The sequence below is a fragment of the Prosopis cineraria genome, unplaced genomic scaffold (genome assembly GCF_029017545.1).
Source record: "Prosopis cineraria cultivar Desert tree isolate PC_DT_omini unplaced genomic scaffold, ASM2901754v1 PC6, whole genome shotgun sequence".
NCBI classification, from domain to species: domain Eukaryota; kingdom Viridiplantae; phylum Streptophyta; class Magnoliopsida; order Fabales; family Fabaceae; genus Prosopis; species Prosopis cineraria.
In genome coordinates this window covers 6,144,958-6,214,190 of record NW_026555337.1, presented here as the reverse complement: position 1 = coordinate 6,214,190, position 69,233 = coordinate 6,144,958, and the positions used below count along the sequence as shown (strand labels likewise).

At 33.5% G+C, this 69,233-nt stretch overlaps 8 protein-coding genes, 1 non-coding gene and 1 pseudogene across 15 annotated transcripts; 7 read left to right on the top strand and 3 right to left on the bottom strand.

The window, feature by feature from the left end:
• The first annotated feature begins 41 nt into the window (after positions 1 to 41).
• Positions 42 to 5,506, top strand: LOC129313717 (protein TPX2). 2 transcript variants are annotated; one of them, XM_054957044.1, is made up of 19 exons: positions 42 to 336; positions 824 to 906; positions 980 to 1,123; positions 1,211 to 1,336; positions 1,461 to 1,844; positions 2,251 to 2,361; positions 2,447 to 2,572; positions 2,689 to 2,841; positions 3,151 to 3,213; positions 3,294 to 3,374; positions 3,496 to 3,648; positions 3,726 to 3,857; positions 3,955 to 4,035; positions 4,127 to 4,246; positions 4,335 to 4,501; positions 4,615 to 4,723; positions 4,828 to 4,887; positions 4,978 to 5,072; positions 5,164 to 5,506. In XM_054957044.1, the coding sequence occupies exons 1-19, from the start codon at positions 177 to 179 to the stop codon at positions 5,282 to 5,284; spliced, it is 2,469 nt and encodes an 822-aa protein (XP_054813019.1). In that variant the 5' UTR covers positions 42 to 176; the 3' UTR covers positions 5,285 to 5,506. The 2 variants fall into 2 exon arrangements, with proteins under 2 accessions (XP_054813019.1, XP_054813018.1); XM_054957043.1 differs by having other exon boundaries at positions 43 to 336; positions 2,665 to 2,841.
• Positions 5,507 to 5,892: 386 nt separating this feature from the next.
• On the bottom strand, positions 5,893 to 12,856 carry LOC129314249 (putative E3 ubiquitin-protein ligase RING1a). The gene is made up of 10 exons (XM_054957623.1): positions 12,353 to 12,856; positions 12,163 to 12,205; positions 10,186 to 10,244; positions 8,873 to 8,954; positions 8,605 to 8,725; positions 8,468 to 8,509; positions 7,579 to 8,106; positions 7,340 to 7,447; positions 6,658 to 6,885; positions 5,893 to 6,348 (listed from the first exon to the last, which is right to left on the bottom strand). The coding sequence occupies exons 1-10, from the start codon at positions 12,564 to 12,566 to the stop codon at positions 6,316 to 6,318; spliced, it is 1,458 nt and encodes a 485-aa protein (XP_054813598.1). The 5' UTR covers positions 12,567 to 12,856; the 3' UTR covers positions 5,893 to 6,315.
• A 6,376-nt stretch (positions 12,857 to 19,232) lies between these two features.
• LOC129313249 (uncharacterized) lies at positions 19,233 to 20,263 on the top strand (annotated as a pseudogene).
• A 424-nt stretch (positions 20,264 to 20,687) lies between these two features.
• Positions 20,688 to 23,473, bottom strand: LOC129314335 (ADP,ATP carrier protein 3, mitochondrial-like). Of its 3 annotated transcripts, none has more exons than XM_054957756.1 (4): positions 23,347 to 23,473; positions 22,113 to 22,615; positions 21,599 to 21,970; positions 20,688 to 21,222 (listed from the first exon to the last, which is right to left on the bottom strand). In XM_054957756.1, exons 2-4 carry the CDS (start codon positions 22,584 to 22,586, stop codon positions 20,923 to 20,925), a joined length of 1,146 nt encoding a protein of 381 aa, XP_054813731.1. In that variant the 5' UTR covers positions 22,587 to 22,615; positions 23,347 to 23,473; the 3' UTR covers positions 20,688 to 20,922. The 3 variants fall into 3 exon arrangements, with proteins under 3 accessions (XP_054813731.1, XP_054813730.1, XP_054813732.1); XM_054957755.1 differs by lacking the exon at positions 23,347 to 23,473 and adding an exon at positions 23,000 to 23,226; XM_054957757.1 differs by lacking the exon at positions 23,347 to 23,473 and adding an exon at positions 23,000 to 23,262 and having other exon boundaries at positions 21,005 to 21,205.
• Positions 23,474 to 30,910: 7,437 nt separating this feature from the next.
• LOC129314563 (ADP,ATP carrier protein 3, mitochondrial-like) lies at positions 30,911 to 33,978 on the top strand. The gene is made up of 4 exons (XM_054958040.1): positions 30,911 to 31,043; positions 31,891 to 32,382; positions 32,752 to 33,123; positions 33,463 to 33,978. Exons 2-4 carry the CDS (start codon positions 31,912 to 31,914, stop codon positions 33,757 to 33,759), a joined length of 1,140 nt encoding a protein of 379 aa, XP_054814015.1. The 5' UTR covers positions 30,911 to 31,043; positions 31,891 to 31,911; the 3' UTR covers positions 33,760 to 33,978.
• A 1,639-nt stretch (positions 33,979 to 35,617) lies between these two features.
• Positions 35,618 to 46,423, bottom strand: LOC129313259 (transmembrane E3 ubiquitin-protein ligase FLY1-like). Its single transcript, XM_054956218.1, has 14 exons — positions 45,682 to 46,423; positions 44,494 to 44,566; positions 44,132 to 44,259; positions 42,719 to 42,834; positions 41,291 to 41,351; positions 40,130 to 40,196; positions 39,955 to 40,032; positions 39,017 to 39,174; positions 38,867 to 38,926; positions 38,618 to 38,711; positions 37,759 to 37,926; positions 36,520 to 36,848; positions 36,005 to 36,121; positions 35,618 to 35,923 (listed from the first exon to the last, which is right to left on the bottom strand). Exons 1-14 carry the CDS (start codon positions 45,859 to 45,861, stop codon positions 35,822 to 35,824), a joined length of 1,731 nt encoding a protein of 576 aa, XP_054812193.1. The 5' UTR covers positions 45,862 to 46,423; the 3' UTR covers positions 35,618 to 35,821.
• Positions 46,424 to 50,485: 4,062 nt separating this feature from the next.
• On the top strand, positions 50,486 to 51,382 carry LOC129312723 (early nodulin-like protein 2). Its single transcript, XM_054955404.1, has 2 exons — positions 50,486 to 50,711; positions 50,819 to 51,382. The coding sequence occupies exons 1-2, from the start codon at positions 50,501 to 50,503 to the stop codon at positions 51,265 to 51,267; spliced, it is 660 nt and encodes a 219-aa protein (XP_054811379.1). The 5' UTR covers positions 50,486 to 50,500; the 3' UTR covers positions 51,268 to 51,382.
• Positions 51,383 to 52,301: 919 nt separating this feature from the next.
• On the top strand, positions 52,302 to 52,385 carry LOC129314705 (small nucleolar RNA R32/R81/Z41). Its single transcript, XR_008594216.1, has one exon. It is a non-coding gene; the product is annotated as a small nucleolar RNA R32/R81/Z41 (small nucleolar RNA).
• A 2,049-nt stretch (positions 52,386 to 54,434) lies between these two features.
• Positions 54,435 to 57,722, top strand: LOC129313010 (wax ester synthase/diacylglycerol acyltransferase 4-like). 2 transcript variants are annotated; one of them, XM_054955826.1, is made up of 5 exons: positions 54,435 to 54,702; positions 54,815 to 55,396; positions 55,731 to 56,081; positions 57,109 to 57,246; positions 57,323 to 57,722. In XM_054955826.1, exons 1-5 carry the CDS (start codon positions 54,517 to 54,519, stop codon positions 57,485 to 57,487), a joined length of 1,422 nt encoding a protein of 473 aa, XP_054811801.1. In that variant the 5' UTR covers positions 54,435 to 54,516; the 3' UTR covers positions 57,488 to 57,722. The 2 variants fall into 2 exon arrangements, with proteins under 2 accessions (XP_054811801.1, XP_054811802.1); XM_054955827.1 differs by having other exon boundaries at positions 54,436 to 54,702; positions 54,815 to 55,399.
• A 5,991-nt stretch (positions 57,723 to 63,713) lies between these two features.
• On the top strand, positions 63,714 to 68,209 carry LOC129312524 (dihydroorotase, mitochondrial-like). 3 transcript variants are annotated; one of them, XM_054955170.1, is made up of 9 exons: positions 63,714 to 63,893; positions 64,595 to 64,673; positions 65,106 to 65,251; positions 65,416 to 65,597; positions 65,817 to 65,953; positions 66,374 to 66,539; positions 66,626 to 66,742; positions 67,002 to 67,162; positions 67,605 to 68,209. In XM_054955170.1, the coding sequence occupies exons 2-9, from the start codon at positions 64,644 to 64,646 to the stop codon at positions 67,797 to 67,799; spliced, it is 1,134 nt and encodes a 377-aa protein (XP_054811145.1). In that variant the 5' UTR covers positions 63,714 to 63,893; positions 64,595 to 64,643; the 3' UTR covers positions 67,800 to 68,209. The 3 variants fall into 3 exon arrangements, with proteins under 3 accessions (XP_054811145.1, XP_054811144.1, XP_054811143.1); XM_054955169.1 differs by having other exon boundaries at positions 63,714 to 63,950; XM_054955168.1 differs by having other exon boundaries at positions 63,714 to 64,399.
• The last annotated feature ends 1,024 nt before the right edge of the window (positions 68,210 to 69,233 follow it).

The window sequence follows — 69,233 nt, the reverse complement described above, 5'->3', positions numbered from 1 at the left end:
CCGTTAAGAGAGCTGGCCCCATTTTCAATTTTTTCGACCGTTGGAGATCTAAACGTTACAATCTCTCCGTCGACTCATATCTCTCATACCTTCTCCTGCAGTCTCCATAAGCCGCGAAGATCCTCTGATTCTTCTTTTAAAGCAGTGAAGTCTTAGACGGATAACTGAATCTGAAAATGGCGGTCGCGGAGGAAATCACCGGCGCCATCACGATGATCGACGAGACATATGAATTCTCGGCACCACGCTTCTTCGATTTTACCAAGTCGGAGTCCGAGGAGGACACGAGCAGAGCAGAACTCTGGTTTGAAACTGCTCTCTCTTACGCGCCTTCTCGTACGGTTCTTCTCTTGCAACCTTTTTCCTGTATTATATTTATTGGTACCCTAAATTTGGTGCTTCTTTCTCTGTTTCCGGTTGAATTGAATTTTCTTGAAAGCTCTAGGGTTTTAGTTCAAAATTGTTGCTCTTTTGTCTCGGATGTTGAATTATTTAGGTTAGCTTCATTCATTTTGAAATGAAGGTTGATTTATGAATTCACCTTATGAATTTTCTTTTCTTCAAGTTCGGTTGGTTCGTTGCTCGAATTGGTAGAGTAAAGTGATGGTGTGATTACTTTCTTTGCTTTCACTGACTGTTTGATTGAGGGCAGATTTTCCAAAACAAACGATGTTTTATACCTTCTATCTATCCCTAGAATGCACACAAAATTCTTGCGCTTTTACGAAGATGCTTGAGCTTTAGAGCAGCATTTCTTTGCTTTCCTGCTTCTCGTATGGGAAAACTATTTGGTTGATCTTTTAGGGATTCTAATTTATTGCAGCATTCATGCCAAAAATCAAGACCGGAAGATCTATTACTGTTGAGAGCTTGTGTGATTTTAGCGAAGCTAACAAAATGCAGAAGGTAATGTCATTTCAATAGCGATACTCACAATATTATTTATTTAGCATCGCTGATTTTCTATTGCTTTCACCAGACATCAGCGTCAACCGATCTAAAAGCTGATAATAATAATAATTTGGATGTCAACATTCAACCTCAGTGCATGAGTGCCGAAGTAGAGGAAGGTGAACTTTCCAGTGAAGTCATAGAGGAAAACAACATGACTGCTTTCGATGTGGTATTCAGTGCTGTGCTTTTTCGGTTTATTTTCATTTTACCAGATTACTGGTTCTCTATTTCATTATAATCAATTGCACTTCTCAAGGTTTCTGCTAAAATGGAAAGAAGTCGCAATGATTATGAAGGGGAAGGCGCATGCTCAAGTGACAATAATCAGCCAAAATGCACGATTAACAAACTGAAGGAAGATGCACATTGTAGGGAAGATGAGGTAATATACATGATTCCTTTTAAATTTCACGCGGCACATTGTGATGCAGTTTTTATCGTCCTAATCTCATATCTTGTTTCCTGGTTCTCACTTTTTCGTATTTCTTTTTTCTTTTTTCCCCAAGGTTTCCGGTGACATGGAAAGAAGTCATCCACATGCTGAAGGGAAGAGTGCATGCTTAAATCCTGTAGGAGCATCCATTGAAGTTGTTAAAGAAGCTTGTACACCCAATCCATCTATAGCATTGCAGAAAAGAGTCACGACTACGATTTCCAAGAAGCAAGAAACAGCTAAAAAGATAGCTGCTTTAGTTAAGAATCCATCAGCGTTGAAGACAAAAGCCCAGTTACAGTCATCAGCACTTAAGACAAAATTACCATCATCGGCAGCGAAGACAAAACCTCAGTTACTGTCATCAACAACGAAGAGTGCCGCTAGGACCTCCCACTTATCACAAGAAAACCAAGCTATTAAGAGGCAGAAATTGGAAGGAGGAAGAGCAAGACAGGTAACTGTCACTACTTTTACCCGTTTCTTTTTCACTGTCACTTGTAATTTTTTTTGGTTTACCATACGTGCAATGGGTGGTGGGTTAAATAAAGCTGTAGTTACAGTAGATTAGGCTAAAGTGAATGGATGGGTCTTTTTAATTCTTCCTCTCTTTCTACTGCCTCAGTAAAGTGTTATTTGAAATAAGATTAGTTATGACAAGAGTTGGTTAATAATAGGCTTCTCTTATATTTGATGCTACGTTTTGCAGAATCTTTTCAATGAGTTAAATAGTTGCAGTAGATTAGGCTAAAACATCCTGCGTTCTTAAATTATCAACATCCTTGGCATAATAGAGTAATGCACTAAAAACTATCCAAAAAATATAATAATACTGACACTTTATTTTCTCTAAAAAATTTCAGATTCTGAACGTCAAACCTCAAAATTTGCCGCACAAGTCAAAACTGAGTTCAGCCGCAAGCAACGCCAGTAGCTCTTCAAATGCTAGTAAAACAAACAAGGAGGATAGAAAGGTTGGTTTGCTTTTATCCAAGAATATTGGTTAATTTTTTTTTTTAATTGAACTTTGGATTAAAAGCCCATGAACTCTGGATGAAGGTTTATGTTCGTGAAACGCCGACACCAGCATCTTTACCATTTGTATCAATGGCAGAAATGATGAGGAAATTCCAGTCAAGTACCAGAGACTTGTCATTGCCAAATGTTAATATCGGTCATTCTCAAGTAATACACGGATCTTATTATGATTACCTCCACCATAATTTGATTTATTTCTCTCTCGTTTTCCTTTTGTTAAATTCTTTTCACTAATTCAGGGAGATGCCGGTTCCATGATCCAGACGAAACCAAAACTCACATTGACCAGGCCTAAAGAACCTGAATTTGAGACAGCTCAACGAGCCCGGTCAATCAAAGTGAAGAGTACTTCTGAGCTTGAGGAAGAAATGATGGCTAAAATGCCAAAATTCAAGGCTCGACCCCTAAATAAGAAGGTACATCCGCGGTCCATGGTTGCTGACCGTTTTGTGAGCATAAATTTTTATTTAGACTTAAGTACAGATTTTGCCAAACTACATAAATAATCTTCTCAAACCCAAATTATGGCTACATGACCCTGAATCAACTTTTCAAATCTTAACTTCAACATCAACTATAACCTCAACTTCCTAAACCTAGTTTGGCCTTCTAAGTAGCGAGAACATGTCATACAGCCCTAACATGTCCTAAAACCGTTTTATAACTCCAGTTTTTACGCTCGAACTTTGCCGAGTCCTGACCTTTGCGTAAATTTGGCATCGCAGATTTTGCAAGCTCCTACAGTGCCTATTGTACCAAGAAGTACACCGCAACCACCAGAGTTCAAGGTGAATTGCACTTTCCAGTTGAGAACCGATACTTTAAACAAATTAGCCATGCTGTTGAATGAAGCAACTTTTGTTTTCAGGAATTTCATCTAGAAACAGCAGCTAGAGCCAATCAGAATGCAGATTCAGCTTCAGTGGCTTCAGGAAAATCGTCACATCAGGTATTTGTTGAAGCCAAGAAATCGTCACATCACTACACTTTTTTAAAAAAAAAACTTTTTTTTTTTTTTTAACTTTGGATTACTACTCAACCAGTCACTGTGTTTCCCTTCTGTGAATCAGGAACCATGGAAGCCTCATCTCACGGAGCCTAAAACGCCGCTGCTCCAAACATCACTAAGGGCCCGCCCACCTAAGGTGAAAAGTTCATTGGAATTAGAGCAGGAGGAACTTGAAAAAGTTCCTAAATTTAAAGCGAGGCCTCTAAATAAGAAGGTATTTTTGTTAATTTATGATGTTATAAACTGAGCTTCATTCCTTTAACTTACCCAAGAACCTATTCTGTTTATTAGATTTTTGAGAGTAAAGGGGATATTGGTATCTTTTGTCATACCAAAAAATTTGTCACTCAACCACGAGAATTTCATTTTGCGACAAATGAAAGGATTCCTCCACCTTCTGCTGTAGTTGATCTGTTTGACAAGGTAATTTGAAATCAATTCTAAACATAACAGCGTACTAATGTGAAATATATTTTGAACTTCCCCCTTAAAAAGTAGTCACCATTTTCTTGTTTTGCAGTTATCATTGAATTCTGAACCTGCACATAAGAACCCAATTCCAAGAAATACAATACCAAATCCATTTCATCTCTATACAGAGGTTGGTTTATTTATTTCCATTTCATATAAATGCAGTAATTGGATGGTTTTCAGAAATTCTTTCCCAACAACATACTTTTCCTATTTGTCAGGAAAGAGGTGCCGAGAAAGAGAAGAGACTTCTGATGGAACTTCAACTGAAACAGTTGGAAGAGGAAAGAACCCGAGTTCCCAAGGCGAATCCATACCCTTATACAACTGACTATCCTGTGGTACTAATTGTGTTAATTGGCTCAATTTGATTCTAATTGTTAAATGAAACTACTGTTATTAATATAAATTTACTGATATTACATGCAGATCCCGCCAAAACCAGAACCCAAGCCGTGTACTAAAGCAGAGCCATTCCAACTAGAGAGTCTGGTGAGACATGAGGAAGAAATGGAGAGAGAAATGGAAGAAAGGCAAAGAAAAGAAAGAGAAGAGGCCGAAATGAGAATTTTCAGAGCGCAGCCAATCTTAAAAGAGTAAGAAATAACTATTTTACATTGAAGACGTTTTTTACTTTTTTTAGTTTGCATGTGTTGCTGAAGAATAACAAGCGAATTATTCTTCCTCTTTGGATGCTAATCTTGTGCAGGGACCCAATCCCAGTTCCTGAGAAGGCTCGCAAACCCCTTACGCAAGTTCAGGAGTTCAACCTACGTGTGAATGATCGAGCAGTGGACAGAGCAGAATTTGATCAAAGGGTAACTGCTTTCTTATGGGGTCCATTGCAAATGGGAAAATTATTCTCCAATGAATGAGCCAAGAAGATTTGGACGATACTAAGAGTTTGTATTTGTTGGTACAGATCAAGGAGAAGGAAATGATGTACAAGCGGTATAGGGAGGAGAGCGAGGCTGCAAGAATGGTATTTCGCTTCTCTTTTTTTCATTGTATGTCAATATAAATGTTGATGTGTACCAGACATGTGACATGTTGACTGCGCAAATGTATACAGATCGAGGAAGAGAAGGCCTTAAAACAGTTGAGGCGGACATTGGTTCCCCATGCTAGACCGGTTCCTAATTTTGACCATCCATTTGTTCCCCAAAAGTATAGTCAATATAAACCATCTCTTACCTTTTTTATGTGTGTGTGTGTGTGTGTGTATTGGACTTGCTCAATAACTCCTAATGATAAACAGGTCGGTTAAAGAGGCAACAAAGGCAAAGTCACCACACTTGCGTGTAATACACAGAAAAGAGAGGCGAAAGTTTGTTTTAAATGGCAGAGTGGCATCTAGTCCTGCTTCCAGTATAAGATGATTTAGATTTGTTAGTGGGTCGCGAGCGTTCAAGAACTCCTGAACCCACCCGACACACTACTTGTGTACTGTAAAATGCCAGTTAAATCAATATCAATTCTTTTTTATTGATGTGAAAACCAAAAAACTCGTTTTGAAAACGTTGTTTTTGGTTTTTTGTATAAAAAAATAAGAACCTTGTGGATGTCCATTAATTATTAAATATTGATTTTATTTGATACAAGACTTCTTGTGTATAACACTAACAACCTATCTTAATAAATTTCTTCCAATTTAACCCTTCAAGTACTCCCTCCAATTTTACTCTCACTATTCAATGAGTAGAAAGATGGGAAATTTATTTGGTTTTGAAAGAGAATCAACAATATAACTATTACCTTTCCTTGATTTTAGTGAAATAGTTAGAAGTAACTTATAAAAAAACTAGCCAAAAATAGACTCAAAATATTTAATACCATGCAGAGGAGAACACGAGTACAAACAATAAAAAAACCTCCTTATGTCAGTGTAAGTTTTACACCTGAAGAACCTAATAATAGTAATGTTATATCTTAACTCAATATTTAATATGCAGAGGAGAAAAGCAAGGGAGAGGAAAAAGAGGGAGAATGAGAGATCAAGGGAGTATTAATCAACATTCGACAATATTTTCGTCTCAATTATAGAACATTTAATGAATAATTAATCCCAAAGAAAAAGGGCTCTGATGATGCCATGCCCAAATCCCTCCTATCAACATTTAACAATAATTATAAAACATTTAATGAAAGAACATTTATATGCTTCAAAATCCTAATTATGAGATGTATCCAGATATAAATAATCCCAAAGAAAAAGAGACAGCGGCTCTGATGATGATGCCATGCACAAATCCCTTCTATAATAATTATTCTTGAAAATGATAACAGGTTTCTATAATTTATACTGTAGATTCACTTTCTTGAGAATGCAACTACAATTGGTGGTGGATCACGTTATATGTACAATATAGTTATGCCATCCCCAATATCAAAATGGTCCGTTCAAGCATGGCTACATTTTCTCCTTCCTTCTGAATGCCAGAATCTGAAACAGCAGAAAGAGGATTAGCTCACCCAGCCATTACACATCACTTGAACCATCACAAGAATAGTGAAAAGATTACATATATCCAATGCCATCAAATTGGAGTCTTTATATTCATATATAAAGAATGCAACTATATATGAAAATCATATTTTATCTTTTGTTTGTTAAGGTTACAGTCAGAGGATATAAAATTCACATCTTATCTAAATGATAAACTTTTTTCTCTCTATTTCTTTTAAATCCACTACATTCTCTCAATTCTTAAAATATAGAGGATTTAGATTGCGCTGAATAGTGAATACTCACCAAATGTTCCATTTTAGATATGCATTTGGACTTGAGCCCTGCCAAAGTTTCATGTACTTGTAAAACTTCCAGTTCATCTTTGCAGGGATCTACAGTCAGTGTAGTTAGCTCGTCACTTAGAAAGGTTGAAGTCTCATCAGCTGGCTTATCACAGATGACGCTGCAGCATCCTTTAACCGCCAATATCTCAACTTCTTCAGCCGGTAACAGGGTCTGACGAGCAACGTACTGTGCAAAAAGGAAGCAATAAATAAGAAAGTATAGGAAAACAAAAAGCTTCTGGTAAAACACCAACACATCTCTTTGGAGTAAACTTATGATTGGATCACTAGATACCTTCATAGAGCCATCCAATTAATGAGTGCACAAGTTATTTTAGAAAACTAACAAATCTGTACCTTAGATCTTCTTACATCCTCGAGTTGATAAAAAGACTAACATGCAACTGGTTTACTATTTTCAGGGAACGGGTGCACTTGCTTTCAGAGGCTAAGTTACATAAGCAATCCAAAAAGCGTTTTCTTTTTCTTTCTTTCTTTCTTTCTTTTTTTTTAAATCAATCCAAAAGGTTGATACCTGTTATTTGATCTAATTAACTAGAGGAAATATTCAGATCAAAGGGGCCAGTCAAGTACTTTTGCCACCACTATGGTAAAACAGTAAAGGCAAAGAGATGTCTCACTTCACATAGGTGCTTGACAGACAAAGTTGGCCGACAGCAAAGGTGTGGCTGCTGCAAACTTGGTATACTTCCTTTGTCCAAAGAAACAAGCATAAGATGGATATCATACTGCAAATAAGACTATTAGAGTTAATTCATTGGATTAGACTAAACAATAAAAGAAGAATTTAGAAGTAAAACCTATCACCCATGTATTAACTAAGGAGACACACACAAAAGTGGATAAAAACATCCTATACCTCATCTGTGCTTTCATCTAAGCTTCTTAAATAATCAACAAACTTAGAGACGCGACTACCGCGGGAATTCTTGCTTGAGCTGCCACTGCCACTGCCACTGCCATGTCGAGTGTGACTCCTAAAACGAGCCCCTCCCCAGGTACGCTTCTGAGGTTTTGACAGCTGCCTTGAAGAAATTCCTTGATTTTCTCTCATTATATCGACATCACTTTCTATAAATCCACCATCAGGGCTTGCCATTGATGAGGAAGGCTGGGAGGGACGAACTCTTGTCCCTCTCTTTGGCTTTCTCTTTTGTTCTGCGCTCCGCTCATCAGTGGAGGATGAGTCTTTTTCTCCATTATTTTCATTTTCCTCTTCATTGTCTTCTGATCCTTGATCAATTCCATGGTTTTGTCTCCTAGCATGAACATTCCTATGATTACGTTGTGACCTTGTGACAAATGCACCTGGTGGTGTATCCTTATTACGTCTCTTGACTAGTGCTTCCGATTGCCGTTGAACCACTTTTGCAATTGAAGCTTGAATCTGTCAAGAAAGCTATTAAATGACACACCAGGAACAAAAGAGACGTTGACTAAGGATTTGATGATTAGAGAATGCTAGCAAAAGATTACACTTCACGACTCATTAAACTGCACAAGTATAACTGGAGCAGAACTTTAATGTTAATTAGAATAAGAAAGGTATTTTGAAGATGACATACCATATAGGTTCTCAACAACTCAATATCAATAAGCTATAAATCCATAAATAAATAAATTTTGCCAACAATGTTCGATAAAAAGAAATTACAATAAAAAGACAATACATAAGACTAGTCTAACCAGTGAACACACATCTAAAAGGTGAATCCATGCTTTAATATTTTCATTCAAAAAATACTCACCTGCTTATTGCGAGTCTTCTCCTCTTCACGAAATTCAAGCTCCTAAAATGAGACAATCAAAGATATTGCTATTGATATTCAAGTAAAGATTCATGTATGCGTAGTAGAGATGAAGAAATAAACAAGTGAACTTTTACCTCTTCCTCATACTTCTCAATATCTGGATATAGAGAAGCAATTAGAGCATCATAGTTTGGATCATCTCTCAAGGAACGACGACTGGCACAATGTGTGCGGCAAGCAGGGCATTCATTGTTCCTGAGACAACACATAAATAATAAATCAGGTCTCAAACAGACATCATAACCAGAGTAAGCTCAATGAGAAGCAAGACAAGAACCTAGATTGTTACTATCAGTCGTATATTAAACAGAGAGTAAATAGGCATGGCTTCTTGTGATTTACCCAAGTCTCATTGACTTGTCAATGCATTCCCTGCAAAATCGGTGCAAGCATTCCATGACAGTCCGTGTTTTCTTAATAATGCCTGCTCAAGCACTAACAGTAATTGGTTATTTCTAACACAAAGAAAACATTTGCCAGAAATCAAGTATGAACTGGGCTGCAGGTTTCAAATTGTCCTACACCATGAAATGCAGAACCTAACAAAGTCAACATTAAAAACAGCAATAGGAGATAATATCACCGTTGGAATTTGACAGCTATATCTAGAGTAGCCAAAAAAAGAGCCTATACCAAACACGCTAGTGTCCCAAATACAGACATGAGTTATCAGGTATTTTCTACTTCTCAGTCAATGTTGAGGTCTTCTGGATTTCCTTTTCTACAAAAAATATTTAACATTATAATATGTAGGTGAAAAATATTTAAGCACAGCACCACTAAACTCAATAATGCACTTGGAAATTTGAGCTAATCAGCTTTTATATTTTGCACAATAAGTTTACATTTTCTAGCTTCAAGACTGTTACCATTGATGTTACTTGATACTTGACAGGACATCAGTGACTCCAGAAAGACAGAAGTAATGCTTAAATCACAGTGGAGACTGATTCACAGAAAGGCAGGTTTGAAAACAAAGGATGAATTCATTAGTAAGAAGTTCCATTACACAATAAGCTCCTTGATTTCAACGTTCACAGGATTCCTCCTTCCATTTCTACCACATAGGTTAATCCAAGAAATCAGGGCCAGCTGATTCCTCCTTCCATTTATATTTTGCTCGTTTTGCTTTAGGAGGGGGAGGGGGTAGGACTTACTAATTTCATTTTAGCTAACATCTGAACAACTAATTAGGAGGTATCATATATTTTGCTAAGTGAGGCATGTATATTAACAATTTATCATTTCTAGCTATGATTCAATAAAATATTTCGACAATTTAGCTTATTACACATGATAAATGTAATGATGGTTTGACACTTTGGATAAGAGAAGAAGAAGCACAATAATTTAACTTTAATATCCAAATGTAAAAAATCAAGAACAATAGAAAACATAACAGCAATATGTGATCACTATAGGATAAGAAACAGTATCAGCATCTTGATAAACATTAATAATTTGCCTTGATATGATTATTGAGAAAGCAAGATTTCTAGGTTCTGAAATGAGTGCAATGACAGATAGAACTGACCAGAGGTGGGAAAGTAATCCTAACTCCTACGCCCCAGCCTATATATAATTTGACCACAACAAAAACAAATCACATAATCTAACTGTCCAATTATGTCATTCAAGAGGGTAAAAAACTTTACCAAGGCAAATTGGACATTGGACATCTTTACGAACTTCCAGAAGTTCAACAAACACAAATCTGCAGAGAAGGAAAAAAACGTAAACTCAATACCAGCACTTCATGAGGTATTTGGATCAGTATATCTACAAGGACCTGAATCTTGATAGGAAAAAAATATTTCACATATACATACATACATACATACATACATATATATATATAGAGAGAGAGAGAGAGTAATAATAGCAACAATAACACAATAACAATATGTCTTATCCTATAATCACTACAGGATATTATATGTACTTTTAATAATGGAGGTGCCATGATAATTTTATTGGTCTTGTATTAGTTGTACAAGACTAATGCCTTTGCTAGCAAGAAGTTAGGAATTATTTATTTATTATTTATTTATTTTGGCAGAAAAAAAGTTAAGAATAATGAAACTAGTTACACAAACAAATCCTGATCCAGCCTCCAAAGAAATTATTGAAAGCACAAGAGTACCATGTTACTCTGGAGCATCATTATAGCATGCAAATCATAGGTACTATTTTCCCAGTATCAAATGTAAGAGGATGTGCACCAACAAATGTGTTCAATAAATCTTTATTACAGTCACACACCAGGTTTCTTCACCAGGTTAATTCTCGACATGCCAAGTATTACCAGTCATTTGGAGAATTTATCAAGAGCACTTCCCCCATATTTTTATATGATCTCTAATTCATACCATGAATCGTGCTTATAAATCATAACAAGAGAGAAATAAGTCATTTGAATTGGAGCTCCCTTTTACTTATGTAACAAAACAATATCCTACAGATAAGCCAAATATCTAATTCTTAATCGAATTAACATATTTTTCATTCTTTTCTTGAGCCCATCTAAACGAGGAAAAAGTGTTAACGTATGAATGTTCTGAAAAGCCTGCAAAACCATGAATAATATGGAATTCACTATACAAGCAATGATGAATCTGTATAAGCTACAACAGGGGCATATATTAGATCACCAGCTGCAAAAGCTTCAACACTTGCATTCTTATTTGGTGGGTATACTGTACACTGGTCATCAATCCTTTAACTCGTGCAAACTGCCTAACACATGCTGATATGCTATTTTGTAATATTTGTATCTTCGTGATCACCATTCAATATTATGAAGTATCCAAGTCTTATAAATTCAAAGTCATTACTGAACTACTAGCATCCATTGAACATGAAAGGCAGATTTCTTTTTCAAGGAAAGCAACAATACCTAATTATCAAAATATCATAAGTTAATATGAATCACAGTTCCTAAAGTCATGATTATTCATAAGTTTGACCATTGCCACCATAGCAAATGACAATCACGGAGTTTCAGTAAAATTTAGCTCCAAATATTTTCCATACAAATCAATACAAATTAGATTTGACAACTCGATACTTGCTAACGCACATAACTAAAAACTCGATCCAAGCTGAAAGGCTAAAGACGGTTCGCGACTGCGCCCTCACACACTTAAGTTATTAGTTCATCCAACGCTCCATCAAGAAGGTCACAGATGCCGAATGTTTTCGAATCGGAAAGAAATGCAATAACACTAAAATGTAGAATTCACACCATAGACTGGGTAATCAGAAAGTACGCAGGAAAAAAAAAATACTTTCCTTCATTGTGGAACGAATGACCGAGTTTCAAGCATAAGCAAGACAAAAACCCAGGCATGCAAACGACATATAAAGAATCAAGTTAGGGAGACTCAGAGCATATAGACATCTCAGCTTAAATGACTCGACCTGTCAGTACTCCCTTCAACAGAGGAAGGAAATCCAGTAATAAGCAAAATGTAAGCGTTCGAATTCAACGAAAGAAGGGTAGAAACTGCAAAATTCACCACCAGCCACTACCCCGAAACAAATATATACAATCAAAACGTGAAATCTAGAAGCACATACAAGTGTGAAAGAATATGAGCAATGCGCAGGGGAGAGAGAGATAGAGAGTATACTCAGGTTTCTCTTCGGGTTCAGAAGAAGGGCTTTCGTCAATATCTGGCGAGACAAACAAAAGCTTCAGAACTCGCAGGATCGAGAAGCCAGGCCAAAACCCAGCTGACAAATACCAATTTGGCACTGTACAAACGTATAATCACAAAGCAAGATGGAAAAACATTAAAAAAAAAAAAGATTATACGTAACCCTCTACTTTCTCCTCCTTGTCCTGCTCTTGCTCGTTCTGCTGTCCTTCTTCTTCCCCTTCACCTAGCTCCCCTTGCTCATCCTCCTCCGCCCTTTTTTCCTCGCCTTGTAGCTCTCGGTCCCGATGAGATTGCTTCGCATGGCGGTGGTTGTAAAGTTCTGAGACCTCCCCATCGTCCGGAGAGTCGGGCAAAGACCGCTTCTGCGCAGGCATTGGTGCTTCAGAAAGAGGGATTGGCAAAATGCTAGCCTACTGCTCTATATACCTGCTTGGGAAACTGATGGGAGAATAGAGAAGGAAAGAAAGAGAGAGAAAGCGAACTACGACGAAGAAGGAGAAGAAGGAGAAGGAGAAGAGGATGGAGAATCAGGATGAGATTTTGGGTTGTTATTTTCTCGCTGGTGTGATTTTTTCACTTTTCGTATTATTATATAACGAAGAGAAGTAAGAGAGGAGCTCGGAATCAGATGTTACGGCAAGAAAAGGATGCACATGGATGGTGGCTCGGTGGAAGGACTGAATTGGACGGCCAATTGTCTGTCGAGGGTATTTCTGTCATCGCGTTCAGCATGGTGTGGGCTTGCTTGCCCTCATTTTCCATTTCCCTCCATAATGTGTATGTATGTGGTTTTCCCTTTTGCATTTACTCGTTTAGAAACTTCTTGTGTTTATAGGACATGAAAGGATCAATGGATCATGCCAACATTACAACAATTTGTGTGAGGGGCAAAGTAATTCTTTGTTCCTTTCATTTGAAGATTTGCACTTCCATCTATTATTATTTGTAGCTGTTTTCAAGAATTATTATTGGGTTGTAATCTTATAATAAACAAATAATGATTAATACTTGGTAAATATTGTCAAGTAAACATCATTATTTACATTGTATATCCGGCTTGAATTTGTTACACTCATGTGAGAGGATGTATTTTAGAAAAAATATTTAATTTGATATAGATATAATTGAGCTGGCATAAAAAAATTACACGTTTCAATTAAAACATTATATTTAATCTGATTTATTATTTATTATGAGTAAAATGAGTCCAGTACACCTAGAGTCATGCCTTTTATGGTGTGTAAATAGTATTAATCTACATATTTTGTATTAAACTAATAATTAATAATTGTTTATGTTTACTTAGTAAGTAATATTGATATTGTAAAAAATACGTATATAATATAAAAATTTTAATAAACTTCATTATTTATGGATTATGATTTATGAACAATATGATTCTTATTTATCTTACTCTAAGCAACTCATGGGATCCACACTAGTATTAATCAAGGAGTTTGTTGCACTAGCATGCATCATATGATTTATAATATTATGTATAAGTAATTTAAATTAATAAAAAAACTATCTTGTTCGCTCTTCTACATTCATTTTCTAGTGTATTTAAGTAACTTGAACGCCTAAATATTGTATGAATAAAAGTAGTTTGGAGTCGAGCAATGTCACCCCATTTACCTCAGTTGAAGTATTTTAAAATTTTGACTTGGTTACTGATCTGTTTTTTTCTTTTTGGGGGAGGGGGGCGATAGTTACTAGTCCTTGCATCAACATGCATTTAACTTTAAATCCTCTTCAATCTCTTCTATCTATTTTTATTTAATTCAAAAAACTATAGAGTATAAATGTTCAAGCTAGCTATGACTCATTGAAATAATTAATTTCATGTGAGTATGTAAAACCTACTTGAGTGATTAACCTAAATATCTATCCGATCTCAAGATTGATGAGAAAAAGAGAGGATACAGCAATTAACGCTCATAATTTGCAACAATATCATTGTTCTCAGCCTCATAAGTTGAAGGAAGTATATTAGGAAGTAAAACTCTATAAAAATTAAAAGTGAGATTGCATTCTCATCTGATCAAGTAAATCTTTTCGACCAAAATTGTAAGCTTGCATTGCTGTCAAAATATTTTTTTAAAAATGATTTGATAAAAAGTAATGTTTTTTATTAGTTGAATTTACTTTTTAGCATGCACCCCCGTGTTGTAAAATATTCGAGTTGCGTGAGGTCATTTTTTGTATTTTGGCTTGGGTGAGATGAATGAGCCTAAATTTTAATTAGGTAAGAAATAATAATAATAAGAATAAGAAGAAGGAGAAGAAGTTGTGCAATTATATTACTATCCTTTTTTCGTCTTCACATATAGAGAGTGTAGTTTATTTATTGCATGAATACTTTAGACTAAAGGATGGGAATTTCCAAGATGTCTTGCATTTATGTCAATATAGGAGTTACATGCCGTTATTATAACCAAACGAGTTATAAGTACGTGATATATTTATTAATACGAGAAAAAGAATTTAGTTTTACGGGTTTTATTTTTCATGATGAATTATACTAATTAATATATTGATGTCTTACACCAAATCAATTTTAATGGTGAAACTTATAATTTTATAAGATGGATATATATATTAGAAACAATTCTCTAATTGTCTGTCTGAGGAATCCCTGTATAAAATATAAAACTTACATCAAACAGAAATATTTACCAATCATAAATAGTATGACGCATTTTTAAAATTTGATGTGATGAATAGAAAGGCATGATAAATTCCCAGACATAGGTATGTCACTAAAAAAAAAAAGAATTAGGATTGATTGCATTTCCTTAAACGAGTATACCATATTCATATACAAAGACAATATGCTTTTCATTCATACAAGACTTGAAAATTGGTGAAAGGGACTTGGTTATAATCAAAATTGGTCCTAAAGATCAAATGTACTTAAAAGACCAAGTTGAATCATTTATTCATTTAACAATGTTATCATTTGACCAAAATGCCTCTGTCTTAAACAAAGAAATTTGAAAAAGAAAACATTCTTCCTTTGCTCACACAATTCAATGAAACATTAGAGTTCATAATGCTGTGCAACAGTTAACAGTGAGGGATGGACTTGACGGAGCAGCAACGGCCATATGAGGTATGAGCGAGTTGTGAGTGACAAGTTTTGAAAAAAAAAACAACCCCATTGAAAAACCAGATAATCAAAGAATCATAAAGACAAAGCGATGGTCGAACGGCCATGACGGATGGCGTTGATAGAGGAGCAATCGACAGTATGAGTTAGGACTTGGTCGGACAAAGTTAAGAACGACTGGAAAGTGGTGCACATCTTCTTGATTATGTTTGAAATCAAATATTTTTCATATTTCTCCTCTCCTTGAGTATTGGGTCTCCTCTCCTTAAATTCACCTAAATTGTCAAGTTTAGAAATATGTTTAAGTTCGTTTAATTATTCTTTATTTGCACATTTTTACTTTGTGTGTGAAAGAATGCCATGAAAGAGTGGATGATAAACACCATTATGAGACTTCCATAAATGCCTCCAAATGAATACTGCAAAAGCAGTGTTAATTCAGTACATATATTCGGCTTTAAAATTTTAAACCTCTAACATTAAGAATCTATAGATTTTTTTTTTATTTCTATTTGGTACTCTTCACATGCCCTCTTTAAAAGGGAAGTATTGCATCTGATATGTAAAAGGATTAGCAGCTCTATTATCTCTAGTTAAAAGTTTGAAGTGTTCAGTAGCATTTTAGTATCTCATATTTCCAACTTTTGAAAATGCTCTTGCTTTCATGTGTGTGGTTATTACAATAAGTTGTGTTAAAACTTGAGATATTGAAGACTAGTCTTAGCTTCATTCTTGCACCCTGTTTCATAAATTAATGTTATTGCAAATTGCAATTTTCTCTTAGTTTTGTATACAAGCATTGGTCATTTAACGGAGAATTTACTACATCTTTTGATCCAGATATGAGGGATTGTTGTTTTTCATAGAAATTGGATTATATTTTTTTATCTATTATCATTAATACTATATTTTTTAGATAATCTATAAAATTACTTATCTAATTTGTGTGGAGCAAGTAAACATAGACATAGTGCTTAAGCCAAATAAGTGGCAAGCTACATTTGATAGTGAAGGAAAGAGTTTTGGTTTAGGCAAGGCAATCAAGTTGATAATTTTAGGGGTATGTTGTTCACACTACTATTTTTCTTCTCTTGTGACTAAATTAAGGTATGAGTATTTTAGCCATGTCAAGTAAAAGGTATATGTAAACTTTGAGCATGTTACACGCTCAAAATAAGCCTATTGAATTTTAAGTTATCATTAATATTCTTAGGTTGTCGCAAATGTTCTCATGTTGTTTATAAGATTTCCATCCATGTTTTCATCTATGTGCCTAAAATGATATTTTTATGTTGTGTTAAGGCTTGAATGGCCCATTTGTTATGGCCATAATTTTTAATTTAGGAATTATTGTTTTAGACGCATCAAAGCATAAGGTTTTGTCTAAAGAGGGAGGAAAACTTCAAGTCAAAAATCTCTTATATGCATCTCATAACTCAAGTAAGCTATAAGAAAATGTTGATCAAGAGGTTCTCCTGAAAGATTGAATGAAAATATAATTATATTTTGAAATGTATTTATGGGAAGGTCATCTTTCGCTGAATAGGAAACCTAGTAGAGTTAGCTTAAATAGCTAGTCGACATGCATGCCCTTGTCTTTATTGTCCTTCCCTTCTACAACATAAAGTAAAAAGTAGCCATCCCCTTTTATTTGTTTTTTTATAGGGTAGAATGTAGTTTTATATGGGCATGATGTTATTCTTACCTGCATGGTATATTTTTTGATATGGGGTGCTTATGATCTTTATTTATCATTTTGATGGTATTTAACAAAAAGACAAACTAAACCTAATGGAAATGCTATTATTTTATTGAAATTTTTATTGTTCATTTTCTATCTTCATAGTTACTTGTTTTTTAGAGACAATTTAGTTGTCCTTAATATTATATTATTGAATATGGATCATTTATGAGTTAATATGACTTACTACATAATATATAAAACTTAAACAAGAAGGAACTTATTGTGAGTATTCTCTCTCTCTCTCTCTCTCTCTCTCTGTGTGCATAGGGTAGGATGTAGTTTAATAGGGGCTTGATGTTGTTCTTACCCTCATGATATGCCTTTTTATTTAGGGTGCCTTATAATCTTTATTTATCATTTCGCTTATACTTGACATAGTGACAGACCTAAATTAGTGGAATTATTTTTTTACATATTTTTGTTGTTCATAATCCCCCTTGACATTTACTTGTTTTTCATTAAAAATTTAGCCATCCTTCATGTAAAATTATTGAATCCTCACTTATCATTGTGACAATTACATGTAAAATCTTGTGGATTACATGTAAATTAAATACAAAGAGAGCCTCTATTGTCAGTGCCCCTATAATTACATGAAAACAACAACTAATTACATGTAAATCAATATGAGAAAAAATTCGCGAGTATGCTCGAGAAATAATTTACATGCAATCTCTACAGGATCACGTGTAAATCAATCACATAGAGAATGCCTCTATTAGTGCTTTAGATTTACATGTAAACCACCATTGATTATGTGTAAATTAATGCGGGAAAAATTCGCAAGCATATTTGAGAAATGATTTACATGCAATCTCTAACAGATTACATGTAAATTAAACACACAAAAAGCACGCTCTTGTGAATGGCCTTGAATTACATGAAAATAGTAATGGTTTACATGTAAATCTATAGGTAAAGAAACTTGTGAACAGCCTAAGAAATATTTTGCATACAATCTTTATCGAATTGCATGTAAATCAATCACACAAAAAAGATGCCTCTGTTAGTGCCTTAGATTTACATGTAAATCACCATTGATTACATGTAAATTAATAAAAGTATAACATAGGACATAACCTTTGCACCCAAGCTAGTACCTTGCACCTTAAGTCAAGACATAACTCTTAACTTTTTAATTGACCTATTTTTGCTTAAATTCACAGAGAGTATATTGACTTTTTTTTTATTTTACTACAATTATATTTTTATTTTAAACATTGTTAAAAATATTTCACTAAATACTCTAGATTAGATTTTATTGAATTAAAAATTTATATAAAATTGTAAAATTATTTGTTAATCTCATAATCTAATTATTTACTCCCCCAATTTAAACAATCTTAAATAATTATGTATAGCAATGCTGAAATAACTAACTAATAATATAGATTGGTAAAGGCTTATGATCAATTTGATCATGTAATTTCAATCAAATTTAAAAGATTTGAATTTGATGAATGGCCTAAATATACTTACTCATTAAGTGTTTTAATTACAATCGTTGAATTTTATCAATACCTAAAAATTATTTAGATAAATTTTTCTTTGAAGAATTCAAAACAATCACCACAATCAAACACTATTTACATATGCTATTCCCTTCACAAAAATTAAAATTTGATATTTTATAAGTATTATATAATAAAATATCTTACAATTGTTGGACTAAATCAAATAGTCATGTCATGTGTACGTGATGAACGTTTTGATCATGATGATTATTTTAAATTTTTTTAAAAAAAATTATCATATAATTTTTAAATAATAATAAAATTTAATAATTATAAGTGAGAATGAGTGTACTTAGATCACTTATTAGATCCAAAGTTCCAAATTCAAATATAAGCGAGATTGGAGTGTTTTGCTTGATATATTAATACACACACATTATCCCAATTTAATATAGCAAGCTTCTTTTTGCCTGAAATATATTAAGTGTTGAAACATAAGAAGTTTTCATATTATTAAAAAAAAATTAATCAAAAGACGGTTGTGAGCTTAGGATAGTTTTGATTGCTTGTAGGTCCTCTTTTTGCGTGAAAATTTTTAAAACGACCTTAAAAATTTATGGAAGAATGATAAATTCCTGTAAAATAATGAAATGACAATTTAGTCAGGTAAAATGCAATAATTGCTTTTAAATTGTCAAGGGGCTTATCTGTCAACAATTTTTAAGGAAATGACATGTTTGCCCCTACCACAATCCCTTCTCTCCTCTTCCCTTCTTCATTGACTTTGCCTCATTCCTTATCACTCCCAGATTCATTGGCGGCGAAGAGCAACGAGCACTTTCCCTCAGCCTCCAATTCCAACCTTCAAATCAACGGCCGCTTCATTGGCCACAAACCTCAAGAGTCAAGGTCGATCCTGCGACTTCACGTGGATCCAAGCCCTAGGCATTCTCTTCAACTCAAACTCCCCCGCCATCAAAGCCACCAAGACGGCCTCATGGAACGACGCCGTCGACCACCTCACCTTCACCCACAACAGCAACCAATTTTCCCAGCCGAAGTCTTCTCTCTCCACCTGGTTTGAAGGTGATGTGAAAGTGGAGAGAGTCCCCAGGAGGAACAGCATCATTGTGACTTTGAAGGATGTTGCATAGATTTTGGTGAACGTGGTGTCGATGATGGACGAAGACAATAGGTTCACAACTATGAGGTGCCTTGTTTTGCTCATCTAAAGGTTCAGTTTAGGCCCTTGGCTGTCATGTAAAGTTGAAGGAGTGCTTGGGAGGCGATATAGGTTGGATTTTGAGGACCTGCTGAAGCCTGGTGTGGCTATGCTAGTGGTCAGAGGCGAAAACAAGTACATAATGATGTCGTTGCTTTCTCCTGTGTTTTCTCTCGCAAAAGTTTTGATTAGCGTTCATCATCGCCGGCGAGCGTTGAGCGAAGGGAATTTTCACAAGAACATGCTTCTTCACCAAGTGGTGTTCTGCGAGCAAGTGATGATGGTGGATGCTGTGTTGGAATACAAGATAGAGAAGAAGCTGAAAAGGGATGGCAATGAGAATCTGTTGGAGCTAAGGAATGACCTCGATGAAACTCTCGTGAACAGAGCGGCCAAGTATCGCTAGTAAAAGGTGTAGTTTTGAATAAGGACAAAGTTGGTGACTGCAAAAGGAAAGAGGGGAGAGAGGGGCAAATGTATCACTTCCTTTTAAAACTTATCAACAGGTAAGTCCTTCGAGACTTCAAGAATCAAATTATCAATTTTCTATTTTAAAAAAATTTATCTATTATTCTCTCAATTTTATTTAATTTCTCATAAAATTAATTGCCTCATTAAAAAAAAATTTACGTATAAACTCTCTTTTTTTGTGGGAAAAAAGATCGGACGCTACGCATTCAGGTCAAATTGGTCAACATGGTATCCATGGACTTTTTTCCTTTCTAAAGGTTAATATCTATGGATCTTTTTGGGTCCTCAACAGTCAACACGCGAAATTGAGCAGGATCATCTCCCTTGCTGCACATGCTACCCCGCAACCATAAATGATAGCATAGATCTTTCTTTTCGTCGCCTTGAACATAACGACGTGCTATATAGCATATGTTATACAATTGAAATTATTCCCTTGACTCGACTTAATGACCAGTAGACCTGAAGGAGACAACATGCACAATCCAACCGAGCTTTAACCCAGAAAGCCACCGGTTTTAAATTATTTGAAAGAGGGCTGGAAACTAAACCGCTTAAAGGCTCCAATGTCACGAACAATTAAATTGCAAGTTCGCAATACTATTATCTAAATTTCTTGTCCCTATTTTTTCTGAAAAACCCAAACATTATCTTTCATACACAAAATTATTCCATTCAAAGGGACCAACCTAAGTGTCCCATGTAATAGATTGTCGTCGTCATCTGTGTCTTAGCCACCCCCACCAGATCCATATTTCTTACCAAAGAGAATGAGCTGGAGCTTGTCATAACCAGCAAGCACGCCAGCACCTGCAACAGCACGTAGAATGTTTGCACCAGCACCTTTGAACAGCGATTTAACACCCTCCTTCTTGATGATTGTCTGGAAGGCATGCAGAGAGCTGTTGTATTTCACAGCTTCACCAGAAGTCATCATCATCCTTCTCCGCACTGTGTCAATTGGGTAAGACGCCAAACCAGCACCTATTGTGATCCCCCATCCCAAAAGGAAACTAGCAAAGAAACTATCCTGTCAGCACGAGTGATGCATGTGTAAGCAAGCATGGGCAAAAATATCCAGAAAAGCTGGCAATTGGAGTCAACATTTGCATTAGCTAATATTCGCACACTGAATATGAATGGAAGCAACAGCAAATTGCATCAATTTTAAAAGTGATAGAGGCGCATCATTACTTGGACTCAAGAATAAAAATAAAAAACAGGACCACTGAAATCAAAAGTGCAATTGGACAGGCGAAGCCAAAACTATGTCAATTCAACCAACTTGCTATAGCTCAATTATTCATGCATAAAATGCAAAGAAAATTGAATGCAAGGGAAGCTGAGGTGTAGAAAGACGAGTTAATTCTACCAACAAAAAAAAAAAAAAAAGACTCTGAACACACCTGCAAGCTACCGACCAGAACCACTGGTTTCAGCGAATCATACATTCCAAAGTAAAGACCACGGTACACTATGATTCCAACACACGAGATGTTGAATCCACGGTAAAGACCAGCGATGCCATCCGACCGAATGGTTTTCTTGTAAACATCAATCAAGCCATTGAACTGCCTCTCACCACCCTTCTTTGCAGCTTTTGCATCATTAGCCAATCGAGTTCGAGCATAGTCAAGAGAATAGACAAACAAGAGGGAGGAAGCCCCAGCAGCCCCACCAGAGGCCAGATTACCAGCGAACCACTTCCAGTACCCATCTTTGTCTTTCTTAAAGTTGAAAAGCCTCTTGAAGTAATCCTTGAAAGCAAAGTTAAGAGCCTGGAATAGACAAAACAAAAAATTAATAAAAGAAAGTACGATGAAGCAAACTAATATGGTCATGTCTATTAAACTCTGTGATCATCATGAGAGAAACGCATCACGGCAGTGTCAGCTTATACTTGAAATAGAGGGAAATTACCTGAGTAGGAAAGTATCTGATAACATTGGCCGTGTTCCCCCTCCAAAGAGCCAGGACACCTTCATCCTTAATTGTTCGGGTAAAACAATCACCTATTCCCTTGTATGGTTCAGACAATCGACCACTTTTGATCATTTCATCCTGATTTTGAATAAGCAATTTGACTCGCTCAATTGGAGCAGCAGCGGTCTTAGAGACAGCAGCAGACACTCCTCCCATCAGGAAATCTACTAGAAATGCAGATGCCCCTTTCTCTGTTGGAGCATGAGCAGTAACTGGCAACATAGGTGGGACAATGGCCATGCCACTGACATTGCTTGCCAGCTGCGAAATAGGTTGTTCACCACCTCCCATGAAGTAATTTCCAGTTGAGCAACAGTTTCTGGAGCGAAAATTGGGGGAAAGCTTGGACGTAAGATATGACTCTCCAGCCATCTTCTGAACTACCGATGGATGCCGTGACCCATCGGCCATGATTGCAATAGCAATACAGACGGTGACCTCTGCAAATTTAATCATACATCATAATCATAAATTAAGAGAAAGCCAGATGGCAAACTCGTTCGTTTCACACTTAACATTTTTTTTTTTTTGGTTCCTACCTCTGCCTTACTGTTTACATGAAATAGGCTACAACTACCTGCCCACTTTTCCTTAAATTAACTAATCGGATTAAGTCCTAAAGTCATATAACTACATATTTTCTAGCTACACTAAAAAAACCCTTTTAATCAAATAACAGATGGAGAAAACAGGAAACATAACGTTCTAGCAGGCAGCAGCACCGTAATACCGCACAAACCGAGATCAAGTATTCATCGATTCAGGAAAACTATTAAAGTAAAGGGCAGGGCAATAACAAGTGCCGAAAAAAGCCAAACTGAAACCTGATGCAACTGTTTGACTAAGTTTGACTAAGAAGTAAGCCGTTGCTCCTCCCTCGAAGAAGAAGATCGGAACTAAGAAGAACCACATAATACACAATACATGACGTAGACTGTACCGTGGCAATTCAATTCGCAATTAGACATTAGAAATGATAACTTCAGTGAATGAAATAAGTACGGTCCATAGGGAAATCAGCGTTAGGCCGCCGAGAAAATGCATAAAAAAGAAAACATATCTCCACGAGAAAATAATCAAATACATACACGATCAAAACAAAAAATTACTCATATTTCTATGGAAATGAGAAATGGACGGAGCAGAAGCGACCGCAAAGAAAAGAAAGGACCTGAAAAGGTCGCCGAGAGTCGCAATGCGTCCTACTCAGAACCGAGGCCAAGGGAAGTGGACACGGAGACTCGTGTAAGTGGCAGCTCCAAGGAGGCCCTTGGGTTTTTATTTAATGACGAATTTGCCCTTATCTCTCGAAGAAAACCAAAACTCCGAGTGGCAAATTGGCAAGAAACAAAAAAAAAAAAAACAGATTTATCATCAGACAATGAAATAATTATGAATATTTATTTATTTCCCCTATAAATAATTACAAATACCCAAGATGCCAGCTACAAAAATGGCTTCTTTGAACGGTATGAGCTCACAGACTTACCCTCTTCGATTTTTATTATAAAATATTTTCAGTTATTTTATGTATTTTAAAAAAAAGTTAGTTTTTTAATATAATAAAAAAGTGAAATTTAAATTTGTTTTTACCTTAAGTTTTAAATAATAATTTAATTATATTAAATACTTTTACGTTAATTAGAAAGAGATGAAATTTTAAAAAAAATGATTTACTTATTATAAGGTATTCTGTACCTTGAATCAAAAAACACTTCTAAAAGTTATTTTATAAATATAATCAAAAGGGAGTAAGTCTGCAAGCCCACGTCATTCGAGGATCTGTACAAAAATATAGAAGCGGATGGCCACATTCATATTCAGTTATTCATAGTCTCATAATTTCGGTAACTGAAAGTGTCCAGGTGCACCACATTTTAGGGAAAACTGAGAACAATGACCTATTGTCAAGCGTTTTCTTTTTTCTTTTTGTTCTTTTTTTTTTTTTTTGGTTGTAGGGGTTGGAGTTGAGCAAAAATCTGCAAACCAACTACTTTGCATTCATTGCGCAGCTCATTGATCAAAACTAAGTGCTGTTTCCAAGTTTTATACAACGACTCAATGATTTAAATGCATGTTTTCACAAAAGATGCGTCATGGGAACAGTTTAATTAAGCAAAAACATCCGCATGATGACAGAGGGGGGAAATGCTTTGAAGCAGCAGACGATGCTTGTGAGTTGGATTTTCAAATTTGCAGGATTTGTTTCTTTTATAAATGTTTCGAGAAAATCAATTTCTCTCTGAATAATTCAATTGACCTTAATTCCACCCTTAATGACTATCTTATTGTCAGTTGAACTGCAATATATTTAATGTTTTAAAATAACAAAATTAAATATATATTACTAAACTATATTATAAAGTTTATATTATTTAATTTAACTTGATTTAAAATTAAATTATATTAATTTTTAAATATTTTTTATTTCTATATTTTATTTTTAATTTTATATTTTTCAATTTAAATTTTTAAATATTCTTATAAAATTATTTAATATAATTTATAATTATGCTTAAATTTTCACTTTTAGTAGCAGCAATTTATTATCACTAAAGAAAAATTTTGACACTTCTTTATTCAATAAGTTTTTGCATACAAAAAAGGGGAAAAAATGTCTAACAATCTTTAAAAAAATGTGAACTAAAAAAATATGACTGCACGTTATTATTGCAATCAATAAGGTTACAACTAAATGTTATTTTCGAGGGTCACTAGATTTTATATACTTTAAAACTAAACAAGTCATATTATATATATACATACATACATATATATATATATATATATTCAATTATATGAATATTTTTTTTAATTGAAAAAGTGAAATACAATACAATTTCATTCTGTAGATAAATTTTTTAACAAACTTTCTTATATATTATAAATATCAATAAATGTATGATAAATTAATGTTAATATTATCGTATAAATCATAATCATATATTATAAGATTAATGAACATTCTAGAGAGGGAGGGCAGAATTGGGGAAAGCGAAGGATATGAGAGAGAGATGTGAGGGATGGATTGGAATCAAACTTGAGGTGAAATGGGAATATGAATGGGAGGAATATGGAAATCTGGCAGAGGAAGAGTGAGCCAGTGAGGACCACAAGCTGCCTCCATTTTTTCCACGTCTCAATTCTGTCTGTGTCCCATTGATTTCAATTTCTAGCACCTGGAGCTAGGAGGGCGCTTTCTTGCAGCACTCTAGCTAGCTCCCGCGTTTCTTTTCCTGCGCTGAAGGAGTCGAATTGGAGGAGGAGACCTGTGAATGGCCATAAAACAAGGTTGCTCTCCCTCTCACTGTGTTTGAGAGAGAGAGAGAGAGAGAGAGAGAGCGAGCATAAATTGACAAGATTTTAAAATATGTTAAAACATGACTCATTTACAAAATCAATCACAAGTGATTTTTTTTAATTTATAAAGCAAATATATTTTTAAAACGCTTTGCATCAAATGGGCTGCGAATATGTCTCCTATAACTAATTAAATGTACTTAATTAATTAAATTAAAATTCTGTACAAACTTTTATCATATCTCTCTCCCTTTCACAATCGTTTCTCCCTTTTCTTGGTAAGCGGAGAAATTAAGGTAATATTTACATATTGCTTTCTTGTTGTTCTAACAAGTGCATTCTTCTGCAAGAAATGTCCTAATATAAGTATTTTAATTTTATACCTCTGCAAACGAGTCTCATTACTAGGTTTCCTTGCACAACGATAAATGTAAATGCAGAAATTTCATTGCGAAGGAATATTTGATTCTTCGTGATAAGCTAAGATATCCATAAGTTTTCATGGACTGTGTTTGATTTACTTTAAGCAAATGTGATGCTTTTTTTCATATTCTTAATCCACGATATTATATCAATTATATGCAATTATATATCACTAATAAACTATATCAATAAAAACTTATTAATATCATTTAATTTTTTTTAAGAGAAAATGACAATAAAATTTTTCTAAAATATATAAATGACAATTTGATTCAAAATATTATAATTTCACTGAAGTCCTTGAGGACTTTTCTATCATTAATGAATGTAAATGATAAAATTGTCCTTGTTGAAAATAAAATAATTCACAAGTTTTGTTTGTATAATCACAACTTTCCTTCTTATATTCACAACAATATAACAACAAATTACAAATTTACATGTTAAATTCTTGATTTGCTATTACATTGTTATGAATATAAAAAGAAAAGTTCTGATTATACAAACAAAACTTGTGAATCATTTTATTTTCAACAAGGGTAATTTAATTATTTATATAAATTCATTAATAACAGAAAAGTTTTTAGGAACTTTAATGAAATTATGGCATTTTAAAAAACTAATTTATCATTTATATATTTTAGATGAATCTTATTATCATTTTCCTCTTTTTAAAGAGGGGCAAATACAAAACATAAGAAATGTTAGACTGTTTATTCAGTTTAATTCTATAAAATGAGCTATACATACAAAAGTATCTATATATTAACTTCTTATTTTTATTATAAAATACTTTCAACCATTTTATATATCTTAAAAAAATTATTTGTTTTCTTGATATAACAAAAAATAATGTATACTTTCATTTTTATCTCTATCTTTAAATAATAATATAATTATATTAAATACTTTCACATTAATAAAAAGATGATAAAATTAGAAAAAGTAGTTTATTTATTACAAAATATTCTACATTTTAGATTAAAAATTACTTGTAGAATATGTTCTACAAATAGAACTGGAAAGAGCATATATCAATCATGATGATTGATATATTTCATTTTCTGTGTTCATCACAATATAAGTCATAACTAATTCATGATTTTCAAAAAATATTAGTTAAAACTTGATTTTTTTAAAAAAAATTATTTTTTCAACTATAGATTCATTAAATATTCTATATAAATGTCTCATTAATAACAATTAAAATTTTCATGCATCATTTAAAAAAAGTAATAAATGAAGTATGGATATAGGTGTAAAAAATTATAAAAATTAACAACGTCCTATATTCTGAACCAAAAAAATTTAAAAAATATCTTATATTGTGATCCAAAAAAAGTATTATATACTCCCTTCGTTTAAAAATATAACATATTTTTAATTGAATCTTACCTCCCAATGAAATAGTTGCGTACTTTTAAACTAACTCTATCTTTTTATATTTACCCTCATTAAACACCTTACAATAAATATAAAGTCATTCATTAATGTGATTATTTTTTTAAAAAAGGTAATGATTATATCTCAAAAAATTTAAAAAATTTCATATTTTTAAATATTTAACTTCTGAAAAAATACCTTATATTTTTTAACAAATAGAGTATATTTTTACATGCCAAATGGGAATTCAATGGATGCTTCGTATGGTGGGTGACCGATTGAATTTGGTCAAATTATATGTCATTCCTTCATCTTGCTTTTCAATAATTAAAGTATTATTGTTAAAAATTAATTAACCATTTTGTTTGTCATATATAATTATTGAAGAGTGAAACAAAGTGTTTTCCAAATATTTTTATACCTTTGATTACTCTTATCTTCCTTATAGGAGGCATCGGATGATGAGAGTGATCGGTTTGAAACTTACTTAATGTATGTTTTATTTTATGTATGCGCTTTTCAATTTAAAAAAGTTCACAGGCTTGGGTGCTCGATCATCAAAAGACACCTATATTACTTGTTTGGAATCTGAATCTCAATTTTTTTACCAATATACTACAAACAATAAAAAAATTTTATCAAAATGCTGCACCATGAAAAATATTTACCCAAATACTACAACGAAAATCATTCATAATGAGAACAAGTTTGTGAGTACAAAGAAATTGTTCAAGCCAAGAATGATTTCATAATTAAAATTTATTTTTTAATTAATGAAAAGTGAAATTGTTCACTGGGTGAACAATTTTAGCTTTTTTATTAATGTGACATTTTATTCATTGTTAATTATAAGAATATATGCTTTTCCTTCCTGCTTTGCTTTTCCCGCATGATTTATTTAAGCACAAAATATATGGTCACTTACTATTATTAATGCTCCCCCGACACTCTAAGAGTTTGATAGAACGTCTGAGTACTTATAATGGTATTGAAGACAAACTTAATAATTGTTCCAAAGTATTAGCAGCGATACTAGGTATGTGATAAGTTTTTCACCTTCTTCTATCAATACCATTAAGTACGAGTGGATGAATTGAAAAGCAATGATGATAAGGGTGGTATGTAATGAGGCTCAAATTAAATAGGATTGAAAGAGGTGAAAGGGAGCGATGATAATGCTAGGTTAGCATGTAATAAGATTGACTAAAATTTTGAAGCTCTTATTTCCCTACATTTTCATTTTCAATTGGTGGTTGGGTAAATAAATAACTACCACATCGCTTGCTTAGTCTATCTCAAAAAATTTATAGATGAGAAAACTCAACTCTTGGTAGAGCATATTGAGGGTTCCTATTAAATTAATGTTCTCTCATCACAAGTAAGATGTTGCATTGATCGTGAGCAACCCTATCTCAATAATTAATGTAATGAGAGCATTTTGAATGAGAATTAATTATTAGCCTGTATAAATCCTCTGTTATGTCAACCTAAAATAAACAATAAGACATTATTACATTATAACAATTTTTTTATAAAGAAAAAGATGGTGCTAGTAGAAGAAGGTGAAAAACTTACCACATGACTAGTATTATTATCAATATGTTACATTCATTGTTGAATATATCTTCAATACCATTGCATATGCTCAAATGTTCTATCAAATTCTTCAAGTGCCAGAGGACTATTAACAATAGCAAGTGACCATCTATCTCATGTTTAAATGAACCATACAGGAAAAGTAAAGCAAAAAGAGAAAGCAGAGATTCTCATAGTTAATAGTAAATAAAATGTTATATCAATAAAAAAACTAAAATCATTCACCTAGTGAATGATTTCACTTTTCATTGAATAAAAAAAAAATTTAACTATAAAATCATTCTTGACCTGAACGATTTCTTCATAGTAACAAACTCGTTTTTAGTATAAATGATTTTTAGTGTAACATTTGGGTAAATATTTTTCACGACACAACATTTTGATAATTTTTTACCGCTTGTAGTATGTTAGTAAAAAAGCCTTGAATTTATATATTTTGAGTAAGAAAATGACTCACTTGGACAACAAACAAAAAAATGTTTACACAAGAGCTATTAACCAAGACAAGGTAAAGTCCACATTTTGGTTTAAGGCAAGAATAGTCTGCCCAAGAAAATGGTTAAAAACATAGGCAATAAAGACAAAGAAGAAAAGAAGTGCTCTTAAATTAATAAATGATAAAAGGACAACAATACACACAAAGTGGTCAGTCAGAAGTATCCAATATCCTAACGTAAGGAAAAGGGTAAAAATATCCATAACGTTACATGAGTGAGTGCAAAAGTGATCAAACTATTAACTTTGACTGTTAAATGCCCACTGTGTATGCCACATGTTAATTTTTACTGACGTGGACTAATAAGGGTAAAAATACCCACAAAATTATCGACTGAAAGTAAAAATACATATAACGTTGTTAAAGTTTGTACAAAAGTGATCAATTCATTAAATTTCTTAAATGTTGACCATTTAGTTGACACCTAAGCAAAAGTTGACATTTTTTTATTGATGTAGATAAAAAAATTCCTAAATAAATTTTTACAGAGGTTGATCAATCATTATATGAATGCCTATAATATTATTTTAAGAGGTGTAATAATGATCAATTTATCAAAATCCATGCCACATGATTTTTTTTCACTACCACGTATCCCACCCCCTTCCTCCCTCCTTCTTTACTCATTTTTCCTATCTGTAAAATCTAAGATTCAATATAGTGAGATAGATTGTACATAATTAAAAATTGGGATTGAGCATACCTCCTAAACCACCCTACCTCAAGAACATTGTCACAACTTTAAGTAATTTTATTCATGATAGGTTTAAAATTTTTAAATGGTTTCGCTACTGTAAAAAAAAACAGGCAATTTAATTTAATACTCAGTCAAAATGATATTTTTTCATATAATATTTATATAATGATTGATTAACCTCTAGAAAATTTTATTTGTGAATTTTTTTTGTTTACATCAGCGAAGAAATGGTCAATTTTTACTTAGGTGCTAGCTAAACAGTCAATATTTAAGAAATTTGATGGATTGATCACTTTTGTACCAACTCTGACAATGTTATGGGTATTTTTGCTTTTAACCAACCACTTTATGAGTATTTTTGTCCTTTTATTAATCTACATCAGTAAAGATTAGCTCATGTAATGGCATTAGGTCAAAATTAATGATTTAATCACTTTTACACCCACTCATGTAACGTTTGAATATTTATGTCCTTTTAGTATACTGGATGTTTTGGTTGATCACTTTGTGAATATTTTTGCCTCTTTACCCATTAATAAATAATAATAATATTCCTTCCGTCTCAAACTACAGGACACTTTTGAAAAAAAAATTTCATTCCAAAATATAAAACATTTTAAATAGATTAAGGTTTCATTAAATACACCAATTCTAATATTACCCTTTCTCTTTTTATAATTAATTTTCATCCTTTATTTTTTAATATATTAAATAATAGATATTTTTAAAATTTATATTTTTATTTTTAAAAAATAAAATTATTAAATATATTTAATAAAATTTATTAATATATAAAATTTTATCTAAAAATATTTCATAAGTATCATTCATGCATCATAAGCAGGCACAAAGGAAACCAAGGGCAAATGCGTCATTAAATAAAACCCTAGTCTCTCCTGCTTGCTGCTATCATTTATACTCCCGGCCCTTCGTCCTTCCCCACGATCCGAGCAGGAGTCGGCGACCTTCTCAGGTTTTACTCTGCCCGGTTGATTTTGCTTGCTTCACTTCACGTGCTTGGAAATTTGAGCGCGTTACAGTGTTGATCGCTTTTTCTTATTATTTTTTCTTATTTCCCGTTGAAGATCTGTGATTTGTTTCGTTTCTCTATGGCCTGGCGCATATTTCGCTATGGAACGTACTAGATTAGCAATTTCATTCTTCGTAATGTAAAATGTTACCGTTTTCTTTGCTTAGTTGTAAATTGAGTGGTCTCAGTGTTGTCCCCGAAGTTTGTGGAGCAGTGTGTGATTTTTTTTTTTTTGGGTGGATCTGTTACGCATTCCTTCGACGGAGGAACGGTGCGAATCTGAGAGATCAACTTCTCTAAATTTTCTTACCGGGACTACTTTCCTCCTAGTCAAACGGAGTCGAAGAGTTCCATGATACTTCAGTTTAGCTCTTTGGGACTTATGACTGCCCTCCTCTTTTGTGGTTCTTCGGATTCTATTCTTAACGGTGGTGATGTATATAAGATTGTCGTGCTACTAAAAGGACATGTTTCTTTAGTAGCTTATTGCTATTGGTCAAAAGTCATTTCTACGCTTATGTAGCTTGAGCATATGGGGATCATCGGGGATTGCCACTATGTTTTGCATTTCTATGCTTTTTGCATTTCATGGATGTAGTAAGGACTCTGAAGTACTTTTCATTTGTGACGTGCATTTTTATTCAATTAGAAACTCTTAACTTTACTGAAAATAATGCATTATAGGAAAAACTTTTATTTGTTCTTTCGTCGTGTTAGTTATTTTGATTAAATAATAGTTTGTCAGGTGCTGTCATCAAATATATGATGATGTGGGATTAAATGTTCACAGGTCACCGTCTAGATTGCAATCATGGCGGACGGTTCACGGCAGCCATCCGTAGTTCAGAAGATGGCTGGACAGTCATATTTTATGTCCAAGCTTACCCCCAATTTTCACTCCAGAAACTGTTGCTCAACTGGAAATTACTTCATGGGAGGTGAACAACCTTCTTTTCAGCTGGCAGGCAATGTCAGTGGCATGGCCATTGTCCCACCTATGTTGCCAGTTACTGCTCATGCTCCAGCAGAGAAAGGGGCATCTGCATTTCTAGTGGATTTCTTGATGGGAGGAGTGTCTGCTGCTGTCTCTAAGACCGCTGCTGCTCCAATTGAGCGAGTCAAATTGCTTATTCAAAATCAGGATGAAATGATCAAAAGTGGTCGATTGTCTCAACCATACAAGGGAATAGGTGATTGTTTTGCCCGAACAATGAAGGATGAAGGTGTCCTGGCTCTTTGGAGAGGAAACACTGCCAATGTTATCAGATACTTCCCTACTCAGGTATTTTTCATCTTTGCATGTTTGAGCTGACATTGCTGTTGTCTATTTTTTCCCCGACAATCTTAAAGAGTGCTATATGTAATCGTCATCTTATACTTTGCTGATGGAAGACAAAATTGTTCTTTGTTGTTGTGGTTAAAATGGTATCATGTCTGGGAGTCACTATTTTCGCCTTCAGATTGTTGTCCACTGCTATCTTATTTAAACATGTTCGATATCTTTTCTGGCTTCTTACCAATAATTTGAATTCAATGTTGAGTACTTGAACAAATTTGATGGACCTCTAGTGTTCTGTTATAGTTTTAGCTGATTCTCCATTCCGTTTCTTTGCCGTATTTTCTAATTTCCATTATTAATCGTCCATTCCAGGCTCTGAACTTTGCTTTCAAGGATTATTTCAAGAGGCTTTTCAACTTTAAAAAAGACAGAGATGGATACTGGAAGTGGTTTGCTGGTAATCTGGCCTCTGGTGGGGCTGCTGGTGCTTCCTCTCTCTTGTTTGTCTATTCTCTGGACTATGCTCGAACCCGATTAGCAAATGATGCAAAAGCTGCGAAGAAGGGTGGTGAGAGGCAGTTCAATGGCCTGATCGATGTTTACAAGAAAACCATTAAGTCTGATGGGATTGCTGGTCTTTACCGTGGATTCAACATCTCCTGTGTTGGAATCATTGTGTATCGTGGTCTTTACTTTGGAATGTATGATTCTCTAAAGCCAGTCGTTTTGGTTGGTGGGTTGCAGGTACGTGCAGAATTTGGAATCATAACCTCATTTCTAGTTGTCAAATTTCTATACTACTTATCTTCTAGTTTGCCAGGATTTTATTTACTGGGTTTGGGGGTATGATAAGTCTGTTGGATGCCTTGGCTAGACATTTTAAAGTGCACTTTCGATTCTTCAGTGACAAATCCAAGTCTGTCATGACGTGGCTTCTAAAAATTCTAAAATGATGCAATTCATTATTGCTGCCAAATTATTTGAAACGGGAATGTGCTTATAGTAGCTATGTCAAATAGCGACTGTTTTTCAACAATTTTAGAAAGAAGATTTTAATGCTTTCTCTATTGTTCTCGTTAACAGGAGAGTTTCTTTGCTAGTTTCCTTCTGGGATGGGGGATTACAATTGGTGCAGGTTTGGCTTCTTACCCAATTGACACAGTACGTAGAAGGATGATGATGACTTCTGGAGAAGCTGTGAAATACAACAGCTCTCTGCATGCCTTCCAGACTATCATCAAGAACGAGGGCACCAAGTCCCTCTTCAAAGGTGCTGGTGCAAACATTTTGCGTGCTGTTGCAGGTGCTGGTGTCCTTGCTGGTTACGACAAGCTCCAACTCATACTCTTCGGCAAGAAGTATGGATCTGGTGGGGGTTAAGACAGAATGATGACGACAATTTCTCGTGACAGTTATGTTGCTTTCTTTTTAATTGGATGTTTTCGGATATATCATAGTGTTTTTTGGGGTTTCTAAAATTTAATGCATTTGATATCTTAGCTTTGCAAACTTCTGATTTTGGTTTCTTCTGAGAGATTCGAACTGTGTTTTCCAACCGTCCTATTATAAAAAATTGAATAAGTAAAAACTTATATAATATCTCCTACCCTTCCAGCTTTGTTTGGATCGAGCTTGCTGTTGTGCTTTTTCTGTTTTCTAGACTTTCAGATAGGCAACTGAATTTCTTATCGTCAATTTGTGTCGGCCTGAAGATTATGTTCGCACAGAACGTGGGGGGTGAGTACCGAGTACATTGGGTCTGGAATTGGATAGAGCTACTTTTGTAAAATTCAAAAGATTTGATTTAATTATTGTTTCTTTCACAAGGTTTTAGTCCCAAAAAAAAAAAAAAGAGTATCAATTTTAGTTTTATTTATAAGATGTTTTCCTAATTTTTTATATTTATTATTACTTTTATGTCTTTTTTTTACCAGTATTATTACTTTTATGTCTAGGAAAAATGATTAAAAATAATTATTTTTGTCTTTATGAAAATTTATATAATTTTAATATAAATTTAATGTAGTTTTAGGGATTTTTTATTCTGATTTTTAAATAAAAAAGAAATGCATGTGATCTTGTATTAACAGTAAAATACTTCCTCCTCGGCTTTCTTTTGTCCTTCGATACGCGTGCCAGCAGTGATTTCTGGTATAATCAATGTATTTTCAAAAATACCGCTGATAGAAAATCTAAATTACCTGTCCATCCTTGTTATTTAAAAATTCTCTCCCCCCCCCCCCCCATGCCAGTTAATTGAAGGTAAGATTTGGGGGGAGGGAGGGGGAATTTACTTGTCACGGATTTTATGTATCTCATCTGACTTAATTCTTAGTCTGTTTTTTAGGGATGATGAAACTTTTTAATCCTAATTCATAAAGTTTAATTTTTATCAATTTAATTTCTCTTGTTTTTTGTTTTTAAATGATCACGTGAGTGCTTTAGATTTTGAAAACAAATTAACTCCTAAAATAATCTAATATGTAAAGTAAAGCATACTGATGATTTGATGTATATATATATACAGTTAAATAAAAATAATTTAACTCTCAAATGAGTTAAAATTTTATTAGTATAATCTATTACAAAGTATTTTGTTGTCTCTTCTTTTTAAATTTTAGTTTTTTTCTTATTTAAATAATTACACTTCTTTTGATTAATTTTTATTAATATACATGCATGCCATTAGTATTCTGTTATCTTAGTTAACAAATTTTAATAATATAACGTCTTTTTTAAACAATAAAGACCAACTCAATAATCTAAAACTTAAAAACTAAATTGATAAAAATTAAATTTGAGGGATTAAATCTTACAATATCCATGTGTTTTAAGATTGGGGCTTACATTAAGAGACAGAAGAAATATTATCATCTGTTAAATAATGTAAAAATATTGCAAATTTATACCAGAGGATGAAAAATTACGAGAATATTATGAACATGGTAAATATTGGAATTGTCAGCTACAAATCAGTTACGCGTGAAAAAATTAAAAATACGAGAAGACCCCGGTTCGTGCCGCAGCCTTTCGAATTTAATTTAATTCAATATGAGAAGATGCATGCTGATTTTGGATTCCATCCCAACCTGATTAGTTTATACCTTTTGCAGAATAAATTTCACATTGCATTAATTGGAATTTAATTAAAATCAGATCGACGTTTACCAACGGGCTCAGAAAGGAAATGCGGTAAACAAAACTAAGAAATAAAAGCTAATTTCGAACAACAGTAACATGGGAAAAACGAATAAGAATAAATTTCATATTTCGAGGAAAAAACAATGGTGATCATTTCCTTCCGAAATTATGTACAAAACCCGTACTCCTCGGTATGAGGAATCGGGCAGTAAAATCATGTTACAGAATGAAGGGAAGAAATAACGATGTGCTGTCACCTATCAAAACAATGTACACCTTGGGAACTGCAATGGGAAGTTTCTTAGGCAGGAGGCAGGGGCCGGCGGCAAGTTGGACACTCCATCTTTATATCCATCCATCTTTGTAAACAACCAGAATGGAAAAAATGATCGCAAGGTGTTACCTGAAAGAGAGTTTGAGCTTTAGACTGATCCCAGATTTTGAAATATGTATAACAGATGGCAACTTATATTAACTCAAATACCATGCATTCATTGGATCGCTGAGAAAAATCAATGGCCGTCATGCAAATAACACAGTCTGAAGCATGGCTTCTGTCTTGATCAAACCGCCTATAATAGCTGTATTTCTCAGGTAGAATCTGTAAATCATGACAAGTTAAAAGCAAGAGGCAGGCATGCAAATTCAAGAAGAGGGAGCCTGCTGGATTAAAAAAAAAAAAAATCCTAGAGGCAATGGTGCAAAGTTCGGAATCTAAACGACAGGGATCATGTTATTGTCCATCCTTACCAAAAAAATTTTCCGCTCATATGATCATGTAAACCAAAGAAAATAATCAATACATACCACACGGCTAACAGAGATAAGATCCCTTAAAAGCAATATGTCCATCAAATGATACAAATAATAGAAGAAAAATCAGCTACAACAATTTTTTAGTAGATAAAAAACTTCAAATTTAAAGTATTTGCATAAAGTTAATCCAATTAAACAAGGGGAAGGCAATTATCTGGAAGAAACTAAAGTTAAACCCCCAACCTGTCGAGGAATGAACCAACGGGATCCAAGGAAGTGCTGAAGCAAAAGAACCCCGGCTTGAAATCCGACAAATACAACCAAACAAATACACCAGTTCTTGTGTGGTTCAATGCGCATGAAATTGTTAGGGCAACCGAAAATATATAATGGGATTGCTAGCCGAGTGACGCTTATCCCTAGGATATAATGAGGATGCAATGGTTTCCGTGAATCACGAACAACATTGGTGATAATTTGAGGTATCCAAAAGGAGTACGTAAGAAGAATGATAGGTCTCAAGTAACCATGGAACTCATACATGAGCAGAATGCCTCCCAACAGAATCCCATCTGCAAAAGTTGTACAGTTACGTCAAATTTGAACCGCTCTTCATACAAGAAACTCCTCAGTAGTGTTAAAACGACAGGAAACATGTTCTATGACTAAGGCAGGGTTATTAACTAGACTATATGACGGTGCATTATTCTTTTTCCCTTTACTCGGGCACAATGTTTGTGACTATAGCTCACTTTTATTTAAGCTGTTTCATCATTCGGATTAAATTTTTAATTTCTATCATTCAAGCTGGTAAACACCCAATTCATCCCTCCTTATGTGACTAGCCATCCCCACAAATTCAACTCCTGCATCCATTCTATGGGGGGAATGTAGATTCCTCTGTTTGGCAGGGGAAAAGACAGTGAAGGTTTCATTCACAACATCGACTCCATATAAGCAAGAATCCTCGTTCCATCCAGAAGTGGTGGAAATGGTACAATCTAGGTAACCTGGCTTGAGTTAATTTTTGTTTTAATCATTTAGTTACAGCCATCACTTCATTCATGCTTTTATGGATTAGATATTAAATAGGAATGGAATGAAATTACACGATTCCATCCCTAACAACTAGACACAGGAAGGCCATCCTTAATTAAACAGCTTTATAAGATGCCATACAACACGAGATCATCACGTTATTATCCCCAAAACATTGCGAAGCAGGTGGCATCTCTCTCATTTTCTGATAACCAAATTTAAACTTCAAGCAAGTATTGACTACTAAAATAGCAACAGAAATAGCTTAACCCAACAGAGACTAGCTCCTAAGTACGATGATCATTATAATCCAACAATTTAGGTCATAACATAATTCAGATACCATGATGGTTCGTAAGGGACCAGGAACTCCAGCCCACATGCATTTTGATGAAACTCCAATCAGATTGCAGACAGGAAATTTTATTCTAAATGAAGACTTACAGAAACGACTATATAAAACTGAAAGCTCCCGTCTCATTGTTTCCCAACCTTCCCCATTGTTGATAGGCCTACTTGCCTTCCATATGGCAAGGAGATATCTCATCTCAAATATTGAGAAGACCACAAACTTGAAAAAAGCAGCAGTTGCAAAAGCATTGAACAAGGACTCTGCATGGCAGAAAGTAACCGGTTATTCACAATCTTACCTAAAGAAGATAATCAATCAAGCTACATAACAATGATAATTTCATAAAACAAACATGAAAATATAGCACTTCTCTACTGCCTCAGATTAGAGAATATTTTGCATGCCCTTTTGAGCCAGAACAAGAAGATATTGTTGTGCTGACCTTAGTGAGTGTTAGACAATGTGTGCTGTTCTTTTGCAGAGGGCTTCATGGATCAAATTTTGTACATTGTAAGGTTTAGACTAGAGCAGAGTTAGGTTTTAGGAATAAATTAGTGTTAGTGCGTTAAAATGGTATTAATACAAGCATATTCATACCCTCGAGGTTCTGGCTATCCAAGTATAACTATCCAATGTGTTTGTGTTTCAACGATACGCTCAATATCTCCTTTCCATGACCATCCGAATATATAACTGACTGTTTATTGCAATTTGTACATACAAAGGAAAAGACAAGGGCATAGAAAAATATTTTAGCTAGCCTGCCAATTGAAAATTTTATGGACATAAATAATCTGAAGTTTTTTTCATGTTGCAAAGGATTTTCCCCTTTATTAATCAATTTACTGACAAATAAGAGATTAGTACAAGGGACGGGAGAAAGGGAATGCACGGAGTCTGCTGAGCAATCTCAAGAAATTAGAATTTTTAGCACTTATTATATAAATTTACCAACTAGTATCCCAGCAGTCAGATGTAAAAGGCAAAGATAAGCATCCATGATTGCCTGTTGGCCAATCATAAAAATTGAAACCTTGGCAGCTCCCTGCAAAGGTATATGGAAAATTAGACTGGTTTTCTAAAAATACAATACTAAGTCATGATATAAATATTGCCATGTAAAACCATTGAAAAAGCTAAGACATCCTTTATATTAATAAAACAAAAATGCAATATCATTGTGTTTAAATAAGTTCTTACAGATTGAGTATTGCTATGCTCCATTTGTCGAATCAGTAAGAGAACTTGCAAGAAAGAGACCTGATATATGTATATTAAGGAGCTCAAACAAAAAAAGAATGGGCAATAACAGTGTCCTCATTTGCAAGGATGTTAATTATTGAAGGATACAAAGGTAACCATCAATGTGTAGTTCACTGCTTTGTTATAGTAGACCTCAATGTTAACAGAAGTTGCATTCAGTAGTAAAGGTGAGAAGCAGTCCCCATCATCGTCAGTTGAGGGACTCTCTGTTAGCCCTTCAAGATGGAAAAGGTCCTGATCCCCATCTATAAGAATATACGATCATAAGGACAAAAGTAAATTTCATACCAAATAAGAAAAAAAGCAATGAATGAGAATAAAATTGCAGAAGAATTATGGCGCCATGTTACTAATAACATCAAAAAAATTATTGTGCATTATTGATTAATCTATTTAGAACAAGATCAAAAGTTTCCTGCTTGCATTGAAACGGGGCTACTTATTTAATCGAAATCCTTTTAATTATTTCTTAATGCAGGACTAGTAAAGACGGGCTCATGGCTTGTTTATCGAGATAATATATTCAAGGATAGGTGATATGATCACTACAAAGACGACCCCTTTTCTAATCCATCCAAAAATAACAGTTTTATCCAAACCTTGTAATTGCTTCTTAATAAGGACTAGAACTTGTCTGCCATTTGCAATCTCATCTACTAGCACTTTGCACATTACACCATGGACTAAACAGATGATACAACCCAAAAGTTGCAAGTGAAAATTAAAAATCTACTCCAGGAGCACTGCAAGAAATCATGAAGCACCTTAACATTCATCTATACTTCCTCATTTTAATCCAAATCTGTTTAGAGAATCAGAACACCAGATGCACATACATGGGCAGTGAAGTTGAACTCTTGAGATTTAAAATTGAATATTATGAGGGGCAGGAATTTCTGTTAAATAACACTATCTGCTACAATATTAGTGAACTATAAAAAGGAAATCAGTTGTCCAAATGATATTGAGGAAAAGAAAAGGAAGAAAGAACAGAAAGTATTCACACGCTTAGAGAACTCAAATACCATTTCTTGATGATGACAGTCGTGAAATTTGAGCAGCAATTTCAAAATTGCAACGTTTCTCCACATCATATATTGGAGCTGTGATAAGCAAAATAATAGAAATTAACTATAACATTGTAAGAAGGGTAAAGAAGAAAGGCTATACATCAAAGTAAATTAGTAAGAGGACTATTACAATGTTTTCTTCTCCACATCTTATCTCGTGAAGATTCTTGGAATACTTGGGATGAGAAGACTCCAAGCTATCAGAGAGAGCAATAAATGCAGTAAGTACTCCAGATACTTGTTGGAAATACAAAGGTAACAAAAATTACTTTTCTTTGCATTCACACAACCATAATGAAGACCTAACACCTGCTACTCTCAAAATGAATCTACAAAATTTAGATGTATAACTTAAAAGTCCAAATCCTGTATAAAGATGCCAAAAGGAAGTCTTCTCAAAGATAAGAAAGCATACTAACATTGAAAATTTTGAAAAGGCCACTTTTTGTTCACAAGCTAACACTAAAGGGATCAAATAAATCTTTGCTTTGATAAACGAATCTTAATCAAGAGAAGAAAGATAAAAATGGGAATCATTGGATGCCCTCCAAGAAAAAGAGAGATCAAATACTTTCACAGAAAGCGAGATTAAGCCAACAAAGAAAAGACCAGCATAAGGTGCAAGCTTATGATGGGAAGAGCGTAACATGTCAAAGCAAACATTTGATCATAATCACACAGCACTTAAATAATCTTAGCAACAAATCTGTTTTTGCTGACAAGTCCAAGAAATTTGAAAGACACAAAATTTCATCCAAACATATAATAAAAGTTAAGGAAATTCCTGAACTTAGGAAAGTATAAATGCGACTTCATGGGAAAGATATGTATAGATAATTGTTTTACTTTGTCTGAACTGCCATTCATAACATAACCATCATAGAAACCATTTTCCAATTTGCTTTAGGTTGAATTTGACTTGAATGCAACAATCAAATGTTGATTTCAGTTTATGGCCATTTGAGGTATAAAACTTACAAGTCTTTTCTTGACCATTATGTTTGGTCATTGTTACTATAAGTTCAAACACCAATTTTTATTGGCACAACAGTCAAATTTATATCATTCATCATAGCTACTGGGTATAATCAAATCAACATTTGATGATCAAATTGAGCAAATATCACTTTCCACGCAACACATGGGACAGAATTATAGTTGTTTTAAAAGGCAAATTCATCATTGAAATCAGATGCGCTTCTAGGATTGCTTAATGCCATACAATCAGGATTAAATGAGCACAAAGTATAAGCGCAATTACAATTACCAATATATAAAAAAGATATATTACCAGATGATATGGATTAGATAAAATAGTATCTTCACCTTGATTAAACTCTCCCTCTTTTCCACTGCATTAGAGGAAACAAAGAGAAACTCATCAGCAAGATCAGAATTCAGATATTTAGGTTTACATATAACTGTTTCAATAGCATATAGAATTTAACTACAAAACGAAATAAAATTAACAAAGAAAAGTTGTGCCAACAAATTATTGGTCCAACATATAAAGCCAAGCTTGGGCTCAAAGAATTTTTTTTTTTTTTTTTGGTGGGGGGGATTGGACATCCATTTTAACATTGCTCAACTACGCTGAAAAAGCATGGGAAATTATGCGTCCTAGAAAAGCAAAGCAAGACCTGATTGAGATCAAATCAGAAAGTATTTCAAAATTTTATTTAATAAGGAACAGAATATGGCGCTTTAATCATGTCTGATCAGCTCAGTTGCTAAAAGACAGAGTTAGTAAGTTTTCAAAACCCTTAAAGGTCCTATAGATTTTGTTGATCTGAATCTATTTGACAAGAGCATATTAAAATTCCTTTAAAACCGCTGGTAACTGGCATTCTAATATAAAAAATGCCTCTAAGAACTGCAGCCAAGCTTTCCTGCACAACTTACTCTGTCATTCTACCAAAATGGGCTTCTTAACTGATTGCTTATCATTCTTTCCTTTACTGTCAGTCCATCGCAAATCAGATTTATTATAAACCAATGTTCACATGTTCTAACTTTCCAAAGTTCTGACTTCTGAGCACAGGGCTTGAAATTTCGAAATTCATTAGAAGCCCAATCATCTTCACCACATGCATAAAAGTTTAAGAGTTCATATTACTTTTCCTTATATTTCAAAATGTAACATCCCGGACACTGGGCGTGCTTTTTTGATACTAATTAGAGGACCAAGAGCATCTTAATTGGATGTGTAGAGCTTGAGTTATGCCTTAACAAAGTTGGGAAACAAAATCTGGAAAAACACAATTGACCACATGAACAGTAAATTTCTTGTGAAGGGCGTTCTCAATTGGTCTGACCAAATTACAGTTTGATATTTTCCCATATAGAGGACTTCCTAAACTTTAAAATGACACTTGAACCAACTCAATATGATTTTTCAAATTTCACCGAAAAATCAAAGGTTACCCAGTGAATAGTAACCTAAGAAGAATATTGTTAGAAAATGAGTTTTGAATCTTCCTTGGCTTTAATTAAGGCTTTTTCTTAACCATAATGCTTCCTGATGTGTACTCAAAACGAACCCTCTGTTAGCTACTGACTATTGCTTCATTATTACAGTGAAAGCTATTATTTTATCATACATCAACCACTAAATAGTCATCTAACTGGAATAATATATAGAGATTTTTTCACAATCTGACAGTAAGTCATTATACAAACTTGAGTTGTGCAGCAGAGTACTTATATCAGTGAAAGTCACCTGTTGGCTACCATTCGAAGCTGTCTAAAAGGCCATATATATACACCTTCTACTCTGATTTGGGCACCACCAACATTGTACTCATTGTCAAATACATCATGGAATATAATTACTCCCTGATAACAAGCAATAAAATGAAGCAAGTATCTTTGATAGAAGAATTATCAGTATAACACTAAAACAGTTATAAGGATTTGCCACAGCTATAAGTCAAGAGTTAAGGAAAAAGAAAATTTAAATCATTTTACCAGAACATTGATCATCCACACATAGAATCATGAAATGAAGGGGAAAAATAACAATGAAATTCTTGACTCCAACAGTGACAGATGCAACAGAATATGATCCTTGACAGCATTGAGACCTTTACAGATTATTATTCTCTCTATCCAAAAATATTAGTAAGGATTCTCATGTCCTTATATGTACAAAAACTCAATGAAACATACTCTGATCCAGCAAACCCTCCAGAATCAATTCTCAAACATTTGTAGGAAAGAAAGACCTGGTTTGATGCTGTGATACACAAAAATAGCCATTTTTTCATGGGAAAGATGCTCCAGAAGAGTTTGAATTGTTGATGCATGAGAACTGAGAAGACATCAATGTGCACAGCATATCATTGTATACTTAGTAGAAAGTGAAAAGTTCTGTTTATAAGACACACAAATAAATATGCACACGAATTCTATCATCATAAAATAAAAATGCACACAAATTAATACATATAGACACATATGGATGGAGAGAGGACGAAGGAAAGACAGAAGGTAGAGGAAATCAAAGCTGTATTAGTGCTATGTCCACACGGCATCATTAAATAATGCATAATAATGGGTATGGTGTACAAAAACTCATCATCATCCAGATTGCAACCATCAATATAGCAAATTGATGGAAAGACTATTTTGATCAAGGGCTGCCTCTTTAAGTATCAGTTATCAAGCAAATGCATCTATTATACATTATAACATTGCCTCTCCCTCCCCATAAATAGGAAGAGTGAATTTACAAAAACCAGCCTAATATAAAATGCATGTGATGAATGAGCCATCTCAATGAACAGAAGCTATGGCTTGAAATCCTCAAAAATGTGGTCTAGAAACCGCAAATGATGCAAGTGATATCACAACTTTAAAACCAATCTGAATGAGATTAAGATGCTTTGCATGATATAGTATATCAAGAGCATGATTGGCATCAAAACTTTACTATTTAATATAATCACTTTATCCATTGATATTTTCAACAAATATTCTTTAAGACATAACAATAGTTTAGTCGCTCCATTAAGCTGGAAGTACCTTCATCAGAAGCTGAACTGATTTTGAAGTAGAGAATAGAACAAACAAGAAAATACATCACAAAAGAACACAGCTGACATGAAACCAACTATACAGTTTAACATCTCACCTGCACATAATGCACACCATTTATTTTTGTGGGTGTACTAACTAATTCAATTACAGTATTGCCATTTGTTTTTCTGATGTCAGGAAATCTGGAAGAGCCATTGGTGGTATCTAAAAATTTCCATGTTCCTGTAACTCAAATGCAGATATGAAAAATCATCAAATTGTGGCAAACTTGCAAGCTCAAGTCACAACACCCTAGTGTAACAAGTTTGTGCGCGTGAAAATAATATATGCCCCTTTAAGTGAACAACATTTCAATAAATTGGATGAAATTCTATAATTTGTGTCACACGCCAGACTCAAACTAAAAGGCAAATATAGTGCCCATCCAAACATATAATTGCAGCAAAGAAGACAAACCTTTGTATGTTCCTGTTATGTTCCATTGTGAGAATGGACCTAGCTCACTTTCTACTTTTCTTGTGATTAGCCACTAAAAGAAGCAAAATCAATAAGATGTAAATGAATGAGTTATCAGATTTCAGCATTTAGCCATGATCATACAAATTATAAGTTAAACATGGAGATAAGGTTCAATTTTGAAACATTAGCCGTATTCAAGCAAGTATAATAACAGTAATAATGTGTAACTAATTAATGATTAAAATATTATAATCAAGCAAAAGCATGTTGGAGAAGCTCAACATGAGCAAAAATTCCTTTGATGAAAAAAGTTATCGTACCACACCACATTTAAAACAAGAAAAAAAGGGGGGGAGGACCTTTCACAATAAATTTATAACTGATTTGCTTTCCATTGTGAAGTCAATATGCACCAGCTAATTCCAAATTTCCCGTGCAGGTGCGGAAATGTGGACAACTACAAATGAAAAAAATCCAGAAATGCATGGACACAAAAACATTCCGTTTCAGATTATTGTTCCAATATTATATATCTCAATTTGAGGATATATCATAAAGTACATTCAGATAATATACAAGTATATTGCATAGTAATAACTGGCCTCGTGATCAATAAAATTATGAAATACTCCCGCCCTCCAAAGTCCAAGCACAATAGAAGATATATACAAATGATGAATGATGAATAGCTTTCAGTAAATCAGTTCATATATAATTACATAGCAGTGGCAGCAGCTTGATATAAATCTCTTTTCGAATATGTCTGATACTATTTCAATGCATTTCTAGTTCCGCCAAGACTTGTTAATCGTCTCTGGTTCTCTCCTCAAGGAAAATATGGTTCATGTGATATGGCTCGTGCACGTAGTCGACAAATTAAGACCTAATGCAAATCCTGCAGAATCTAATCCAAAAACGCAGAGACCCTTCTTTAAGCCACAATATTCCATTTATTCGAAAATCAAAAGGACGCGCATTGAACTCCAATTTTTTTGCTTCTACTCTCACACCAGGAAAAGAAGCAACGACTAAAGGAACTCCTGCCCTTGACAGATAAAATACTAAAAGCAAGCCCATTATAGATTACTTTAAATGGGTCCAAGCTCATTAAAAATTCACATATGCGTCTTTAATTACCGTTATCAGATAACAACACTGCAATTAATTTCAAGTTTCAACACTAACCTCATCGCCCCACGACCGAGTTCTCTCCCTTAGTGGTCTTAGACCCACCACGGGACGAAGAAACAATTGAAAAGTCCACCACCAAAACACCACCTGCAATAGAAACCCTAATCCCCTTCTCTTACTCAACCAGAAATCCAATATTTTACCAGCAACCATGTTGAATCTCAAGCACTCCATGTCTCTCGAAATTCAACTGCAATCCCACAGCCCGATCCTTTATTGCGGCTTATCACAATGCACCAGAAATACTAGCCAAAAAAATCACCATATCATTAGAGAAGGAGAGCGGTTGCTTCAAAAGGAGTCAAAGACTAGAACCACCAACGCACAACGACGAGTCACAGGTCCATCAGATACCGAAAGTGAAAGCCTAACGACATAATTGACAACAAATGCAATTTTTCAAGCAAAATATATTCCTTCACCAGCTTGTTTAGCACCAAATGCAGCCTTCGTTGGAGTGATAAAATAATAAATAAAATAATTTTGGATTCTGGTGAAGATTTCTTTTCAGGGTTCTTAAGCAGTAGAGAGTTGACGAGTCGACCGTGCTGTGGGTTTCGGTAAATGCAGGTCAGAGCAGCTCTCGTTAGGGAGGCGAGGACTAGCTCACCACGCGCTTCAAGGAAAGCGTGAACACGTGCCAATCAAGAAACACTTTACTAGACGCTGGTCCTATACGTGAATCGCGTGAGAAGTTAGAACCTTGAGGTGAGCTTGGGATCAGGCGTTTGAAGTGAAACTCGGGCGTTAGTTGCAACACAGCGTACATCAAATGATCAAAGAGTGCGCATGCTTGTGTCAACCCCCCCCCCCCCAAAAAAAAAACCAAAAACAAAAACTGTTGGCATTATAGAATGCCGCTTGAGTCATTCTAGGTACCGATTCATTTTGTTCCCGTTATTGGCATCAAAGAAAATCACTTTTGAATACGAAATTGATGATTTACACACCAAGCTTATGTTAACGCGTTTGAGGAGAAATATCAGGGATGACTGAGGTCAGGGGCTCGAATGTGGATGTTTGGATTTGATTCAATTCTTCATAAAAAATGCAAGATTATTTATTCTGCCATGCTCTGCTTGCATTTTTATATGCATTAGGGTCCAATTTTGTATAATTTAGCGTTTTCAGCGATGACCGAGAGAGTCAGTACAAATGTACGATCCTCGAAGCTTCCTAGGGTAAGAAATAGAGAATAGGTATGTCACTTGCAGTTGAAAAAATTGTATAAACACGTTATCATGCTATCCTCATGAAATGTAGGTGGAGGGTGAAATCTTAAAATTCAATGGCAAAAACACGAAATATTAAAACTTAAAAACAAGTAGTTTAAGATTTGAAGATCACGGATGTAAAACACTAGAACATATACATTAAATTTATAATTTTCTTCCAAAAAAAAAACTAAAGTGAGAGATGTATTTACTCCCTTATCATCAAATAACTCTATCGTATTATTAAATTATAAAGTTCGTATTATTTAAAATATAGTTTTAACTTTAAACAAACCAATCCTTTAAAATTATGATAGATATGATGCATGATTGAATAGCATAATTGATTAAGATAATCTATTCAATAGTGACTTAACTAGACAAAGAAAGGGGAGGTGCCTCCCTCTCATTTGTCCAACCAAACAAGCCTCTCCCTTCTTGTCCAACTAAACATGATTTAAGAGTTCTTAAAAACTTGAACTGTAGAGAAAATTATAATTGAACAAATTTCTGGAAACTTGACAAGAAAAACCAACTAACAAGAGCCACTATCTTTTTAATATAGTGGCAGTGAGAACTTGTAAATAAAACTAGACTCAGTTTAATCTTTTTAACAACTTCAAGTTATCAATATTTGGCCTTTTGAAAAAAAAATAGCGGGAAATTAGTCATCATCCCCCTTTATTGTCATTCTAAATCAACTTAAAGGTGATTAGGATGCATAAAGATGTTAAGCTCAACCGACGGTTGTATAGGATTGAAAAAATTCAAGTCCTCAAAAAATTAAGATTTGAATTTTATAAATAAAAATCATGCTGATAGAGCCAATTTTAAATGACCTTTTGTGATATTTAAATCCAGCATCATCATACTGAATGTCCAATAGTTATATTAAAATAGGACAAAGTTTAGAATGCTAAAAAAAAAAAGTTCAAATTAATAAACCAAAAGCAAAATAGAGTTTAGGCAAGAAGCAAAATAAAAGCATGTTCATGAAAAGCTTTTTTTTTTTTTGATTTAAAATGAAATGTAAACATCAATAGAATAAAACATAGCTAGCTTTTTCTATTTGGGCGAGGCACCGACCCAAACATTTTCATAAAAGCTTGTCCATTTCAAGGCTCAGAGAATGTAATTACAAACATACTAGGGTAAACGTAACTAAAAATAGCAAAAATATTTCACTTTGGTAATGTTAAGGATAAGATTACTCAAATAAAAATATTAGGATATCGAGTGCTTCTTAAAAAATACTTTAAAAATAGAAATGCACATTTACTCAATATACCACGTAGAATTATTCCTTAATCTCTATCCTGAAAATAGGAGTATAATTTAAAACTCAAAATGCTATTTGAATTTTTTCTTGAACTTTCTAATTGGATGATACTTTTCCTGTATATGTTTGTATCATGCCATGTGATATTTGTATACATGTAAAAATGTAAGCAAATAATTAAACATACCCTGCATGGCTACAAACTAGAATTCTAAACACGCACAAAAATTTCTACACCCATAGCCTCGCAAGTCGCTTTTGCAAGTGCATGATCACATTCCATGATTGTCTTGGAGAAATTTTCATATAAATCCAGACCATATCATTTATACTTTATTTAGTAAAATTATGTCATGTTACACTAGTTTAGTCAAGTAAAGTAAAAAGACTTTTATAGATACAGCCCATGTTACATGATCAAGTAAAGCGAAACAACCTAACATTTATTGTATTTTATATTATGATCAATTTACTATATTTATCAAATGATAAACTCTTCATATATTAATAATAAACTCTTGCATATCAATGTAAATTGACCACATTTTTAAATTTTCATAAATTTGGGACATATTTTGTAGGCAGAAGATTTTTTTTTTTGGTGAGTGGGCTAAGTTATCCTAAAATAAATATATTTAATTCTTACATAGATCCAATGCATTATGTCATCCATATTCTGTCCAATAAAAACATGCCATGTTAGATAGCCATAAATATAAATTAATTCTGTCATTGATGATATTAGGAAGAGAGAAAACAAGAAATTAAAGATGCATTTTATTCCCAAAAAAAATAAAAGTCATTAAAAGTAATGACAAGTAATATTTTATACATTTGATTGGAGTCTTGAACTAGTAAAATTTTATTAAAAAGAACATAGATAACGTAGTGTACTTAGTTTGTAAAAATTTCTCTCTCTCTCTAAAAAATTCTCTATTTATTGGCCTGCCAAGAAAATTATATTTATCTATATAGTAAGTCTTTTGTACTGTGACATAATATTTGGCCAAAATAACTGTGCGGTATATTATTAAACCTTAAAAACTCATTAATACTGTGTGAGAAAAAATATACGCGAGGCTTGATTTAATCAGTTGAAAAAGTCAAATCAATTTATCATGAGATTTTGAGTTCAAATTTCAAGTTTGATGAGATACGTAATAGCGGTAGACAAAAATACTCATGACAATGAAATAACAAAACTATTCACTAACACCTCATTTTTAAATAAGAATAATCCCTCAAAATCTTAGCTGATAGTTTAAGACCCTAGTGTTGGCTAGGGGAAAACAGGAATGAGATAATTAAGGATATTTTTAAAAAATTTCATTAACTATATTTTAAAAGATTTAAAATATCTTATATTTTTAAATATCTTACCTGAAAAACGCCTTATATATTGTTTGAATTGATGGGGTAAGTATTAATTATCAAGTTTGGCAATAAATTTCAATAAAAACACAAATAGGGACTAATAGTAATTACCATTCATATTATATTGATGTAGCAATATAATTAGCCGTTAATTTTTTTTTGCCAACAATATAATTAGCCGTTAATTTGCCGTTAGCAGAGCTATGTGAATTACTGTTTTTTTTTTTTTCAATAAGAAGTAAAGAACATCATTGATTATGATTAATTTTATACAAATTAAAATGGATTCGGAGTATCCCTTGCCCGTATTCTCAGCACTGCTTATAATCCCCCTACCTGTCTTCCAAGGTTTCCTTCGTTTGCAGCCACGTTTTTTCTTGTAATTTATGGACAATTTTAATTTTCATTTCATTTCATTTTTATTTTTTTTTTGCAGTAGACATTTCATCTCTATTCTTGTAATATTTTTATTTCTTTAAAAAATATGCAATATAACGAAGATATTTTTTAACTGGTACTTTAAAAATGATAATTAATTAAGATAAAAAAATTTGGATCTGTATCGTCTAATCTTTTTTCCTAGATGGCGATCCTGAGATTCTCTATCACCTGAGATGACCAACATGGAATAGAAACGTGGTTTAAAAGGGGGGGGGGGGGGAACTACTCTAGAGATCACATAGAGAAAGTTGAAAAAGAAAGAGAAAAGATGATCTCTGTAGAGAAAGAATAATAACTCCTCTCTCGGAAACGCTTACAATGATTTAATTTATAATTAATTAATATCCCTCGGAAACGATTCTCATAATTTACCAACGTTCATTTTCTCTCCATCACCACTTTATATATGCATATATCCCTCCCTGCAGTGCAATCTCACCATCTTTCTCAGAAATATTAGCTTCCTCACTCTCTCCTATCAGTACTTAACTTCTAGGTCATATACATGTACCAGTTTCAGTGTAATAATATGGGGTCTGAACCATATAGATTGCTTGATCTGTTTCTTCTGATGATTCCCACGTTTCTACTTTGCTTGTCATCATCTCAAGCTTTCAAATTCTACGTTGGTGGCAAAGATGGCTGGGTTCTGAAGCCTTCTGAAGGCTACAATCACTGGGCTGAAAGAAATAGGTTTCAAGTCAATGATACGCTCTGTAAGTATACATTTTTACAAATACAGACACGACATGAAGGAACGTACTCTTAATTGATTGTAATACATATATAGTTTGGTCTTTTTTGTTATTGCGTGTTCGTGTAGATTTCAAGTACAAGAAAGGGTCTGATTCAGTCTTAGTGGTGGAGAAGGCGGACTACGATTCTTGCAACACAAAGAATCCCATGAAGAAAATGAACGATGGGGATTCGTATTTCATCTTCGATAAGTCAGGTCCCTACTTCTTTATTAGTGGCAACTCCAACAACTGCCAAAAGGGTCAGAAGCTGATCGTCGTTGTTTTGGCTGTCAGAAACAGTCGTTGTTCGCCTCCGATGATTACTCCAGCTCTACCGCCGGTAGGTGGGAACCCCCCGGTTGTGTCTCCAGGAAGTTTGTCACCTCAGCCAAGTCAGGGCCCATCTGCAGATGACAATTCTCCAGCACCGTCACCGCCACCTCCTTCGGGCTCTGCGAGTTTTGGTGGTCATGTTTGCGCGGGTTGTAGGGTTGGGATCATGCTGTTGTTAAATTGCTTCGTCTGGCTTGCTTGAGTCGTTCATTTATAACGGTCCAAAATAAGTTGTTACTTTATGTCTTTTTAGGCACATGTTGATTTTATTTGTTGAAGTTGAAATTTGAGTCAATCCTTGCAAATTTTATTTGGATTTGAATTTTTTATTTTTGTGTTTTTTTTCCTTTTCTGTCCGTTGCCTCAAATGTCTGACCAAAACCAATGCTGTTGCAGCTTTGAAGGCACATTTTTAGAGATTTATCGATAATTTATTTTCATGTCTTTTTTTTTGGCTACAAAAAAGTTTAATTGAGGGAAGTGTTGGTCATGCTAAAACTCCTCTCACAACAGTTTAAAGCCTTCAAAAAAAATATACAAGTCATTATATAATATGAAGGTCCCTATTAGGTAATTAAAAAGGTAAAGAAAGTCTCATGTAAAAATGAATCTCCCTACAAACTTGAAAATTCATCCTATCTTTTACACTAGCATGTTGAAACCTCATCACAAAAATTAGAATGACCTAACCCGATGCATATCATTAAGTGCCCCACTAGTGATGGTTAAGGCATATGATTGAGAAGATGAAGAAATATTTAGTCATCACGTTGTGCAAACATAAACCCTCACCAAAATTATGACATACTTGTAGGCTTAAAAGAACGTTTATAGAGTTTCTCACTTGTAAATGGCCTATCTATAAGATTATTAGCGGCAGGATTTGAATAACCCAAATTCTGGATTATGACACATATATATAAGAAATAAATCAAGCCTTTGTAAGTACACAGGTGGCCCAAGACCAAGGGGCCAAAGTCCAAAAGGGAAAAGTTCTTGAAGGGAAGCCCAAAATAGACTTCGGAGCTAGGGTTTTCGATTCGTTGAAGCAATTTAAAAGCCGCGATCCTGATTCGCTTCTTTGCTCTGTCACCAATTTCTTTCGTCTGCTAATTCCTTAAGCTGTTCAGGTGCGAAACTGTTTCACTCAGAGTCCTCGTCGATTTTCTCTCTTACTCTTGGCTGTTCAATTTGTTTTTCACTGTCTTGAACAAAGTATAGAAATAATTTGGAAGATGACGAAGAGGATGAAAGCAAATTAAAGGATGCGTGATCATCAATGATCAAAACTATCCTCGCTACGTTCTTTCTGATTCGTCTATCGGCTTTCTTTTTTCCTTTTCTTTTTCTTTTCAATTCTTGTTAGTTTTTGCTTGTTGCTTGGAGCTGTTCCTTCTGATAAGGAGCTTGGATCTTAAATCACCCATACGTGTTAATCACTCTTTGCACCCAGGCTTTACATCTGTGAAGCATCATGGAGGATTGATCGACACAGATTAATTACATCCACTCTCATCTTCTCTATGATCTCTTCAAAGTTCAAACGACAGTCTGTTATCAGCTTCAGTTTTTTCTATCCAAATATGCATACATATGGTTTCCCCAACTGGACCATCCTCGATGGGTTTTACCATTAATGAATTGATACTGATATTTACCACTAAATAATCACTGAAATAAATACATGTTAATCATTCAATTACGTTCTGACATTCTTTAGCAAACCGCTCTGATCAGGCAGAGGAACAGCAAATATTGGTCATGAAATCTCCGGGAACAGTTTCCTGTGAGTGGATTCTTCATTTACCAGAAAAAAAGTGCTACAGAATAGAAGCTTTTTGTGGTCCTAGTTTTATTTATTTGCCATCTTCTGGAATTTTACTAATCGTCTTAAATTGGCTTATTAATTTTGAAATATTTTTTATAATCACTCATTAAATATAGTATTTTCCCCCCTTAAATTGGAATCCTTGCTTCGTATTAGCTTTAAACTTAATCAAATATGATAAAGTTTGGTCAAAAAAACTTAGATTATAAATGAAATTAAAATGTTTTTAACCTCACGCGTAAAATTTACATTTTATGGATAGATTTGATTAAACACGAAAGGCAATTTTTTTCCTGAATTCCTTAAATGGAAAGAACAGTTGAAGAGACAAAAATTAAAATATTCTTTTAATGATTTTCATCAAAGAAAAAAAAAATCTTTTAATGATACGTCCTCTTGAGCTACTCCTTCGGCAATCGGCATCCATTTAGTTGGGCGTCTGTTGAATTAATGATGATACCATTTTGAATATCACCAATACGTTGAAAATGGTTTATATAACAAAAAATATAAAAAATTCTGAGTGCTACTATAAACTTTTATCTTTTTAGTTGCTGAGACTGCATGTATAAGCCCCATGTTTGTTTGTCCCGAATTATGAGCCAGTAACATTTTGCGGCCATTTTAATTTTGCCAGAATTAAATCAAGTGTGTCTAATAAATAAATGTTGGCAACATGTTTGAAAGACCAAAACCCGTGAGCGCACAAATCTACCACCGATTAAACATTCCAAGAACCACATTGACTCCATCTCCGTTGGCTTTGGATTGGTGATTTTCAAAAGCAAATCCATCTCTCGTTTTACTTTAGTTTGCCACTTTTGTTAATATAACTTAAAAATGATAGTAAAACTTGAAAGAACAAAAGTTTTATTATTACTTTTAGAAAGGGACTATGAGAATCAATTATGTGTAGTTATGAAATTTTATAAATTTGGTTTATAAAGATTAAATTTTAGGAATCAAATTGAGAACTAGATAAATTTAAGGGACTAAGATTTTTATTATTTCAATCTAAAATGTTGAATAATGTTCTTAATCTTAGAGGCTTATACAACAATATAAATGATAGATTTTTGGAACAAGGGCGGTGAGGGGCTAAAATTTGAAAGCAACATGTTAACATTAAATAGGTATGAAGCTAATCGCGACAAGTGGAAGCATTTCGAGTTATGTAAATCCATTTCATAATTGATGATTAATTGACTTTGTCTATATCAGATTAGATGGAAATTGGTTGGTTAAAAAGTAGTAGAAGAAGAAGATTAGTTGGAAATTTGGCTACTGGGAACACACCATTTACGTTTCCACATTTATTCAACATGACGCGTTGGTGCTCGAATCAAAGGCACGGGGGTGACATGGTTCAATTCTCGTCTCTCGTTTCTCTTTTGCAGAGGGATACATCCAAATCATCACTTTCCATATCAAGTACAATACGTTGAAACACAACCAACATTTATGAAGAAACAGTTGGGGAGGTGCTGTGTATATTTTTGGGTTCCAATTCATTGCAATTATATATATCCCCTTTCCTTTTTAATCTGTCCACAGCCACCAGTTCTCCTATAGCTCATCTCTCTCTCCCTCTCTCTCTCTCTCAATAACGGATACTTTACGATTATGGATTACATGAATGAAGAGTACACAGAGCCCGTGAGTCCTGCTGGAAGATACTTCAACAGCTCGGTGATATGTTCATATTGTTTTGGGTTTTTAGAATCAGAAGTTCCCATTGATGACTCTCAAACTATCTCTCTGCTTCAACATGTCTTCCTCCCTATTAACCCTCGCTTCTCCTGTATCATGGTTCTCCCTCTTTCTCTTCCCTGTTCCACACACACACACACACATCAGCTCTTCTGTTCTTCACATATTTCAACTCGTAATTAAAAAATTATTATTTGATGGTCACATGCAGGTTAAGGACGATGATGGGAACATGATATGGAAGCGAGTTGAGGTGAGGCCTGAAGAACATGTGAAGGTGCCAATATTTCCTGAAAACGCTTCATCATCATCAGGATTGTATGACCAGTATTTTAGTGACTATGTTTCAAGGATTCTCACAGAGAAGACGCCAAGCGACAGACCACTGTGGGAATTCCATGTGATTAAGTATCCAACAAGCACTGCTAGTGGCACCCTCATCATGAAACTTCATCATTCACTTGGAGATGGTTATTCCCTCATGGGTGCTCTTCTTTCTTGTCTTCATAGAGCCGATGATCCTTCTATTCCATTATCATTTCCTTCGAGAAAACCATCAGAACCTGTACAATCTTCCACCAGACAGAACGTGTTTAGGAGGTTGCTTTCAGTTATTTCCTCCTCTTTCAACTCCATATCAGATTTTGGGTGGAGCTTGATAAAATCTGGTATGATTCAAGATGACGTAACACCCATAAGATCTGGGTTGGAAGGAACTGAGTCTCAGCCTTTTACCTTATCAGACATATCATTCCCCCTTGAAGCTTTCAAAGAAATCAAGTCAAGGCTTGGGGTGGTAGTATTTATAACACCTTGCTTGTTTATTATTATTAGGGAAAACATAGTTTTAGATTTCTGCACTTTTGATCGTTACACTTTTTTTACAGTGTTTTAAGTTCTTAGATTTTTGTTTTTTCATTGTTTTAAGTCTCTAAGAAATCTTTACACTTTGTTCACAAAGAAATCTAAAATAATGAAAAACAAAATTATAAGGATTTAAAATATCAAAAAAAAGTGCGGGATCAAAAGCAAACTATGAGCAAAGCTTAGGAATCAAAGGTTATGTTTTCTCTTATTATTAACTTGTTTGAGATATCAGATTAAGCTAATAATTAAATCCTATGCAGACAACAAATGATGTGCTTACTGGCATGATCTTCTATGGGATTAGGCAATACATGCAAGAGATGAAGAGCAAGGGGAAAGCAGATTCCACGGCGGTGGTGATGTTCAATACAAGACAGATTGAAGGTTATCAATCAGTGAAGGATATGCTGCAGCCTAATTCAAAGAGTCGGTGGGGGAATCAAATTTCCTTCTTGCAAGTATCAATTCCTAAGCTGAATCAAGCCAGTATTTCCAACCCCCTTGAATTTGTTTGGAAAGCCCACAAATTAATTCAGAAGAAGAGGAAATCTTTCAGTGTTTTTCTCATTGGCTGGCTTCTGGGTCTGGAGATGAAATTCAGAGGGCATGAGGTAGGTTTATGTTTCTGTTGCCTGCTAGTGGGCGGAGGAAAGAACTACCCATCTTTGTTTTAGCAAATCATCATCTTCTAAGAGATTCTAATTTTTTTTTAATTTTTAAAATTTTTACTGGGAAAAAAATTAAAATTGCACCTTCTTTAAGCAATATATAATATTCAATATTCAAAATATTAATATCTAATTGACTGACAATTAAAATAATTTTTAATTTAAAAATAGATTAACTTTTTAAATGAAAGAAACTATGAGCTTGTTTGAAATTATTCTTATTTTATTGTCCTAAGAACTAGTATTTTATAGAATATGTTCTGATAATAAAAAAATAATAAAAATAAGTATTTTTTTATTATCCTTTACTCTCTAAAGTAATAATATCAAAACACCTAAAAAATATTTTTATTTATCTATTTTCATAATAATACTTTTAATTTTTCAAAATACTTTATTAAACATTTTTTTATTTTTTTATTTTGAAGAACATAAAACTGTTCTCAGAACAAGTAACCAAATAAGTCCTATATTATTGTTCTTAAGACTATTTCGGTTAAATTTTATTTTTGATGGAAACCAAAATCCTCGGGGATCATCACATTTTTCTTGGAATTAAATGCATCTTTTATTAGAAGAGAGAGAGTGAACCAATATAAATTAATATAAGTGGGACGAGCTCCTAATCTCCTACCTTTGAAATAGAAATTGATTAAATATTTGATTTTGAATTCCTTTTCGGTTAAACCAAAATATCCCCACAGTTGATAATTGTGAAACTAATTGCTTGAAAAATCTGAGCAACATTTAAAGAATTATCTTCTCCCAAGTGATGATTTTGAATTCTTATGCACGTACAAAACAAATTTATTTGAGTTGAGAGATTAATCTTTAGCTCTTATTCTTACTGTTGGACGAACAAAGAAGAAAGAGACGGAGACTGAACCGGTTTTTTTTTTTTTTTTTTGGTTGGGTTTGTGGAAGTTTGAGTACAAGTGATGATCCAGTTGAAGTATTGTTTGTGTTGCAGGCAGTAGCAAAACGAATGTACAGCACACTATGGAATTCAAGTGTGGTAATCTCGAGCTTGAACGGCCCTTTGGAACAGATGGCTCTCGCAAATCATCGCGTCAAAGGCTTTTACTTCACCATGACTGGTGGTCCTGAGGTGGGTATGCGTAAAAGCTGATTATGGATGAATATCTGTGTGGTGAATTAAATAACTAATGAATGTGTGATTGCAGAACGTGAACATATCAATCATGAGTTATATGGGAACGCTGAGGATTACATTGAGAACACTGAAGGGTTTTGTAGAGGAGCACAAGTTCAAGCTGTGCATGCACAATGCCTTTCAGGTCATTCATCAAGCAGCTATGAACGCCCCGGCGAAAAACCACTCATTTTAAAAACTAATCAATAAAACTCTACTTTCATTACCTTTTAGTTTTTTTTTTATTTCTTCTCAAATGTAATATATATATATATATATAGTCCGTTTAATTTGATGGTAGAATCGTCCATTACCGGAGAAATGGTTCGCCATCAATACCGATCACATATTAATTGGTCATGTGCACTGATATTCAGACTCGGCTTCTTTTCCTTGGAAGTGATCATTATTAAATGGATTGACTCTAATAATGGTGCCCTTTAATTGGTTAATGCATCTATATCACTATTATTGTCCTGACGGATATATACATACATACATACATATATATATATATATATTTAAAGAATAAAATCTATATAAATTATAAATAATGCGGTTGAATTTGTATTTATTGAATTGGATATAAAGTAAGGTTTTAAAGACTTTTCAATTCCATGGAGAGGTAAAGATAAAGTTTGGAGCTAATGATCTTGTAACCTAGTGGTATATAAATTTTTTTGTAAATGAAAAGTTACAGATTTCATCTTGCTTGTTAGTTTCTACCCTTTTAATTAAACAATAAAATAAAATTTGGACTTGTGACTATTTTTTAACTACGTTGTTTTATTTGACTATTAGATATCATTAGCAGTACATTGAAATCACTGGCAAAAAAATTTCTTCAAGAAATATGAACTAACAAGAAATGTGAATGAGCATTTAAAATCTTAAATTATTACATGAATAATATTTTGAATTATAAACTCTTAAAATATGTAAAAATCTTTTTTAATTTCTAAATTCTGACTGCTTGAAACCCTGTTATTAAGTTGGATAAAATAACTGTTATTTTTAGAAGTCAAAATAAGTATTACATCAATATGTAATTAGGCCCTACAACTATTCAAGTAAAAGCTGTTTTTTCCAACTTAATAATGAGATTTCAGGCACTAGAATTTATAAGTTACGAGTAGTTTTTACATATTTTAAAAATTTAAAATTTAAAATGTTATTCATGCAATAGTTTAAAATTTGTGACTCTGATTAACCTTAACAAGAATATACAAGATAGAAATGTATGTTCATATCACAATCACAACTTACTTTATCCACGCACACGCGGCAAATCTGATCCAAATATTATGCTCGTTTCCAATAATAATTAAAAATATTAGTTTCTGAAAAATAAAGATAAACTCAACGTGAATTAACAAAAATAAGAAAACTGGAGGAGACTGGTATATTTGTGTGAGAGGGAAAGGGATAGAATTCAGTCGGGAAGGCTGAGAAATCAATGGCTACCAAATGTGAAGACCAATATTCCATACACTGAGAATAAAGGATAAATCTCCTCAGCCATAGTTGCTTTATATATAGGCTAAAAATTAAAAGGAGAATATCAATAAAAGATCCTGAAAGATATTTAATTTTTTAAAAGGATTTTGAACAAACAAACATTAACAGATTGTAAAACTGTTGTTTTAACAAATATAATAAGTTAAACTATTGTTTTAACAAATACTAAAACTATTGTTTTAACAAATACTAATATTTAATTTATTTAGAATCCTTGCCAAATATTAAAATTTTTTTTATAGATCTTTCAATAATATTCTCCCAAATTAAATCTCCAACCAACAACCGTTTGTTTAAAGGACAAAAGTTTCCATCATCACTCATGCGCATTAATGTAGGTATGTGTGTCTTTGAATTGCCTCTCCTAGTGGCAACATGGGGTCCAATTTCTTCAATATGCTTTTCGAGTGAGCAGCAGAAAAAATCACTTACAGGAAGCAGACACATATATTTTTCAGTAAATTAAGAACATGTGAACAATATTTTAGGGACAATATTGACAACTTATTTGTTGAACATTGACATGAAGTGATTTTAATTTTAACAAGTTATTTGAATATTTAAAACTCTTAATTCATATTTTGATAAAGTTCTTTAAGTGGCATTTTGATATTGATAATTTATTCTTTTAATATTGACAATCTGTTATTTTGTCAGGTCCTTGAATAAATAACATTTTTTAGGATATTTTGATAAGTTGGTTATTAAAATTTTGACAACTTCATTATAAAGAATTGACAACAATTTTTTAACAATTTAAACTTTCACAGAAATCTTTAAAAACTTAATCTATAATATATGTTATTTTGCACAATATAATTAAAGGTTTTGTTGGTTAATAATGACAAATGGTTAAACAAGTGATTATATACCTGACTATCTTAAAAGAATTGACTATAGTTGATCTTGTTGCTGGAGCTCTGCTAGCCATGCTCCGACGGCCATCAGTAGAGCTCTGGCGGCCATCAATGACCAGAGGTGAGTTTTTTAATGAATGAAAAGTATTTTAATAATTGAACAGCAAAACATAATTTCAAATAAGGACCTACCTGAGACTTGTAATGAAATTTTAATTGTTTGGGTCATGTTGCTTTCGGAAACTTGAATGATATTGTCCCTTCATTAATTGGGTGTGCACTGACGATTTGAAAGTGGTTATTATTTATTATAGAAGTTATTACAATATATCGACATTCAAAAAAGACTTAAGTTATTGGATGATAGTCCACTCTGATATTTTATTTGACCACGTATAATAGTCGCCTTTACAAGGATGAGCACAGATTCAATCCTTAGTGGATATTCTCTTTGAATCTTGAAAGATATAACGTGAAACTATAATTTGAACGATCCAGAAACAAGAGAAGCCCTCGATGTTGCTTTTTGATAGTTTGTACATATAGATCCCTACCACAGCTTTCTTGTTTATTAATTCCATAGCCGTCAAAAACTTCATCCATTCAATTTTACGCTATTACTCAATTGCTCTAATATTTTTAGTATTTTATTTAATTTCACTGTCGTAACTATTGAATATGTTTGCTTTAGGAGTCAACAAAAATGATGCCATGAATACACTACGAGAATTTCTGGCAAAAAAAAAAGGACTATATTATGAGATTCAATTGGTCATGTATTAATTGTATAGCCGAGCAGCGAATTAAAATTTAAAAATCATCATCATCGTGAATGGATGTGGCTCTCTCCAAGTTGCAACATGTGGCGTCATTTAATTATATCGTTGTCGTTTCATATAACCAAACCCTATGTTCCCATCCCTATCTTTAACTCATGCACCCAAATAATCAATTGAATTAGAATATCTACAAGTTCATATACGTGTGTGTTGGCACCAACAACCCGGCCAGTGAAAAATAAATACCTAACAAACTTCACATTTATTAAAAAAATAATAGTAATTATATTTTTAAAATTGTTAAAGAATATTTAATTTTTTTAATTTTTTCTTTTTTACAATTAATTACTATAATAAATTGTTGTATATGAATTCAAACTATACATAACAAATAAACAAGAGGCATTACAAGGCATTTGAATCCAGTGATTGAGCGGTTGATTCAACTTAGCTAAATGTTTTAGATTTGGCCTCAAGTATATGCAATAATGATTGAATTCTTTTTGAGAGATGGGTCTTTTAACTACGTGCCCACAAATTATTGACCATATTAATTTAGATCAAAGACCTGGAATATTGAAGCAAGAGCAAATAAAAAGGAGTAAAATTAAAAAGAATAATTGATCTAAATTTTATTTTATATTGAAGATTAAGAAAAGATTCCGAAATTTGCCTCTTAATTTAGAAGGGAAGGGAGTAGAACTCAAACAAAGCAAAAATGGCCAAATGAAGGAAAAATTTTAGGGTCAAATCCATTGGATTGGGACATCTATAGCTGAAACTGCTTGTTTTTTCAAGGATATAAATTTACATATATTGCCCCTTTGTTGTTATTTTCTCCGAACGGGTAAACACTAAAAAGGGAAGTCTTTCATGTTATATACTTGCATTGCATGCTTCTTTCTGGTCATAATAAATAGTAGAATGTTATATTTAGGATCATGGAGTGTTTAAGAGGTGATATAGCCCAGCAGATGAATTATTTGGAAAAATCAGAATGCCGTATGACATTGGAACACTATTTACTAGGTCCTTTAGGAAAAATAGATATGAAAAGGAAATAATCAAATTGTCCTCAATGAAAATATGTAGGAAATTTCACAATCTGATCGCAATCTTTCCTGAAGACATGAAACTTCATCTCAGGAAAAAGAAACAACTTTTCTTGAAACAATGCTATCAATAGAAGAAATTTTCGAAACCATGGAAGAAGTATGCGCAGTGATTTGTGTACTCCTTGTGGGAGAAATTGCCCAAAATATAATAAATTTTTATAATTTGCTTCCTCTAGCCATAGGATTTTGCATAGATCATTCTTAGTATACATTTTAACTGATTCAATTTTACTTGATAATAATTTTAGACTTTTGTTGTTGATATGCGTAACAATACTTAATTTAAAAGACATTTAATATAATATTTGAATGTTTATTGTGAGAAGTGTTCATATTTAATACTTAATTGTACCTTGAATCAAAGTTAGAAATACGAGCTAAGTTTGACGACCCACTCATTTAAACTTGTTTTCGTAAGGATCGGGGCTTGAAAAATCAAAGTCTTTTAGTATAATTGAACTTCAAAACTTAATATTATTAACCCATGTGAAAATGACCTCAAGCAATCCATTTAAGCATTTTTTTAATTTGACTCTAAAAAGTAAATTATTTTTGTTTTTTAAATTAAATTTAGACTTTAAATATATATTTATATTTTAAAATTAAAATTTATATACTTATTTTTAATTTTTAAATATCATAATTTATATTTAAAAAAATCAATAATATAGTAATATAAAAATTAATTTTTTTAAAAAAAGGAGCATACAAGCTCTCCAATGAGCGTCTAACAAGAGAACATGCATACCATAAAAAAATAATTCACATTCAGTGCTCATTACAAGTGATGAGCACCGAGTGCTCATGAGATTCAAGAGTAATCTTAGCCCTTTATTTTAGTCTAAATTAATCATTTTCATTTATTTAAATTAATTTTTAAATATTTTAAATATTTTATTTATTAATATAAAAAATATAAAAATTTTAAAATTTTAATAAATATGTTCATTATCAATCTGGCTAGTACATATTTAATCTAATAGTCTAATTTAGTATTAAAAATTTTATAATTTAACCTTGAACAGTTCAAATATAATTTAAATGACTTAATTTAATATTAAAAAATTTATAAATTTTATAAATTAATCATTTAAATGTACTCTAAATTGTCCAAATTTAACATTAAATTTTTTAATTTTCTATTTTAATAAATATAATATTAAAAATATTTAAAAATTAATTTAAACAAATGACAGAGATTAATTTGGGTTGAAGTAAAGGGTCAACATTACTTCAGACCCTGATGAGCATGAAAAGCACCGGATGCTTTAAAAAAAAAAAAAAAAACACACACACACACAAAGGTGACTAATTGCTTTTATTGAAACGACACTGTGCATTTGTTAGATTGCCCACACGTTGAGTTCTCTCATTAGAGCAAGGAATATGGACAGGCCCAATCCTTAAGGCCTGAGCCTTAAAACTTAGTTTTTCATTTTGAGCCTCATTTCTCAAGCTCGGCTCTCATGTAAAGGATTCAGGGTCGTGCTGGCAAACCTTTTTTCAAAAAATAAAAAAATTAAAATAAAATCAAACATTATTAATTAAAATATTTTGAAATTAAAAAAATTAAAATTCTCATAATTTTTTAAAAATTAAATAACACACATTTAGAAGTTTAGTAATAAAATTTAAATCTTGATTAAAAAATAGTTCATTTTTTATAAATACACAAACATAGTAATTATAGGAAAATAAAAAATCAAAAATTTTATACTATACACTAATATTTATTAAATTATATTAAATTAATTTTAAAATAAATTAAAATTAATAATTATATAATGCGTATAGGATCAAGTGAGCAGGTCATTGGTTTTAAACACGTGTTCCACTAAAGAAAATAACAATAACAATAACAATAACAATAATAATAATAATAATGTTTGAAAGGTCGCTCGAGCTCAAGCTCTTTTTTACAAGGTTTATCAAGGCCAAACTTTCAAACCCGATTATTTAAAAAAATTTATTTTTAAAATTTAAATTTTTATTTAAATAGAGCCACACTTCAAGCTCGGTCCTATTTCTGACCTATCTCTCATGTCTTTTCGTGTGACTATGGCCCTAAGATCCTGTCGTTTATCATCACTATCAGCAGCAAGATTGTGTCGTTTAAATCCTCTACAATTCGCTTGGTAGATGCACTCCATGCATTTCGATCAAAACGCCGTCAGTTCTCTGTGTCCAATCTCAGCCGTTGATTCCGTTTAATCATAGTTTTCAATTTCTCATCTTCTCCTTCGACGTCTGAAACCCAACGGCTCTGTGCGCCGCGTCCGCAACTGGTTTTCATCGTTGAAACTCAGCCCTGTCTGCTGCCGTGCCCTTCCTAGGTTTCGTGCTTTTCTTTTCGTTTCTTGTTGGTGGAAGGTCGTCTGGAGACTCTGAAAGTATAATTTGGTTTTCATAAATTAAATTTCTTATCTTGCACGAATGTTTAAATGGAATTGGATTTTCTTTTTCAAGAGCTAGGCTTTGCAACAATTGGAGCTGATACTGCCGTGCCCTGTGGGAGTCTTTTTAGACCTTCTGTTTTTTTTTTTTTTATCAACGATGAGATTCTATCAGTCTGGGTTTTCATTTTGAAGTAAACTGATTGATGATTGATGCAATGGAGCTATGAGAGCCACGGTGATCGATTGATTTGAGGGTGTTCGATAAAATCCCTGGACAACACTCTATGCCAAAGTGAACTCCTGGTTATAAAAAAAGCTGTCTTTCTATAGCCACCATTCTCATTGAAGTGCTGAGCCATTCCATTCAGGCCCTTTGCATAATGAATTATTGTTCAGGCCATTGATTAGTGGTGTTTCCAATAACAATTGGCAATCACATCTAGGTTGAATTATTTCATTTTACATTTTGTTTATGGTCGTTAAACTAAATGACAAGCAATTGATAACAAAGTCCTCATTTACTTCATTATTTCCCTTTCTCTTTTTATAGAAATGCATGTCATCGTAAGTAATAATAAGGTTGTGCTAAAGTAATTATTTGCTTCTTTTCTTTTCATCTCATAATTTCTTCCTAACAGATAGTTCTGCGAGTTTTGAAGTGCTTGTGATGGCTTTGTTGCATTAAGAATGATGAAGACTTTGTTCCTTCCTTACCAAGTAATTCTTGATTTTTTTTTTCAATAACTTTATTTGTGAAGTTGTCTGGTCAAAAGCTCAAATTTATTTCCTTAATTTCTATTTCTGTGGCAAAACAAGTATTGAAAAGGGGGTGGCACATCCTGCTGTATTCTCACCTCATTTCTTCAATACCTGAATGGCCTTAGTAGGCGTTTGCATTTTGAACTGTAATAATAAAAGTAGCTGCTTTCTTTAATCCCTTGCCGGGCTTTTATCAATTTGAAAATGTTGGAATCCTGTTCAAATGGCTTCAAGCGTAACTACTGCTACACTTTGAACTGTTTGCAATCTAATAATTTTTGTTTCCTTACTCAAACTAGACTCTATCATTATGTGCTCCATCACCTTTTGGGTGAATTATCTCTCTTTGTATGATTCATCTAGTACTTATTTTGTTATCTTTGTTCATAGGTATTAAACTTTTCATCTAAAAAATTTGAAGTGCATCAGCGCCTGCATTCTAAAGTACCGAAGATGGAGCTTACTATTACGCAACCTGATGACTGGCATCTTCACCTTCGTGATGGTGACCTTCTCAAAGCTGTAATCTCTTCCAGGTAAATTCGCTTATAAATCAATAACAGAAAGGCCTGTTATCAATCCATTTACACTCATGATTTTTAGGGGATGAATGAGAGGAATGCTTGGTCCTAGCTTCTTTTATATTCCTACAAATGAAATGATTTTCAAATCCTGATTAATGACTAGTACTCGACTACAGTGCAAAGCATTTTGGAAGGGCGATAGTTATGCCAAATTTAAGGCCACCCATTACTAGCGCAGCTGCTGCCTTGGCTTATCAAGAGTCCATCTTTAAAGCACTGCCTAGAGACAGCAACTTCACTCCCCTGATGACCCTTTACCTAACAGACATGACAGGCCCTGATGAGATTAAAGTTGCTAGTGAGTCTAGTTGTGTTCACATGATTTTAAAAAAATTTACCTCTGAAATGTATTCAATTGTATGGCAAAAATAAGTTATCAAGTAAGTTTAATTTGCATGTCTATGGTTGTATATATACACGCACTGCCTTCTGTCAATTAGATTCTTGTGCTCATCCATCTTTTTCTTTATTTTTATAAATATATTACATTTATTGATGATGCTGACTGCATTGACAGAAAGAAGTGGTGTTGTTTATGGTGTGAAATTGTATCCTGCTGGTGCCACCACAAACTCTCAAGATGGTGTTACAGATCTTCTTGGAAAATGTCTTCCTGTTCTAGAGGAGATGGTTCGGCAGAATATACCATTATTGGTACCATTGTGATTTTGCTTAGCTTGCTTATTTGTCTTTTTTTTTTGGGGGGGAAAAATTGTTACTCTTGTTTTTTTTCCATTCTCTCTTTCCCTTTTAACTCCTTGAACCTGATTTGTACGTGATTGTGCCTAAGAATGTCTTCTGTCTCTTATTTTACTATCCTTGTCCTAGTGGAGGATTCTTTCAATGTTCAGATCTTGTGAGTCCCTTGTAATTGATTTTATTGTAATGGACACCTATTTCACAGCATATTGCAACGATAAACATGTGAAAGCTTAAGTATGAACTGCATGGTGTTTGGAAAGCTACCCAGTGACATGTTTCCCTCTTTCCATCTGGTCTTTCTTCTGACTTGAAGTACTTAAGATGTTCTTTTTTTTTTTTTAACATCCTTATGCTTAATCAATTCCCCTACAGGTTCATGGGGAAGTCACAGATCCAAGTGTTGATATTTTTGATAGGGAAAAGGTCTTTATTGAAACAATTTTAGAGCCTTTACTTCAAAGGCTTCCACAGCTGAAGGTGGTGATGGAGCATATCACTACCATGGATGCTGTTAAATTTGTAGAATCTTGCAAGGAAGGTACGTCTAATCATTTGGTTGAATGAACTCTATTTTTATGTTATTTCATTTTTCATAGTTTTCTCATGATTTACTATGTTTGTTAGGTTATGTGGCTGCAACTGTTACACCACAGCATCTTCTTCTGAACCGCAATGCTCTGTTCCACGGTGGCTTGCAGCCCCACAATTACTGTCTTCCAGTGCTCAAAAGAGAAATTCACAGTATGTATTCATCTACCATAAAGTATAAATAATTTCAACTAAACATCTTTCAGGTGCTATATCAGTCTTCTTCATTAAAAACTTGAGGTAAATTATTTAAATAGAAGTCATGAATATTATGATTTACAAATGGTATGAATGCAGCTTTTTTCGAAAAAGTCTTGAAATGTTCTTACTGCTTGTCTCATCTTCTGATATTTTTCTTTTCCACATAATTTTATACATCATTTCTATTATTATTGTTATTTTTGTTTCACAGGACAGGCTATTGTCTCTGCTGTTACCAGTGGAAGTAAAAGGTTTTTCCTTGGAACCGATAGCGCTCCTCATGAAAGACATAAAAAAGAATGTCCTTGTGGATGTGCTGGCATATACAACTCCCCTGTTGCTCTATCACTCTATGCAAGCGTCTTTGAAGAGGTAACACCTCAATCATATGTTAAATTTTACATTCTTCTATTTCCAGATGAGCATTTTGTTGGGTTTAAGGGCCCATTTGAGTGACTACGAAAAACACATTCAAACTACATCTGAGATGCACTTTTGCCAAATCTAACAAATAGTTAGATCCTCCAAATGTGCTTTTACCATATGTAAATTGAAAACCAAACACACACTAAGGAGCAAGGGGAAATGCGTGAGTTCCAGTGATGAACTAGTATTTGCTTAAATCAGTGCGTGATTCATGAATGACATTAGTGTTTGATTCCTTGACGATATGGTCACATGCATTTTTGTTTGCTTATGATAACACACACACACACACACACACACATATAGTAGACTGTTTATCTGTGAGATGCAACTAGAAGGCAAGGCTCGTGCTTTGCATGATTATTAGTAAATTGTTTCCATGTTTAAGGCTGGTGCGCTCGACAAGCTGGAGGCCTTCACAAGCTTTAATGGACCAGACTTCTATGGCCTTCCAAGAAACAGCTCAAAGATTAAACTGAGGAAGGCTCAATGGAGGGTGCCCGAGTCTTTTTCCTTTCCGTTTGGAGACATTGTCCCCATGTTCGCCGGCAAAACGCTTGAATGGGAGGCAATCCTTGTGTGATTGATCCATGTGTCTTCTATTAATAGCCCATCGTCTTTATGCAGACTTTCTGAGAATAAAGGAAGTTCATTTAATACAACGAGACATCCATGAAGTTTCATGGAAGTGTCCCATCCAACATTATTTTATATTTTTGGCAATGACTGCAATATTCCCAGTCATTCTACAAGTAAAACTTATTTTATATTTTTGGTGAAAGGTTGTAATATCATAATCGAAAGATATGTTGTGTTCCCAAACTAAAAGAATCATGAGCTTATATGGAAAAGCGTAGAAATATTCTGCCTTCCTCCCCACTTTTGAAATTCTAATTCAGCATATCGTCATAATTTTTCTCGACCCCTTTGGGTTTTGATAGTTTCATGATGTATAACTTTACTATCTGACAGTTGAATGAACAAATTGTTCTGAAGTTCCTTCTGAAAGCAACCTTTTTAATCGTCTGATGACATATGGTACAACAGGTTGACGATGATGCCACAATGCCTCTGTAAGCTTTCTACGCAGAGGCTAAAATAACTTGGCAATTTTTTTTTCTGGATGCATAAATTGACTCATTATTTTATAGATAGAAACTAAAGGATGACTTTTGGTTTTAGACCCACCCATTGTATGATCAACAAAACTGCAAATATTCAATATTTATCAGTAATTAGATAACAACTATGGTTAGTAATGGAAAATACAAGAAATCAAAACATCTGCTAAGTTAATCATTTTCTCTGGGAATTTCATATGGAATCCGAGAGATTTGGGTAGCTGACAGTACATGATTGTAGAATAAACTATGAATAATGTTTGGTTCCCAAAGTGCTAAACCTTATCATTTTGACATGAGATGACAATATATTGCAAGTTCCAACTGTGAGTTGCATGAGCATCGCGTGTATATAGCTGTCAAAAGGAGCGATAGTCCTAAAAACTTTTTCGATGGAGCCCAATGCCCTTGTCATCAAAGCTGCCTCCATCTATAATCTTTAAAGTCTCGGAGCAAGAGAAAAAGAAGCGCACTAAAATCTTTCCTAACCACCAGAATATAGTAAATAACACAGGACCAGCGCAACGAGATTGAACCATTCAATATTCAAAGATCATGTCCTCACCCATAGCATCTAGGGTGCGTTTGGATTGTTACTTCTCACTTTCCAAAAGTCCTTTTTTCAACTTTTCAAATGCCAAATGTTATTTGAGTAATAATAATAAATGTAAATTAACATTGCAAAAGGATTTTCATAACTGATTTGGAAGTGAATTTTGAAACGTGTAATTTGAAAACCTTTTAAAAGTCCTCTCCAAACTTATTTATAGGGCTTTAGTTTTATTTATAAGATAGAGAGTATTTATTTTAATTCTATTTATAAGGTATTTCAATAAAATATAAGAATATTTTATTTTTTAAGTATGTATATTTAATAGGAATAAATTTAAAAATTT

Coding starts and splice junctions, on each gene's coding strand:
- LOC129313717 (XM_054957043.1), top strand. CDS start 177: ATGGCGGTCGCGGAGGAAATCACCGGCGCCATCACGATGATCGACGAG. Junction 4,724..4,827: donor GAGCAGAATTTGATCAAAGG/GTAACTGCTTTC, acceptor TTGTTGGTACAG/ATCAAGGAGAAGGAAATGAT. Junction 4,888..4,977: donor AGAGCGAGGCTGCAAGAATG/GTATTTCGCTTC, acceptor AAATGTATACAG/ATCGAGGAAGAGAAGGCCTT.
- LOC129314249 (XM_054957623.1), bottom strand. CDS start 12,566: ATGCCTGCGCAGAAGCGGTCTTTGCCCGACTCTCCGGACGATGGGGAG. Junction 12,206..12,352: donor CAAGGAGGAGAAAGTAGAGG/GTTACGTATAAT, acceptor TTGTCTCGCCAG/ATATTGACGAAAGCCCTTCT. Junction 6,349..6,657: donor TATCTAAAATGGAACATTTG/GTGAGTATTCAC, acceptor CTGCTGTTTCAG/ATTCTGGCATTCAGAAGGAA.
- LOC129314335 (XM_054957755.1), bottom strand. CDS start 23,087: ATGTGGTTCTTCTTAGTTCCGATCTTCTTCTTCGAGGGAGGAGCAACG. Junction 22,616..22,999: donor TAGTCAAACAGTTGCATCAG/GTTTCAGTTTGG, acceptor TTAAATTTGCAG/AGGTCACCGTCTGTATTGCT. Junction 21,223..21,598: donor TTCTGGTCGGTAGCTTGCAG/GTGTGTTCAGAG, acceptor TCGTGCTGACAG/GATAGTTTCTTTGCTAGTTT.
- LOC129314563 (XM_054958040.1), top strand. CDS start 31,912: ATGGCGGACGGTTCACGGCAGCCATCCGTAGTTCAGAAGATGGCTGGA. Junction 32,383..32,751: donor TCAGATACTTCCCTACTCAG/GTATTTTTCATC, acceptor CGTCCATTCCAG/GCTCTGAACTTTGCTTTCAA. Junction 33,124..33,462: donor TTTTGGTTGGTGGGTTGCAG/GTACGTGCAGAA, acceptor TCTCGTTAACAG/GAGAGTTTCTTTGCTAGTTT.
- LOC129313259 (XM_054956218.1), bottom strand. CDS start 45,861: ATGGAGTGCTTGAGATTCAACATGGTTGCTGGTAAAATATTGGATTTC. Junction 40,033..40,129: donor GATGTGGAGAAGAAAACATT/GTAATAGTCCTC, acceptor TGCTTATCACAG/CTCCAATATATGATGTGGAG. Junction 38,927..39,016: donor ACACATTGATGGTTACCTTT/GTATCCTTCAAT, acceptor TACATATATCAG/GTCTCTTTCTTGCAAGTTCT.
- LOC129312723 (XM_054955404.1), top strand. CDS start 50,501: ATGTACCAGTTTCAGTGTAATAATATGGGGTCTGAACCATATAGATTG. Junction 50,712..50,818: donor TCAAGTCAATGATACGCTCT/GTAAGTATACAT, acceptor GTGTTCGTGTAG/ATTTCAAGTACAAGAAAGGG.
- LOC129313010 (XM_054955827.1), top strand. CDS start 54,517: ATGGATTACATGAATGAAGAGTACACAGAGCCCGTGAGTCCTGCTGGA. Junction 54,703..54,814: donor CTCGCTTCTCCTGTATCATG/GTTCTCCCTCTT, acceptor GGTCACATGCAG/GTTAAGGACGATGATGGGAA. Junction 56,082..57,108: donor TGAAATTCAGAGGGCATGAG/GTAGGTTTATGT, acceptor TTTGTGTTGCAG/GCAGTAGCAAAACGAATGTA.
- LOC129312524 (XM_054955170.1), top strand. CDS start 64,644: ATGATGAAGACTTTGTTCCTTCCTTACCAA. Junction 65,954..66,373: donor GGCAGAATATACCATTATTG/GTACCATTGTGA, acceptor ATTCCCCTACAG/GTTCATGGGGAAGTCACAGA. Junction 67,163..67,604: donor ATGCAAGCGTCTTTGAAGAG/GTAACACCTCAA, acceptor TCCATGTTTAAG/GCTGGTGCGCTCGACAAGCT.